This window comes from Leptosomus discolor, chromosome 25 (assembly GCF_034619465.1).
Source record: "Leptosomus discolor isolate bLepDis1 chromosome 25, bLepDis1.hap2, whole genome shotgun sequence".
NCBI lineage: Eukaryota > Metazoa > Chordata > Aves > Leptosomiformes > Leptosomidae > Leptosomus > Leptosomus discolor.
The window spans coordinates 5,578,190-5,648,929 of record NC_141415.1 but is presented as its reverse complement, the minus strand read 5'-3'; the positions used below and the strand labels follow the sequence as shown (position 1 = coordinate 5,648,929).

General features: G+C 48.2%; 2 protein-coding genes across 3 annotated transcripts; one reads left to right on the top strand and one right to left on the bottom strand.

Moving 5' to 3' along the window:
* The first annotated feature begins 14,978 nt into the window (after positions 1–14,978).
* NXPH3 (neurexophilin 3) lies at positions 14,979–16,993 on the top strand. 2 transcript variants are annotated; one of them, XM_086478014.1, is made up of 3 exons: positions 14,979–15,047; positions 15,186–15,233; positions 16,262–16,993. In XM_086478014.1, exons 1-3 carry the CDS (start codon positions 14,979–14,981, stop codon positions 16,991–16,993), a joined length of 849 nt encoding a protein of 282 aa, XP_086334140.1. The 2 variants fall into 2 exon arrangements, with proteins under 2 accessions (XP_086334140.1, XP_086334141.1); XM_086478015.1 differs by lacking the exon at positions 15,186–15,233 and having other exon boundaries at positions 14,979–15,035.
* Positions 16,994–33,918: 16,925 nt separating this feature from the next.
* SPOP (speckle type BTB/POZ protein) lies at positions 33,919–58,027 on the bottom strand. The gene is made up of 10 exons (XM_009958238.2): positions 57,965–58,027; positions 46,097–46,239; positions 45,630–45,751; positions 43,903–44,054; positions 43,669–43,796; positions 39,933–40,110; positions 39,299–39,354; positions 38,725–38,847; positions 34,969–35,111; positions 33,919–34,222 (listed from the first exon to the last, which is right to left on the bottom strand). Exons 2-10 carry the CDS (start codon positions 46,172–46,174, stop codon positions 34,078–34,080), a joined length of 1,125 nt encoding a protein of 374 aa, XP_009956540.1. The 5' UTR covers positions 46,175–46,239; positions 57,965–58,027; the 3' UTR covers positions 33,919–34,077.
* Positions 58,028–70,740: the final 12,713 nt, after the last annotated feature.

Genomic DNA, 70,740 nt, shown 5'->3' with positions numbered 1-70,740 from the left:
CACCCCCCCCAGTTTAGGGTGCCGGCTGTGCAGCCCCCCGAGCCAGCTCGCTCCAGCCGCGGATTTGGGAGCTGATCCCTCCAAAGCAACTTGCCGCTCTCACAGTCCCAGCCTGTGATTTATTTAATCGATCTTTGGATAAAGTCCTACATATATTCCCAGTTTCCCTGGGAGGTTTGGATTTTTTAATTTTTTTTCCTTTCCCCCTACCTTTGGCATCAGCTGTGCTCTCCCTGCAGGGACAGAGAGGAGGGGGAGAGGGGAGCGCAGCCGGAATCAGATTGCAACCTTCACACGTTTCCAGGCTTTTGGAGCTGTGTTTCCCACCAAGAAAGCTGGAAACCTCAATCTGTCAGGCCACCTAAACAGAACCACATGGTTGCAGCTCAGCTTGTCAGCCAGCTACGCAAAGGGAGGAATCAAAGCGAGGGAGAAATGAAGGGGCTGACCCATGGGAGCGGGTTAGGCAGAGCCAGCACGGGGCAGCCAGCCGGGGACGTGGGCAATTTGGTGGCTTTTGCAAAAAAAGAGGAGATGAAAGATGTTCAGAGCTGGAAAAGAGAAGAGGAATTTGAAACCTCAGGGCAGAGAGGATAGGGATGCCGGACAAGCCTGGGGAGCCCTGCCCAAGGGGATGAGGAAGAGCATGGCTGAGTTACAGCCACTGCAACCCAGGGAGGGAGGAAATTCATTGAAATTTCCATCAAAACAGGAGCTCCTACTTGCATGTGGGTTGTGCGGCTAAACACGCCGTTCCAGGGAAAAAAATCCCACAGAAGCACTTAAAATATTTGCATTAAACACCCAACAAGCCTACCAGGATTAATAGCATTACAGTAAATTCCAAACAAATTAATAACCATTAGGCTGTCACGTAAAAGCACTCCTGGAGCTGGCTGGCCTAAGCCTCACTGCAAATCACTTTGCTATCAGTAGCCGATCCTCTGTTCACAAACCAAGGGCTCCTTTGGCCAGCGGTGCCTCGTGATACAGATAAAAACATCCAGACAGCACCGTGTGCCGGCACCACGGGTCCCCGCAGCCGGTGAACGAAGTGCCTCTTCACGGTCTCACAAATAAAAGCCACCAAAGCTCCGAAAAAAATTGCACACGACTTTTTTTTGCAATCCAAAAGCACCAGGATAAAAGGTGTTTGCGAGCTCAGCTCTTACCTACTTGCTGTTACATGCCAGGCAAAGCTTTCAGAAAGGTGCTCGGGGAAGCAAGTGGGATGCTTTGGGGTTAACGGAGCACCGGGGAGGATGCATCTGATTTCCAGCTGCCATAAATTCGCTGCATGATCTTACCCAATTAATCCACCCCCCTGGCTCCCTTCTCTCCCCTTTCCCATCCAGCAAAGCGATTTCACATCCAGGGATTTGCAGCCGGGTTGTCCCATCGGCTGCGCACATCTGGTCCCGGACCCCATCTCACTGCCCCAGCCCGGTCAGGCATAGAAAGGGAGAGGGAGGGTTTGTCTGTACTGCTGCCATCGCCGGCACAGACCCCTTCAGCCTCAGCTCCCAGAAAGTAGGAAAGATGAGAAAAAAGCTTCCCCAAACCACTAAAGATTTGCAGAAGCAGGTGCTGGGAGGGGTGCAGGTGGGGAGAATTAACCTCTGCAAAGCAATTACATCTCCTCGTCTCCCAGCCAGCTTTGAAAATGTTGACCTCTACCACGTTTCAATCCCTCAGATTAATTACCAGGGTTAATCACAGCTATAATAACTGGCTTAGTCAGCATTACATCACTCTCATCCTGCGGCTTTGCTTACCTGGAAGAACGATCCCTGACTTTTCCCTGCCCAGTCAACAGGACTGGGGTGTAGGAAGCTGCTGCCTTCCTGGAAGTCTCTTTTTCAGCCAGGATTTACCTACTTTTTTCATGCAATGGGGGTTTTTACCCTGCCATCCTGCTGCCGTTGGGTGCAAGGAGGCTCATCACCCATAAAACCTGCCACTGTTCTCCCAAAAGGACCTAGCGGGGTCAGCACTACTTCTTCCAGCAGAGCTGGTGTTTCGCCCCAGCCGTGTAGAGCAAAGAAACCACCAAGCCCCAGTTTCTCACCTAAGAGCTGGCCGACACTCAGACAGATGTTTTCTATAAATAACAAAATAAGCAGCACACAAGCTGCAGAAATAGGGAAAGCAAATCCAATTAAGTTGGAAAAATTCTTTGCCGGGCTTGCAAAAGGTCTGTAGTTAATCATCCCACAGGGCGCATCTCTATTAAAAGAATCGATTTTGGGGTCCTAGTTCAGCCTCTCCTTTGGGGTAAAAGCTGGCTGTGGGGGCAGGGAAATGCATCCCCATCCCCTACCTCTTTGTCCGCTTTAGAAACAAGAATGGGAAAACCTGAGCCAAAATAAGGGATTTGCCAAGGGAAGAAGGGAAAGAGAGCTTTGGAGTTTGCTCGATTTCCTATAATAATGATTGATTTTTCTCCCGCTGCTCTCTCAGATTTTGGCTCGGGATCTGGGGCTCCCCTGGGAACCGGGCTGCAGTGTAGGTTTCACTTAAATGGACAATTTGTTGCTTTAACTTGCTAAAACCTCAAAAGCCACAACAGGGCTCGGGTGTACAAGCTGTTTCTTTCCTGTCTCCGGTCAAGCGACAGCCGGCAGCGCAGACCCTGCCGGGTTAGCCGGGAAGCCACGGTGCCGGTGTTGGCTTATGTTTTCAAAGAGCCCCCCTGTGATTTTCGGTGTTTGAGGTGGGCCAGCTCAAGACCTCTTGAAAGCAGCCCCAATTCCCCGGTGCAAAAGCTTTTAATCTAGCAGCAAAGAGCCTAGCTGAGACGCAGCGGTGGGATGTTTAAGTGAAGCAAATTCAGCCTCCAGACATGGTTTTTATTCCTAAATCGGAGGAAAAAAATAACCAGTCACTGGTTGGAACTAAATTAAAAAAAAAAAAAAAAAAAAAGAAAAAAAAAAAAAGAAGAAGACAGAGAAATCTTCTCATGAAGTCATTCAGCTGAGGCTGGAAATTGTCCTAAAGGGTCGGCTCCGCTGATGAGGAGGACAAAGCCGAGCCATGGGTTTCTGTCCCCGCTCCAAGGGCTCCTTATGCATTTTGCATTAAACAGTAATTGGATAAAATGCATAAACAGGCGCTGGCAGAGGAAGGAAAGCCGGGGCTCCCTCTCTCCAGGGTGTGTGGCTCCGCTGGCCAGAGGCATGGCCTCTGACCACAGCTTTCAGTAGGAGGTGGTCAGCGGTGGGGAGCTGCGCCCCGACCCCCAGCCACTTGCCTACGGATGAAGGACAGGCGGGAATCCTCCACCAGCAGGAAGGACGATGGGGATGTGGCCTCCCCCAACCTGGAGAAGGACCGTAAGCAACCCCACAGAGCCACCAATGGTCCCCATGACCTTTATATGCTCCAGTTTCACGGGTTTCTCCCAAGGTTAGTCTGGGATGTCACCCTTAAGCAAGCATCCCCCAACACCCACTGAGGCTCAGCTTCGGCTAGTTCGGAGAGAAAAAACAATCTTGCATTCACTGGGAGGCTTTCTGATCTGATAAATCCTCCTTCCTCCCTAGCTCCCATGAATCGCTCCCTTTGCTGCTGCTAGAGCTCGAGGCGATCGGACAGAGGCCGCTCGCTGCTTCGTCCCGTGAATTGGAGCATCAACGGACCCAGAGCTTCAGCTGCTTCAGACTGGCCCTGATCCACGAGCTGCTCTACGCTGTCTGGGATCCGGCCATTGGAGTAATTAGGAAAGCCGCATCGTTATCCGAAGCACGGTTTTTCTAAGAGCAAATCCATCTGGGTTATTCCCTGGGGAGCCTGAGCTTGTCAACACAAGCTCGCACAACGCGCCACACGCTGCCTCCTCCTGCGACAGCGAGAGCGGGGTTTGGCTGTGGGAAAGGGGTTTGGAGGCAGCAAACGGGTCGGTTTGGGGGTAAAATGGGCACTATCCCACCGAAAAAGCAATGCTGAGAACAGTGTTGCAGCCTCTTTTCTCATTAAAAGCCGCTTTTCCCTCCACTGACCCTCCAGCCTTCTCGAGCAGAGCAGGAAGGCTTAAAACCCACCGAACTGAAACGCAGAGCCTAAAGAAAGGTGGAAATTGCCTCAAAGCCCTTGAACAAGCAAAGCTGTGACACCACGGCCCCGGAGGGCAGGGAAATCGCTCATCAATCACAGCCCTGTCCAGCCCCATGCACCCGCCAGGAGCTGGGACCTGCTGCCTGCCTGGCCCAGTCCCCTCCTTGGGGACAAGGCTGGGCTGGAAGTGCAGGTGTCGAGGGGGGAGATTTGCAGCTTTTTGGCTGGATTTGTTGTTTTCCAGTGGGGATAAGGCAGCTGGAGGGTCAAGGGATGAGCGGAGCCGGGGGGCAGCGGGGCATATGCAATTGCTGCCGTATTTTCATTTGGGGTTCCAGGCGGTGCCTTATTTTGGGGAGGAAGCCAAGTGCAACCCTGGGCTACGTCTCAGCACGTGGGTTTGGGTTGAACACACCCCCCCCCGACCCCATCTGGCTGCTCTCAGCCTGCATCTCTCCTGAGGACGAGCCTGCAGGACCCTGTGTTTGAATCAGAAGTGCTTCTTGCTCTGGGCTGAGCCCCCCAGGACCCCCCCCTGACCCCAGGTCGCAGCTGAAGGCTCAGCAATAGCAAAGGGGACTGGGCTGGAACAGCTCGGGTCAGCCTTTCCATCACCGCTGAGCTGGATGGGGGATGAAGATCAGTGCCACGATAGAAAGAAGGGGCTGAGAAGGCAAAGCCCCCCCCCCCAAAAGCGCAGGGTTTCAGACACACGTTACCCCACGGGGAGCCCCCAAATGCCAAGGGGAGGGCAGGGCTGATGCTGGTCTGCCCCCACAGCACCCAGAGATGGTGTTTAAAGCCCCACGTGCAACGCAACGCGTGGTCACCCCGGTTCTTTAAAGCACTGAGCCCCTGCCCCATTTGCCCCCCTCCTCCTGCATGTGTCCCCCCCCCAGCCCGGTGGCCAAATCCCCCCACCTCCACCCCAAACCAAGCCCAAGACACCTGGCCCAGGCCATCTTTCTACGGGCAATCTGATCCCCGGGACGGAAAGCAGCTCGGCTCCCGAGCCCGCCGGGGCGGGAGGGCTGCGCTCGGCCAGCACCGGCCGCCCCCGCCTTGGACCCGACCCAGGCTCCTGATGGAGTGCGAGCGCTGGAAACGCACCACCGGCTACCTGCCCTCCGCCTCGCCTGCTGGCCCTTCGCTCCGCTCAGGCTGCTGAAAAGCACATTTTTAATTATGACGAGGAAATTTGGGGGGGGGGGGGGGGTGTCAGGAGCTAAGCCTGCGAGAGGGCTCAGCTGCTCCCCACGGCTCTTTGCCGTCGCAAAAGTGTATTTCCACGCCCTCAGGTCAGCGAAGTCATTTGAAGTCTCGCCGAGTGGCCGGGCAGAGCACGATCGATGCTGAAGAGCAGCACGGGGAGGGGGGGGAGCGGGGTGGGTGGCCCTGCTACGTGCAGCACCCTGCACCCCACTGATGCTGGCAGAGCGTGTAGCCCCGGGTGGGATATCTCCCCCCCCGGCCTCCAGCAGCGATGGGCAAGGTCGGATTTGGAGGCAGGGATTTCTTCTTAGATCAGCCAACGCAGCCGAAAAAAAAAATAATCAGATGAGGTTTAGGGTAGGAGAACCCTTTCGAGGAGCTGCCTGTGCTGGTCTCCTAGAAGAAATGACCTCTCCCCAGAAACCCCACCGCGCCCGGGCAGACGTAAAACATCAGCAAAGGGGCCCCTCACCCTGATTTTTTTTTCCTGCTTTGACACGAGGCGAAGCCACAACCCCGGAGCCAACGGGTGGGCTGAGAAGCCTGTGGCACCCGGGGCTCCCTGGCCTGGCCCAGCCCTGGAGGACTCGTGTCGTCCCCCCTGAGAGCAGGGTGAGTCTCAGCAAGGGAGGGAAGAGCGTTTTGAGATGAGGCTGGAAAAGTCCTGAGGGTTTACGGCCCAGCCTGGAGGTGAGAAGCTCTGGGAAAAATGATAATGGGGTGGCATGGAAAATGGGGCCAGTGCCAGAGCCCCGGTGGCCTGCTGGACTGCTCGGAATGAGCAGCTGGAATATTTCCAGGGAGGAGAAGGAAAAAAAAAAAAAAAAAGACAGTTTTCCCCCTTTTCCCAGATTTTCAGGAAAAAAAAAAATTACCCTTTCCGCCCCCTTTTCGCCAGTTCTCATCCCAAAACACCCTCCCTGCTTCATTATCCCTATTTATATGACAATAAGGCAAATTTTTCTGTGAGGAAAAAGCCCCACCATGTGTCCTGCCCACTCCAGCATTAAGAAATATTAATCATCAGCATTATTACACGGCTCCCAGACAGGGCTTATCTCCCCTCCGCAGCCAGCCCAGGGAAGCAGAGAGGCAGGAGCACGGGAAGATGCAGAGGGGGACAGGGCCAAGGGGGGAAGTTTGTCTAAAGCAGCTCTTATCTAGAGAGGAGCTGGGAGTGGGGGGGAACGGAGTTGTTGGAGGTGAGAGAAATGGGAATCCCTGCCTGCACGCGCTTGGGAAGAGGCATCTGAGAAGTTCAACCATCTTCCTTCCTGAGAAATTAAGATTTCTCTAGCAAAGCCGTGTTAATTCAAGGGGCCTGGTGGGGCCACCTCCTTCCTCTGCCGTTAGATACACGCCAGTCATCCTTCCCAACCTCTCTCTGCAAACGTCAGGTGTTTACAGCCCATTTAAAACGCGAGGTGAGATCCCAGCACAAACCCCTTGACTCCAGCAGCCACGACTTAAGTATTAGCAGAGCAGCAGACAGTTGCTCTTTTGGGGCCAAAGCAGAGCTTTGAGCCTCCGAGATTTGCTGCTAAGAGGTTTTTTTCCTCTCCTTGCAGCTCGAGCAGCAAACTGTGAAGATTTCGGCCTCTCCTCTGTCCGGACTAAAATAGCACCGAGGGCATTTTGCACGCAGAGTTCTTTATTTTTTCCTTCTCCTCCTGTCCTTTCAAAGGCATGCAAACAACTCAGCCCCAGCCAGAGGCATCGCAGCATTTTTACTGATCATTTTAATTTCATTCAGCCGCTGCCCCGCTCCGAGAGCCGGGCAAGAAACCCCGACGGCTGCAAGCCGTGCAGTTTTTGTGCCAACAGATCGTATCGCGTTTAGCTTGCCTTTTCACAGTGATAGGGCCGTGATGTAAATACGGGACGTGACCCGGTAAAATGTTACTGGGACGTGAACCCTTTTCATCTCCAATTTATCATTTCCCATGTGCCCTGGGAAGCCGGTGGCGTTGCTCTTTGCTGAGCCCAGCAGAAACGAGCTGTTAATCTCCGTCCTGCTCCGAAGGAAGGAGATGCTGCGTGAGATGCGAACCGTCACCTCCACCAGCGGTCCATCCAGCAGCACACCCCGCATCGCCTGAACGGGCAGGATAAATGACTTTTTTTTTTTTTTTTTTTCCCCCTGAGGTTTGTGGTTTCGAGGCACTGGGGTTGTATCGGCTGCCTGCACGTGCGCTGCTGCCCTATGGGAGGATTTGCAGGTAAAACTAAAGCCTTGCTTTGAGAAAAATCCTGCATTCTGCACCCAAAACGCAGGGAAGGGCTGCTCATGGCTCCAAACCCCACCTCTGCAGAAACACTCCTTTGGCACTGCTTTGTCTTCCCCGGGATTATTTCTTTTCCCAGAGAGACTCCAGTTGCCTCTTTGGTTATTTTTTTGAAATGCTATTCAGGAGGGTGGGAAGGGAAATCAGAGCCACCCAGCCCCAACCCGGGGTGGGGGTGACCCACTGAGCCCCTCAGCCTGGAGCTGAGCACCCTTGGGGCAGCTGTAACGCCCAGCACCCCACACCAGCGGGGACCCTCTTTCCAAACCCCCCCCTGAGAACAGAGGCAAGAAAATTCTTTTCTCTCCCCTTTGGGCTGAGAAACCCAAATGAGCCAACACAGAGAAACCCAAAGGAGATGGAGATGAAAACAACATCCAAACCCCCCGTAGAACAGCAAAACAGGGCACACTCGTCCTTGCCGGGTGCTCATCTTTCCCAGGATAAACATGATTTTTGCTTGCAGGATGGTGTTTTACCTTTTCCTAGATTATTCAATTTTCACGCACGATCTGGGCTGTAAATACCACCGTGGTGTGGTCGGTGGTTTTGGGCAGCAGCCACCACTCCCAGGCCAGCAGGTTTTGGGGTTCGCTGCCCTTGCAACCCCCCCTTGCAGCCGTGGGTGCCCCCAGAATCCAGGCGCTGCCCAGAGCGGCTCCCTGCTACCCTCTGCAGTCGCACAGCAGAAGGGCTCGCTCGGCTCGCAGCGTCCCTGCAAAGGCAGGATTTACCCCCAGCCCTTCCCCAGCCCGTCCTCCTGCTCCCCACAGGGGTGTACCCCACCTCACCACCCCCAGACGCAGCGGCGCACCCCCAATCGCATCCACATCGTGAAATATTGTGTTCCAGCTTCACCTGAACCCCCAGATTTGCTCTATTTTTAGGCAAAGCCTTGCCAAACCATCTCCCCCAGCTCTTTAGCAAAACCCCGTTGCCTGCAGGTGTCTGCAAGAGAAAAAGGAAGCGGGGAGGAACCTTTTAATTTGTTTTCCCCCTTAAAAATCCAAACAGGCTCCCACAGCCTTAGCCAAGAGGTCTCGGCACTAGGCGAATGCTCTGCAATGAGGCGTCACCTTTTGGAAATGATTGTTCTTCGTTGCTGGAAAAGGGAGGGGAAAGACCCATGTACACGGCTGGGAAGAGAGCAGAGAGCTGGGGCAGTGCAAGAAACAGGATTTAGAGATAATTTCCCCAGGAGCAACATTATTCTATATTTTAGTGTCCAACAAAGCAGCCTAACGCATTCCGAGGGCAAAACCAAACTGATCTTTGGAGGTACCCAGTTTACAAGCCCCAGCAAGACAGATCTTACCTGGCTGGGAGGGTTCAGCTGGATGTGGAGAAGGGCTGAGCTCAGCCAGAGACGGGGTCATCAGCTCCAAACCTCCTGTCTAGCAGCTGAATTCGGACGAGGGTTTTAAGAGAACTTTCCCCAGGACAGCGCTGGAGCCCAGGGCACGAACGTCCCTTTCATATACATTTCTAAAAAAAAAATAATAAAATGGAGCTGCGTTATGTATGTGAACACCAGCAGACACACACGCACACATACAGTGATACTTTGGGGGGTGGGGAGGGGGGGGAAATCTGCTTGTCCTGCAGAGGATGCAGCAAGGTGCAGCTGACTGGCACCCAGGAACCTGCCTTCTCCCCCCAGTTTTGTTCCAAGGCCCTGAAACTCAAATCAATCTGGAATAACCGTATTTACCAGCCTGGAGAAATCTTTTGATACCTGCTAATGAAAGGCTCTGTGACAGCAAAGTATGAATTAACCACATTTCATATATTTCTGGGTGCCAACAGCATCCACCAGCTCCCTGGGCGTTGGCAGCACATCCCTCCTCACCAGCCCCGCCGAGGAAGGCAGAGAACGTCCAGCAGCTCCTGGAGACGAGGCAGGAGACAGAGCACTGAACCGTGGCTCAGCAGAGCTGAGCTGAAATCTCACCGCTGTGGCCAAATAACCTTGGGGTGTCGGGCTGTGAAATAAAAATAAGGCTGGCAGCCTCTTTCTGAGAGTAACTGGAAGGGGGAAAGGGCTGTATCAGGGGATGCACAGCATCTCGGGCTCTATAGGCCTCTTAATCAACACCTGAATTAATTATCTTCCTCCCCTTCCAGCTGTCAGGCGTTTGAAGGCTTGGGCTCCCACTCTCGCCATGCTCCCTTGGTTCTTTTCAGTCTCTGCATCAGCCAGTCTCCCTGACCTCCCGATCTTTGCTGTCTCTCCCAGAGCATCTTCACTCTCAGGGCTGGGTTTTTTGGGGTTTGTTTGGTTTGTTTTTTTTTTTTTTTGGTCTTTGGCACTCACGGTCCTGACAGCGCTGCTTTACGTGCAGCTGCTCCAGCTTTGCGAGAGCAGCACCGTGGGGGTTATGGGCGTGGGGGTACCGGACCCACCAGGCAGCTCCACGTCTCCACAGCACAAGAGAACTGAGCCCTTTCCCTTTGGTGATGAACCTTCGAGGCACCTGCCTGGCGTCCTGCAAAAGCCACCAGGACCCCACGGTGGCTAAGCTGCCCCTGCGTACGCGGGTGTTTGTGGCACGTTACCGGGGGAAGATGCCCGGCAGCACCGTGCCGCAGAGAACCGCAAATCCTCTTCCTCGCTACTACTGGTAGTGATGCTGCCAAGAGCCAGCCTCTCCCCCACCACTGCACACCTGCACCTCAGGTCACTGCAACCTTTCTGCTTAAAAATCCCCCTTTCCAGCCTTTTTTTCTGTCTTTCTAATCTCCTTCTAGCTTTCATTCTGCTGAGGTTAATAATGCCAGGTGAAAAAAAACGCTGCCAAAAATAAGACCCGTTAATAGAAAACTGCTTCGGCAAACGGGAGGTGTTTGCCAGAGCCTCTCCCCTCCCCATTTCGCTCCCTCCTGGCGCTCAAATCTGCGATTTCTCGGCAGAGCTGAGCCCCCTGCAGCCCCCCCAGGCTGAGCACAGGGTCCCACTAGAGGGCAATAGAAACCCAGGAAAAGAACAGCGGAGCTGGGCTGAGCAGCGCAGGGGAGAAAGGGCCTGGCAGCACAGCCAAGGCTTCGTTCAATTCAACTTGCAGAGAAATCACCCCTAAAAAAAAACCCAAAAATACATCTCAGGTGCTCCCCTGTAGCCCCGGTTGCTTCCTCCAGGCGGGACGGGCGAGGTGCGAGAGGCTGCGTCCTCCTTTCCCCCCTCCAAAATCAGCCCCTGCTCGCTGCAATGGCAAGAGCATCCCTCCCAGAGAGCAGGATCCCCTGGACCTGGGACAAAAAGCACTAGAAACACGCGGGTAATCGATTCTGGAAGTTTGCACAATCTAGAGCGTATTTTTGGAGCCGCCCCTGGAGCCCTGGCGGGGTGGCTGGACCTGCGTGCTGGGTGCTGCACAAAGAAATGCAGCTGGAAAAGCCGCGTCACCCCCCGGTAATCGCACCCCAGGAGCCCGTCTTACCTGCTGGGAGAAGCCCACGCAGGGCAACGAGCAGGTTTGGTCACTGGACTTTTCTTTATTGGCAAAACCCTGCAGAATAAACTTGCCAAACCCACTTTGGCACCCACCAGCCTGAGCTGCGGATTCTGAGCAGCCGAGCTGAGCAAAGCCAGAGCCAAAACCTTGGCACTAACTCACCCCATCCCAGCGAGAGGCTGGGACGCCCCTTCCAAACCCGCCACCATCCTGGCCTGGGACCTTCGTGGGGAAAAAGCAGCAGGGACAAGAGTCTTCTTTAGCTGTGCAGAAAGCAGCACCCAGCCTTTTCGTTACCTCCTCCCACCCCAATCCCATCCAATTTTTCAACACCAGGATTATATTCACCAGTGTTTCAAAAGAAACCTGTCCCTAAATGCTGGCCCAGGACTTGCCTGGATGGTTTTATTTCCACCAACGAGGTCCTGTTTCTGCATGGGAGGTGCAGGAGACCCTTTAGATGGGCCACACAGGCTGGGACATGTGCCCAGGCTGGACTGGGGGAGACATCCCCACCAGCGCCCCGGGGAAGGTGGAAGCGCCAGCCCCACATTCACCACGCACGGGCTATTTAAGCAGCTCCGGAGGGAGCCATCGCAGCACAAGATGAGCTAGAGCAGCTCCTAAATCAGTCCTTCTTTATGCCACTCCAGTCCCCAGCTCCCTCCAAACACCAGGAAACTCAGAAAGTCACATTAAATCATTTTTATCCCTTGTTCTTCCTCCTCGTCCTGAGCTGCGCTGACCTCAGCTCAGCCTCACTGAGTCGCAAGGGGCCAAAATCGGAGCCGCGGAGCTGCTCCCCAAAAGCATTTCGCCACCGGGAACCTGTGTGGGAATAGGTGGGATGCATCCAGCACGGTGAGGGGGTGGCGTGGACCCGGCCCAGCCGGCTCTGGGAAGGCTGTGCAGGAGATGCAGTGCTTGGAGTGATTGAAAAGCAGGTGATGGCACAGGCATTTGGAAGTTTTATGAAGATCTTTCATCGAAATCACAGTAGTTAGAGACGTGCAGCCTATTAAAGTTATCCAGCACGCCGCTGGGGCCAGGACAGCGTTAGTGCTGCCGTATATCCTCCAACGCTGTGTTCCTTACGGCTTTAGGAGGCCCCAGGGTCCTTCCAGCACTACTCTTGGATGAATATTCTGAAATTTAATAGCCCCGGCTACCTGGAAGCGTTTTTTTCAGGGATTCGTCACTCCTTTGCCCCCTTTGGCGCAGGTCGGACAGGGGAACTGGGCTCACCGGGCTCCTCACCCTCCACTGGTGTGAAGGACATGTCTTGTCTTCCCAGGCCCCAAAATGACACCACTCCAGGGAAGCAAGTGCCATCGACATCAAGCAAGTTGCTCAATAGCAGGTAAAAAGTGATTCACCCCCCCCCCCCTCCAGGTAACTCCTGTGGCATCTGTCCGAGATGGTATTTCCAACCTGATTCACATTTCCAACAAACCCAGGAGGTGACAGGCAGCGGGCAGCAGCCACCACGCAGATCTGTCACTCACCTTCCTCCCCTCCCCAAAACTGCAGGAGAAACCTCCCTGTCCAGATCCCAGCGCCACAATCGCAGTCAAAATCTGGACCAGGTTGCTGTGCAGATGGGAACGCTCGCAGGGCGTTCGGTGAGAGCATCCTGCATCTCACAACGTGCTCTTTCCCCCGTAGTTTGTTCCATCTTTAGCGTCGCTGCAAGATCTGGCTTTCCAGAGCAGCTCAGGAAAAGGGGGAGTATAAAAAAGATAGAGAGGAAGGTAAAGTGGTGTAAAGAAGAGAAGTCATTGCCTGGGGGGGTGAGAAAATACCAGGTTTAATTCTAGTCCTGTCCCTGGCAAGTTACTTCTTGGTACAGCAGCTTCTCCTGCTGAAAGGTGGGAAAAGGACAACTGCTGCCTTCAGTCGGACAAAACCCACCGCGAGCAAATCTGTCTTGCTCTAACAGCAAACCAGAGGCTTCTGTTCCCTTTTGAAGCACAATACAGCCTGACATCCCCTTGCTTCTGGGATAAAATAGAAACCAAACCGCCCGGCTTGGGGGAACAGGATCTGTGTTTCCTTGTTCCTTTTATGATCTCCCAAATTGAAGAAGAGCAGTGCCCTGGCACAGCTATGATTCCCCACCTCCCACCCCTGCCACACAGAGGGGAGGGGAGAATGTTATTTTCCAGACTTACATGTGAATGTCCATGACCAAAAAAATCACAAATAAATTCAAAAGCAGCTTTCCACATGGCCTGCCTGTCTTGCAAAGGAGATACCGGACCCTCTGGGGAGGAGGAAAAGGCTCTATATCCATTTTGAGCAGGTAGAAGGTGCCACACACTGACCCCCAAAATCAAAAGACCCTGGAAATACTATGATTCTCTCTAGTTTTAGTGATTTTGTGGTTGGGGAGGGAAAGAAGGCTGCACGGCCACGCGATGGGGGAGGAAGCATCACTGCAGGAGCCAGTATTAGAGGAACAAAGATTAAACCTCCCCGATAAATCCAGGCCCAAAAGAATCTCCCCTCGCTTCATCCATCACCTCCCAAAGGGCACAGCCGCCCTGTCCCACCGTGCCTCCCTTTGCCATACCCGCACCCGGGTCCCGCAGCCACACGGGGCGGGGGGGGGCACACACACTGGTGGGAGAAGCAGCTTTTTGCCTTTTCCTGATGGTTGGACTGGAGGGAACGCGATGGGGAAGAGCAGAGGGTAATGCCACAGTCCTGCCTGGTCCCCTGGCGTGTGATAAAGCCGTTTCCGAGGGCAGAGCCAGTGACCCCCGTGGGTCCCCCCAGCTGCCCCCCCCCCCCCCCCCCCCCCCCAGTTCGCTCCCTTCGTCCCAGTTCTCCTGCTGCTCCTCTGCGGGGAGCGATGGGGACCCCTTCACACGACGGCTCCCCAGCCCTCCAGTGCCCCCCCCCCCCGCACCCTGCCAGAGCCCGCTGAGCCCCTCGGGCCCCCCAGCAGCCCCTGGGGACACACCCCCCCCTCGCCCCGGGCTGGCTGGCCTGGGTCGCAGGCAGCAAAGGGTTACGCTCGGAGGGGCCGCTCTGCTGCCAGCACCTGGCGGGGGAGGGAGCGAGGAGGGGATGGAGCGGAGTTTCAGTGAGTCTCCGACGAGGCAGCGAGGAACAGGCAGGGGAGCAGGCAGGGGACAGGCAGGGGAGCAGGCAGGGGAGCAGGCAGCGAGGAGCAGGGGTGCAGGCAGGGGGGCAGGCAGGGGAGCAGGCAGGGGGGCAGGCAGCGAGGAGCAGGCAGGGGAGCAGGCAGGGGACAGGCAGGGGAGCAGGCAGCGAGGAGCAGGGGTGCAGGCAGGGGGGCAGGCAGGGGAGCAGGCAGCGAGAAGAAGGCAGGGGAGCAGGCAGGGGGGCAGGCAGGGGGGCAGGCAGCGAGGAGCAGGCAGGGGAGCAGGCAGGGGGGCAGGCAGGGGGGCAGGCAGGGGAGCAGGCAGCGAGAAGAAGGCAGGGGAGCAGGCAGGGGAGCAGGCAGGGGAGCAGGCAGGGGAGCAGGCAGGGGGGCAGGCAGGGGGGCAGGCAGGGGAGCAGGCAGGGGGGCAGGCAGTGAGGAGCAGGGGGGCAGGCAGGGGAGCAGGGGGACAGGCAGGGGAGCAGGCAGCAGAGAGGCAGACAGGGGGACAGGCAAGGGGGCAGGAGGAGGGGCAGGCAGGGGGACAGGCAGGGGGACAGGCAGGGGGACAGGCAGGGGGACAGGAGCGGCAGCGGCAGCAGGTGAAGCCGCCCCCCGCCGCCCGGTCCGGCACAGCGGGGTGGGAGCTGCCGGAGCCACCATGGGCCGGGGAGGGGGGAGCCTAGGAACGGGCTTATAAAGGGGGACACCCCCCTTCCCCTCGCTGACGTCCCTCCCTGAAAAAGAAGGGAGGGAAAGAGAAAATTAAAAAAAAAAAAAAAAAAAAAAAATTAAAAAAATATAAAAACCCACCCAAACCCTCTCTAAATTTGAGACACGGCGAAGGCGGGCGGCACCGGCTGGAAAATGCATCTGCCTCGGAGCTGCATCGTCCTCCTCATCCAGGGGAGCATCTCTCTGCTGGTGAGCACTGGGGCTGGGGAAGGGGGGGCTGGGGAGGGGTCGGGCTGCCAAAGGGATGAGGGGGGTTGACAGCCAGGAACGTTTCCCAGATTAATTTGTGTCGTGCCCGCCCCCCCCCCCCCCCCCCCCCCAACCCCCATCCCCTGAAAGAAAGAAGAAAAAAAAAGGCGTCCCAAAACTTCTGTTATTTTGCAGCAAGCAGTAGGTGGTCAGCGAGCAGGGGGGGCTGGCAGGCAGGGCTGGTGATAAAGGTACCTCCTGATCACCCCAAAAATCTGCAGCCCCCCGCTCCAGCACAGCGGCCCTGGTACAGATGCTGGGGGCAGCTTGCCCGCACCCCCGGGCTGGGATAGAGCTCCAGCCCAGCCCAGCAGGCCGGCCTCGACCTCGGCTTTCCCGCTGCCTTCTCTGCCAGGGGAGCCCTTCGCCCCCCAGGGCTCACGGTGGGTTTCTGTTCGGCAGCCCCACACCGAGGGCGATGGGGCTGCAGCACCTGCCTCCCACCCGGGCGCCCTCCCAGCCTGCTGGGTACCCGCTGGGTGCCCACAGCGAGGCAGCCCCCAGCCCCTATCTGTGCTTATTTGGGGGTCCGTGGCCGGTGGCAGGCAGAACCCCCAGGCTGGCAAGAGGAGAGTTTGCACAGGAGCCCGTGCAGGGCTGTGGGAGGCGAAGGGCATCTCCCTGGGGTGAGAACTCACCTCTGCGCTTCGCCTGTCCCTCGTGCTGTCCCACTGCTCCCAGCTCCGTCTCTTCACCAGACAGACCACGGCATGGTTTGGAGGTTGGAAGCGAGGTTCGCGGGACGTGCTGTCAGCAGTGAGATCGGTGCACAGGCCACGAGGAGGGCACCCTGGTCGTGGGTGTGCAAACCCCCCCCCCCCCATAGCACCCTCTCCCCGGCATCTGCAGAGATCCCCTGGGTGCAAGCGCTCTGCCCCGAGAGAGGTGCCACTGCCCGGCTGCACCCACAGTGGGCAAAACGCGCCCGTCCCGGCTCCTTTCCCCCACTCCCCGAGCACCGTGAGAGGAGAATGAGAGCGGGGGAAAACTGTTACCAGAAGGGAAATATCAACTACGGGGAGAGGTAGAAAGGAAAGGCAAGAGAAAAGGGAAATAAGGAAAGCAAGGATGGGAAAGAGGATAGCTGGGTCATGTCTGGAGAGGTGGGGTGACTCTGGACAGGCACCCATCACCCAGCTCTCACTCTCCACCATCGCTATGTTCAGGTGATCTGTGGCCAAGAAGAACCAGGGAAAGGTGCAGTGCAACGTGAACCCAAGACCCAAGAGAGAGCTCAAGTGCAGAAGACAAGAGGGCTGCTCTCTCCGAAGTCCCTGTTAACTCCAACCTTACTGCAGAACACGACTCTCCTGGAGCTGGTGAGCAGCTCACGGGAGTTATGGGATATCCTGGACAACCTGTCTGAACGGGACCTTGCTCCACACCCCAGAGGACAGAGGGACTTGGGGCCAGCCTCAGGCAAGCTCAGAAAGATTTTTGGCTGGGGAGATTTCTATTCCAACATCAAGACAGTGAAGCTGAACCTCTTGATCACCGGGAAGGTGGTTGATCATGGCAACGGCACAGTCAACGTCTTCTTCCGACACAACTCTACCGGGCAAGGGAACATCTCCGTCAGCCTCGTCCCCCCCACCAAGGCAGTGGAGTTCGACCTGGAGCAACAGATCTTCATCGAGGCCAAAGAATCCAAAATCTTCAACTGCCGCGTGGAGTACGAGAAAGTGGATCGTGCCAAGAAGACCACGCTCTGCACTTACGACCCATCTAAGACCTGCTACCATGAGCACACCCAAAGTCACGTCTCCTGGGTCTGCTCGAAGCCCTTCAAAGTCATCTGCATCTACATCACCTTCTACAGCATAGACTACAGGCTGGTGCAGAAAGTATGTCCTGACTACAACTATCACAGCGACGTGCCCTACTACCCCTCGGGATGACGCTCTCTGCCCATCGCAGGACGCCCCGGTGACGAGCGGGTGCTGGGGGGGCGGGGGGGGAGGGACGGGGATGGTTTTGTAAGTGGGGGCAGGAGCGCGGCGATCCCTAGAAACCAGAAGGAAGGAAGGAAGAGGAGGATTTTCCATTTTCCCCAAAAGCTCCAGTGTCAAGAGGAGGAATTTTAGGCTATGGGGTACCAGCATCGCTAAACCTGGCCTGGATCCGTGGTCCTTAGAGACTGGTACATGAGGGCAGGGTCTGAATTTAGGATACAGCAAATAGGACGTAAAGCCACACAATCAGGACTTGTGTTTCTCAGTGCAATAATGGATTCGCCTGGATCTAGGCCACGTGGTCCTAAAAAGGTTGGTGACCAGGCAAAGAGGGCTCCAGAAGCAGGCTTACACAGCCTGGAGCCAGGGGAAGACCTCGGGGGGAAGAAAAGCACCTGATGCTCTCCGTGGCTGTACGACCTCCACGGGCAGCCACATCATCTCCCCCACCTCTGAGTTCTGCAGCAATGGGAGCCGGAGCTGAGTTTTCCCATGTTGGGGTGCAAAGGGCTGCTGGGACGGAAATGGGGAGCCGGGGAGGGCAGCGAGGGACCTTCCCGGGGTGCCACCGCCCCACGGCTCACACCGGGCACCGTGAGGGGGTTTCGGGGACTTGAAACTGTGGGTCCGCAGGTAGAGAAATGCCGGTGGAATCCGTCAAACCTGCTGCCACCATAACATGATTCATGCGTTTCCCCCGACACGCTGTGATTCACGCGTTTCCCCTTCATCTCATCCCCGCTTCGTCTCACTGCCAGCTCCCCAGCGCCCGCTCCCACCCTGGCCCGGCCACGCTCGGCTCCGAGCGCCGCCGGTCCCCGGTGAGAAGGTGCGCGCCCGCGCCCGTACGTGCGTGCGAAGCGGAGCTCCGACCGTAGCATTTAATTTACTTTGAAGGGGAAAAAAAAAACAAACAAAGAAACACAACAACGCTGTCCTTGAGAGAGAGAATAAAGTTTTCACGGTGGCACCGAGGCAGGTCAAGTGTTTTTACTGAGAGCAATCTCAGTCTCCTCAGGGGAGAAGGAAAAGCAAGCGGCGGGGCTGTGAACGAGGCACAGGGCATCGCCACGGCCCGTGCCCAAATTCAGCTCCCTTCAGCTGCATCTGAACTCGCCTTTTCTAGTAATCGGGTGTTGGGTCTTGCTTTGGGGTCTGCCGGGACTCAGCCTTTCACCTGGACACGGGGTTGTTGTTGCTCGTGCAGGGGCTCATTCTGCACCACTGATAGGTATTCCCAACCTCCTCCCCTTCCCCCTATGTCCAAACTTCAGGCTTCCACTTAGGCACACATTCCCTCCTACAGAGAAGGTCAAAAAAAAAGCAGCTCCCCCATGCCACCCCTTCCTTTTCCCCCAAAACTCCCCATAACCAGAGCAGCACCCAGCTCCCCAAATCCCCTTACACCCCAGCAGAGTTACAAGGCAGCTGTTACCACCAGAGCAGGTTTTATGATGCTTCAGCCTTCCCAAGTCAAATTCCTTCTCTATGGCTTGGAGAGAGGTTTGCTGGCGAAGTTTCATTATATGCACTTTTACTTCTAGACAAGAGGCCGGTTCCAAAATACACCGAGCACAGAAAGCCTTTTAGTGCAATAATCAATGAGAAGACTTTTACTCCAAGAACAGAAAGTTTAAAACGCCCTGAGAGCACCGTTTCAGAAAATAACAGGAGCGATATTTGGTATTGGAGGGGGGGGGGGGGAAGAAATAACCCTACCACAGCTATCTCACAAAAGCGCGTTCCCCGAGGGTTCACGCTTGCTTTAAGGAAGGAACACAAAAAGACACGTTAAAGCCCTTTCTGCCAGCACAACCGAAACAAACAAAACCACCACACACAAAAGTTGCTCATTTGGAGAAATTTCAGACAATTGCCATTTGAAGAAACAGAGCAGACAGCGGGAGAAGAGAGCCAGGCTACAAAGGATGCACCATTGTCAAAAGTGATGTGGCAGCGCAGTTACTAGGAGACCAGGACGGGCCATTATTCGGGCTTGGGAGAAGAGGATTCCTGCTAGCAGAGTCACAACCCGCTCTCAGAAAAGAAGGATTTCGCTGAGCTGGAGGGCAAACAATACCAGGGGAAAAAAAAAAAATCCCCACACCCTAATTCCGCCTGCCCTTAACCCCCCCTGCTCGCCCTCTGCCACAATGAGATGCAAGGCAGAGCCTTTGCACCACCTCATTTGGTAAAATTTCCCTCGTTAGAGACTCATCCAAGAGGTACTTGAACGCGTTCGCTTAGAGCTTATGATTATTTGCTTTGTGGGGTGTTGCTCGAGCCGCGCTGCGCGGCGGAGGTTGGCCACGGAGTCGCTTCTGCTCCTCGAGCGGAGGAGTTAAATCCCTGCGACTGCCTCTGCTGCAATTTTACACAAGGAACCGAGGTTTAATTTCTTTCCCCATTAGTAGATGGGCATAAAATACATCTGGGGGGGTGGGGTGGGGAGCTAAAATTTATCCAAATGAAGTTCCGTGAGTTGCAAACTTCATTACAAACGAAGCAGCGTGTAATGACTGTGGAAAGCAGACTTCAAAAATCCTCCGTGACACCAGGGTTCAGCAAAGTGCCACAGAAGCGTTCACAGGCGTTTTTGCAATTAGAGCCTATCTCCATTTATAAAATGCAGCCCCTTATCATCTGACAACTCAGTGGACCGCTGATCTCTTTGTCTCCAAAGCAGGAAAAGCCCTGATGGGAACTACTTACCGCTGTCATCCACAACTACACAGCCAATGTTCTCCATCTCCAGTAATTAGCTCTCTTTAGTTTGTTAATACTTTTTCCTCTTCCCCACAAAATCCTCCTAATTTAAATTTCATGAGTCACCCAGCCGAGCTAACCTGTGTTTCTGCACATTTAGGAACTGGCTTCCCAGAACAGCCTGCTCCACCCTCCCACCAAAGTCAATCAGCAGCCCCTGGCCATTAATTGAACTCATTAGAGCTGCTGGGGACCAGTCCATCAGGCTCCCCAGCCACTGGGATTAGATGAGTCAGAAAAAAAAAAAAAAAAAATCAGGAGCCAGCGGCCTTGCTGCAGGAACACAACCACCTCCTCATCTCCCCAGCCCCAACACCACCCTCCATCCCAGGGTGGTGGCTCCCATCGCTTCTGCCTCCTCTGGTTTTAAGGCCCAAAGTGATGAGACGTCTGGTTTAGTGGTGGACTTGGCAGCATTAGGTTGACAGTTGGACTTGATGATCTCAAAGGTCTTTTCCAACCTAAATGACTCTATGATTCCTTAAAATGCTGCTTAATATTTGAGCAATTCCCCCATTAAGATCATTTTCTCAACTCTGCACAGTCCAAGTGCTCCTTTTGCCCTGTATCGTAAAAAAAAAAATATATATATATATATAAAAATTAGGACTAATCAACCTCAAATAAACCTAAATCCATCTCTCTGGAGGTTACTGGGACCTCTTCTCCCTCTGTAATCTTCCAGTCAATCAGACTTTGTCTTTCTGCTGTTTCCTATTTACCATACCCAAAAAACCCAGCAGTGGCCTCAGATTCAAATGAGACTCTCAGGGCCAGCTATCACCTCCAAAATGTGCTAATGCATTACTCCAGGATTTTGCAGAGGACAAAGCTCACAGGAAGGTACGATTTAATGCAAGGACGGCACAATCGGCTCTTTCTCACTGCTACAACAGCTTCAAGGCATCAATTTGCCTCAACTCGGGGTCAGTCAGGTTTTTGCCAAACATAAACATTTTTAGCAGGTTCCAGCCAGACACCAAGATCTCAAACAAGAAGGAAGTTTGTTCGTGAAAAGCCTCCGGGCAAACTAACGAGCGACAAAAGGTTATTGTCACAAGAGCCCTACTTGACACGAGAACCTCTTTAAAGGCATCAGCGTTGCGGAGGTGCCAACCTCTGAGGTTTTCACCAGAATTTGGCATATTTGGAGGAGATCCCAGAGCGGTGGCTGTCAGAGTCACTTGGTTAGTCGAGAACTGCAGCTTCCAGGAAAACAAGCCATCGGCTTAAACAGACAAAAACCCAAGGAAGTGGGATTTCAGGAGGCTTAGATGTCAAAACACAAATATAAACCTCATTTGTGCTGCATTTCACGGTTTCTACCTCTAGCTCGCTTTTATGGCCCATCTCAGGTTTTCTTTTATGACATTTTCAGGCTGGCAATACTCAAGTTTCTGCAGCTGGGTGAGCGTGTAACATGCTGCTTGGAGGGCACGGGGAGCTCAAAGCATTTACATTTTTGTTGCTCCTCTTTCTTCCGTTCCCCCCAATCTCCAGCACAGCTCCCTGGGTCGCCGGTGACGTCGCAGCTCCCGTAACATCCCTTGCCAGGACAAGCCTGGTCCTTCTGTTCCTAAACCAGGTTTGAGCCTCGCGGAGAGAATCCTGACCTAAGTGCTTCCAGAACACAAATAAACACGTTTTATCGTTTCATGCCCAAATTACCGAATGGCTAATAGAGCCTTCGCTGAGCTTGAGTAGCTCAGACCGGGTAGGGCCGCTGCATGTGTGCAATCTTTGCGGCGATTATTAGACTTTAATGAGGTCTAGTGAGTCAGCCAAGCCTTTATGCTTGTAATCCCCCATTTCAACAGCCATAGGTAGCTCCTGGAGGCATTAACGTTGCTGGTTCTGCTCTTCTGGGTGCATAAAAGCACCTTTGGGTGCAATAGTGTAGTTATGGCCAGTGCCAGGCCAGCACCACGCTGAAAACAGAGCGACGGCGCTTGCCCGAGATCTCAGGACGGGTCACTCAGCAGAGGCGGGGCAGCGCGGGTGCCCGGGGTCCTGCTCCAGCCCACAGCCCCCCACCTTCCCCAGGGAGCTGATGCACCTTCAAGTCCTCTTGAAGTCTCTTCACCGCCGCTCTGTGTGCTAAGGGAAGAGTTTCTCCTCTTCGCAGACCGTGTTTTGCGGTGCCAACGCAAGCTGCGCTAAGGACAGACGTCTCCTTCTCCAAAGGGTTCGAGAATCTTAATTCCTGGGCATAAATCCTGATCGTGCTATTGGCTTTTCTGATAAACTTAACCGAGTTATTCCAGGCCTTTGTCTAGTCTGCCTTATCTCTCTTTATAAAGATAATATTCATTTGCCTTCTGGGGATGGAGTGAGACTGCACGATCGTCAAGCACTCTGGAAATCCTCCACTGAAAGGGGAGGCAAGCAGAAATGATTATTCGTGAAATCCCCAGTGTTATGACTTGTTATTACACGCAGTAGACTAAAAATGCAAGTGGGCTGAATGCATCATGTATTTGATCTAAGAATTATTACAGTTTTGCCAATTAGACCCAGAACCCAAATACAACCGCTTCCCTCCTCCTCCTCCCCCTCCCCTGCCAGAGCTTAGCACCAGCTGCCGTTTCATAAACACCAACATTTCCCCATCTTCCCGTGCTTTCAACAAACTCCAAAAGCAGCAGGTCTCTGATTGTTTTCCCTCCAATTAATGGCAGAGTGCACCGCTCTCCCAGAAAGAAGCCGCAACGTGTAATGTCGCGTCACCACAACAACTGCTCGCCCATCAGCGGCTTTTTCCTGCCCGAGAGGGAGATGTGCCGAGCGGGTGGGTGAGAAAAGCACCCTTTGGCACCCCCCCCCCCCCCCCCCCAACCCCTCACCCACCTGAGAGAGGGTTAAGCAACCAGGCTGCTTTGCTGCTCAGTGCACCGGTGGCAGGACGGCATCCAGCCAAGCGCTGGAGGAAGAGGGCAATCTGCTCCCTTAGGGGAGCTCAGCTCGTACACGCTGTTCTGCAGAATAAGGCCTGAACCTCCTGATGGAAAGGAAGGATTTACTTTTGCCTGAGAGGTTTCCAGACCTGCCAGAGCACCCATCTGTTACCCAAATGTCTTGTTTCCTAAAGGCTTGTGCCCAAAGAGTAGGAGGGAGATGTGATGCAGTAACCCCTTCTCCGCCAGCCCCCTAAGGTCACTGCTCGCGGCATGGTTTGCCGTTTGTCACGCTGGAGCATACCTTTTACCAGCCAAATCGTGGCGAGGGTTTCCTCTCGTGTCTTGTTGGATTGCAAACAAAGAGACAAGAACAGCCGAGTACAAGAATAGCGATTTTTTTTTTGTTTTGTTTTTTTAAAATAGAAATATTCCCATTTAAGCGCTGTAGGGATCATTCCGGCTTACTTGGGTTGCACACAAATAGCCAAAAGCGCTGCGGCGCGAGGGCGGCTGCAGTCACAGCTCTCGGCCCCGTGTGCGCACAGGAGCAGCGTCGAATTAGCGTCTGTTGCCCAAAGAGCCCTTTTCCCTGTGCCCCTGGGGACAGGCAGAGCTGGGCCCGTTGGTGTCGCAGCCCTGAGCTGGCGCACACAGGAGCCCTCCCTACGAGCAGAGTCGGGGATTAACCAGCACCAAAGGCCGTAGGAAAAATCTGGGCGAGATGGAGTCGAGCAGACCGTGGAGGAGAACGGTGTCTGCTCGCACACAGACAGTCCCAAATGCCTGAACAAAACGGAGGGGGGGGGGGGGGGAGGAAGAGATTTTAAGGGGAACGTTGGTCCAAATCCACTTGGACGTGGTTCACAGCGGAGCTGCCCGAGCCACCTCTGTGCGTCCGTCCCTGTCCTCTGCCTTCGGGATGAAGGGCACACTGCTCCAGCGCTCACGCGGCTTTCCAAACCACCCACTCGCCTTCTAAAACCAGCAAAAACAAAATAAAAAAAACCCTGAATAAACACACCAAAACCCGCTCAGGCACAAAGCATCGGCCCCCCCCCCTCCCCTCCAGCCCCTAACAAAACCAAAGCCAGCCCTCGCCTCCTGCCAAGCCTTTCGGCGAGCCCCGTCGGCTCCGTTTCCAGCTGAACTAGCATCTGGTTGCTTGTGACGGTCTGAACTGCACTGTCAGTGTCTGCAGGAGATTGCCAAGTCCCCCGGGACGAAGGGCCACATCGCCTCGCCCGTCGGTACGCGGCATCAAGCACGCTGTCAGTGCTCAATAGATCGTTACAGCAGCATCCGCAGGCGCTTCGGCAGGTGAAGCAGCAAAATAAAAGGCAGAGGGGGAAGTTTCGGGGGGGGGGGGGGGATGGAAAGCACAAGAAAGAGAACAAGAATTCAGAGCTTAAAAAAAAAAAAAAAAGGGAAGGCTGTCAAGAGGCAGCAAGAGGAGGACAGGAACGGAAAACTTGTCCAGCTCTCTCAAATCCCACCAGACCCTAATTCCTCTGCAGAGAATTCCCAACTCAAACCGCTTCAAACCCCACACCTGCTTGCACTAAAAAATATGCTAAATAATTCAGGTTTTACTTGTGTGCTCTCAAGCTGCAGAATCCTCCCAGCTCCTGTAGTTTTGTGCGGTATTTTAGGGGGAAGGTACAGACCGGCTGGGGTTCATGGAGGGGAGGTCGGCGCGTCACCCCACCACCATGTTCTGGGACAGCAAAGCTCTGGTTTCGGGTGCTGCTGCTCTTTGCCGAGCGGCGCGGAGCCCGCGCCAGCGTGGTGGCTGCGACGCGCGGGGAATAGAGATGTGCCACGTACAGGATAAAGGCACGGAGAAGGGAGGGCTGGTGTGGTTTCCACCTGCCAGGCTTTTCTGATCTGTGGCAGATGTCTCTCCGCTTTCAATCTGCATCAAGAAGCGCCCGCTTTCATCTAGCCTCCTCGTTGGGAAATTTTCCCGTAAGGGGAAGAAGAAATTATCTTCCGCGGTCTGCTCAAAGCATCGCGCCGCCACGGATGCACACCTGCATCTTCAGCACGTGTCTGTAGGACTTTATCCCGGCCCGGCGGCTCTCCTGCTCCCCCGACTTCTGCCAATCCTTCTGGAAGATCGACAGCTTCACGCCTGCTCTGGTCCTCCCTGGTGCACTGGGAAGACCGTGGGGTGATCCCCGATGGCATCCGCTCCTCCTGAAAGCTCCCCACGCCCTCCACAGGCACGCGCTACCTCCTACGCTGCTTCCCAAACCCTCCATCAAGGAGAATTCCCTTATGAGCAGCAAAAAGTCCAGTTTTCTGGCTCCAGATGAGGGGGAAAAGGAGAAATGCCCAGCAGCAAGCTGCCACGGGCAGGATGCAGCTGGCTGGGTCCCCGCCGTCACCCTTCGCAGTCACCCACCTCCTCTCCCCACCTCCATCCCAACGACACGCGCGTTGGGTACCTCCTTTCACACGCTGCTGACGCCGACTCGGCCTCCAGCTGCAAAGAGGCACCTACATTCACGTGCACATTTTTCCTCCGGAATCTTAAAGCATCCTAATGCAGCTTCATGAGGCCGAAGCTACCGGAGGAAAGGTAGAAAGACAAGTCTAAACTATCCGCGAAATTTCAGCTGACACCTTGGCTGACACCATCTCCTGGGAAGGGTCCTGTTCAGAGACCAGTGCTACGGCGACAGCAGCCCAAACCAGAAGGAAATCCTTGGGTTCAGGGGCTCTTCAATTTTATGCCTTGTTCAGAAAACCACAATGCAAACAACGAAGCCAGGGGAGATACGGCATCTAAAAGGAGGTTCCTCCGTGGACTGTACGCACGCACGTGGGACTGATGGTTAAATAAAGAAGTGAAGACAGCCCATGGTGGAGCAGCCCAGGAGCCTACTGTGCCTGCAAATCAGCGAGAGGACACACTGGCGCTTTAGAAACCTTCTGAAACTGCAGCCTGAAGACACTGATTTTAACTACTGCGTTCTCTCTTCTTGCCTCCAATATTAGACATCGTCCCACTGAGACGCCCAATACAGAGTCTTTCAGTTACTATCGCTGCCATCTACCTCGAAGCGCTTAAAAACGTTTGCGCCCGGCTCAAATTGGCATTTTTTCCTCAGCTATCCGAGGAAGCAGAACTATTCTTGCATTTATTGCCATCCCACGAGCAAGCGCTGCTTACCTTGCAGATTTTATTTCCATCCCCTCAGCCCACTGGCTGCTCTGGCACGGTCATGGGAAGAGAGATATTTGCTTATCCCGTTGGTGGCCAGCTCTGTGTTTGCAGCCTCTGTTATAGCAAACATGATATCTTAATTAAGGGACTTGTTGGCTTGCTGAACTCAGACAGATGGGATCTTAATTCAATTAGTACACTTTAATTACCTATTATAGTAGGACTTTAAAAAAAATGGACGCAAGTGAAAGGTTTTCTGAGCAGCTATCAATCCCGTCACACACTTACCCATGATGAGCAGTAAACACTGTTCAGTGGTTTCTTCCTACCACGCCTCTTCCTCACCCCTAAAAACGGCTGAATTTTATCTACAGTTTGGGAAAATTTTGCCTGATCTCTCCCTACGCATTGAAAATAAACAGAGGCAAGCTCAGAAGCAACACACGCGCGCAAATCAGTTGGAAAACACGATGCCTGTACGTTAACCCACGTCCTCCTGACATCTCCAGCTACAGCACGTAACCTGAAGAAGAGCCGCTACTTTTTGCTTTACAGATTACAACCTGCCCGTCAACGCCAGCAAAGGGGTCTGCAGCCAAACTAAAAATAATCTTGTCTTGGGACACAAGGACGTGCCAGATTATTTCTTCTGGTCCCTTTTAGAATTATTCTCTAAGAAAAGCTCTACATAAATAAATCATAGTTGGGGTCCATTATAAGGACTCTCTCCACAGCTCCTCTGAGGCAACAAGGACAAACTTGTGGTTAACAGGTGCTGATAGAAGAAATCTCCTCACAGCTACTATTTTGTGAAAACTCCTCCTTTTGAGGTCTGTTTCTATTACACAGGGTTGTTTGCGTCTAGGGATGAAACTGAATTTTGGGAAAACATCCCTCTTCATCTGGCTGGAAGAGGGCTACTTCACCCCCACAGCACCAAAAAAAGCCTAACCAGGTCTCAGAAGACACCGCTTCCCATTTACATTTTTAGGAGCGAAAGGGTGGGCTTGGCATTCTCGGAATTTTTTTATTTCTATTTTGGGAACGAAGCTTGGAAAACGGGTGGAAGTGGCACTTAAAATTGCTTAAAGCTCTTTGACCACAAGATGGGACATTACAGCATGCTTGCAACATCCAATAAGCCTTTGAAAACAAGGTACTGGCCCAACTTGTTCTTGGCAGCTCTCTAGCCATGATTCCACCGCCAAGAACAGCCTGAGCAGAGGGAGTGGCCATGCAAGCATCCCCAAAGCTCCCCTGCTAACAAACGGGGAATAAACACGAAGACCCAGCCTGGGCACAGCCTTCTGCCGAGACTGCCGACGGCGGGACCTGCACGTGTCAAAACCAACCGTGCTCCGAGATCCTCCTCTTTAATAGGCCTCTGTCTATTAAAGCATTGCTGGTAAGATACTGAGAGCCAAAAGATAGCAAAGGTTTGAAGTTTTGGGCTGGTTTGTTGCTGTTTTTTTTTTAAAGAGCTCTGAAAAAGAAAGTATTATTGTATGCATTAGTTACACTTAAACAGAGCCTACCTATTTTCCAACACATCAAGCTCTCCTCCCACCTTTTCAAAAGCCTCTTCTCTGCTCCTTACGTTGCCATTTTACAGAAGCACACACCCACGTGGCTTTTGCACAGCACCAATCCATAGCCAGGGGTTACAAACGTTAGGGGGAAGGTAATAACACGCATTTTGAATACCAACAGGAAAAGTCTGCTTACATCAAACCCCCGAGCAGCTCCTCTCCACAGGCAAAGAGCTCGGTGCTAAGCACCACGAGGTGCCAGTGCTGGGGGCAGGGGGGGGGGAAGACACAAATGGAGCCACCAGTCAAAAAGGTTCAGCTCTGAAACCCACAGCGTTTCATCTCCGGGACGCTGCCCGGCAGCCGCCGCTGCCGCGCCGCTGCCGATACCTGCCCGCGCCCGCCAGTCGCTCCGCAGCATCGCAGCCGGCGGGGAAGCGCTGAAGAAGAGCGGGGCTGGTTCATGGGCACCAGGGAAAAGGCATTTATTCGATTTCATTCTGGAGAACCACGCTGACGAAGAATATAGACAAGATTTAAAAAGCAAAGCACTCGTCAGTTTAACAAAAACACCGCTTATGTCCTACCGCCCAGCTCCACGCCACGCTAAAGCACCCACAATAATTATAACCTCACAGAATTATGCGTTTTAGAAGTCCCAGCAGCCCTGGAATGGGATGGAGTTATTGCTGTGGTGCTGAAAGGAAGGAAAAGGCTTATTTAAACATTTACCGTCTGTGAAATGCTTTCTTTTTCCCTTGCCTTTCGAGGCTGCTGCACCTAGAAATAAATCTAGCTCGTTAAAGAGCGTTTTGTAGTTCAGTTTTGTTTACAGGTCCCAGCTAAGTAATGCCTGCTACCTAATTCAGTTTTTGCCATCTGGCACATCACATTAGAAATCAAATCTGCAAGGTGGTTTATTTTTGATTATTTCTTTTCTTTCTTTTCTTTTTTTTTTTTTAATTCAAGAGAATCCGAGTCAGCAGTGACATCACACGGGCCAGAGGAGAACAGAGAAAAAGCATTTTAATTTCACAACCTCTAGAGAGAGAAATTATCACAGCCCACCCGAGTATCTCCTGCTCGCTTCCGTCTAAACGTTTCACAGTGCCTGCAAGCGGCGGCGTTACCGCCTGTCCCTCAGCTGAGCCACCGCCAAGGGCACGTACGGCACGTGAACCGACCTCCCGGCAGCCCGCAGACGCAGGAGCAAGCGCGCACTAAAACGCTCCTATCTCAGCGCCACACAGACCTTGGCAGTTGGACCAGATGGTCGTTGTAGGTCCCTTCCAAGTGAAAATATCCTACCCTAAGAGAGACTAACTTTGAGGGTGCTGTTGGGTGGACACCCCGCTACAGAACACCTTTATTTCAACAAGCACACCAGGACAGCGAGGCACGGTAGTTACCTCGCCCCAGTTTGCTGTCTCCTTGCTGTACAGCACACAGGAGAGAAGCCAATCCGCCTAAATCCACAAACACAGACAACAGAAAAATGCCAGTCTGCCAGTTCTCTCATCGCTGGCCACAGAAAGCACCGGCCGGTTGTCCTTGTAATATGGGTGAAACCCCTGACGAGCCTCCAACAACCGCCCGAGCTGGCTGCGAGCTGTAGCCTGGCCACAGACTGAAAACTCCACATCCTGTTCAGCTATTTTTGTCCGGTGTTTTTGTTGTTTGGCAAAAATTCAGTAATAAGCAATAATTTTGCCAACGCCACCTGCCTAGAGGAGCGAAAAAAAGTTAGTGGGGAAGAAAGGAAGCGCGGACAAACTGCAATGCAGCAACAACCGGGACCAACAGTGGGAAACTCTCCTCCTAACGCACAAGAAAAATAAAAAAAAAAATCTCGAGGACCAGCACGCCCACCACCCGCCGCCTCGGAGCCAGATCCCCGTTCAGACAAAGCGCTTTTTCTGGTGAGTTTTCAAGGCCTGGAAATGCTCAAGGGTCACCTCTGCGTCCGCCAGGAGCCTTCCAGGAGGCGGCTTCCAGAAACAGCAGCTTGAAAATGGTTTTGATTCGTTCCTTTTCATCCCGTTACTCCTCGATGTGGAACCTCTGGCCATTTCAAGGCTCAGAAAGCTTCGTTAGCAGCTCGGTACAAACATCTGAAGAGTTCTTGTCCTCAACACTGCTCCCCAGTGGCAAGAGTCAACGATTTTCTCTTCAATCCCTACTTGATTTCCCGATGGCAGAGCTCAAAGTAACTTTCCTGCGTTCGGACTAGAGAAAAATACTCCAGCACAACAGAAGACATCATTTCTCTTCTGGAGGGCTGGGGGAAGCGTTCCTGTTTCCATCCCGTTCATCCTCCACCATCTCAATTAACTACTTTTTTTCGGGCCATCGATGCTTTTCAATTATTCAAAAAGAAGCCCTACATTTTATACCTCTCCTGCCTGTGATTTTTCACAATTTGATGGAATAATTGCAGTCCTCTCTCCATCCCTTCCCAATTTACCCCATCAATTAACACACTTCCTCAAGTGATTTTAATAATTCAGTCTCGGAGACAGCATCTAACATATCAAGGAGAGGCAAGATGCAAAATCCAGCCCCAAACTAAACCTGAAATTCAACTGATTTTTCTTGCCTGTGCTCTGCCCAACAAAGCGGGTTAAAAGGCCACCTCCCACGCTTTATTTATCACATATATTTTCCAAAAGCTTTCCAGGTCACCGCAATTTATTTCCTCAACTATTTCACGGGCTGTCATTGGGTTTGTCCCCTGTTGTCTCCCGGTTTCTTTTGCCCATTGTGTTCCTGCGCAGTTCAAGCTGGGCTCGCCTGCTGCACCCGCTCTTGCTGTGCACCCATCAGCACCACCAGCAGTTTTCAAGTTCACTTGAGATCTCCCCCACACAAGAACCCGGAATGGCCATGGCAAACTTTGCTGCGGCATGTGTCTGGAATTGAAGGCAAAGATCCAAGTGGGCAGCAGGTCAGGGGGGGGAAAAAAAAAAATACACCTTCTATAATTAAATGTCTTCATATTAGATTAAGCAAGGAAAGTCATTAGAAATAAATGAGTTAAGTAATTCTGCAACACAAGTTAAATGGCAGTCATGAGAGAAAGAAAAACTGCACGGCCCAAGCTGACTGAACAAGATAATTATTTTAGCAAAGGCTTTCGCAAAATAAATTGCATGGAAGTTGAGAAACCTTCTGAAATGATTTTTTTTAAAAAAAATAATAATCTTTGGCTCCTTCAAGGAAGTGGAGGGGGGGGGGAAGGAGAGAGCCGGTATTGTGTCCTTAACAGCAGTTTGAGAACCAGAACAAAGCCAGAGAGAGTTTCAAAGCACAGCAGCTCTCCCGACTCTGCTGTTTGTTCTGCTCATAAGCAGACAAGCTGTTTCCTTTCATCTGGAAAAACTCACACAATAAGAAAAATACCTCAGCAGAATCTGAGTCTGTAATAACAAAGCCCAAGGGGCAGCCAGAAAGAAATCTTTTGGCCAGTAAAAGATATTTGGCGTTCAGATCCTCAAGAGAGAGCTGACTGCTTCTGGGCGTAGGGCATACGCACGTCCCCCTGCTGCCGGAGGAGGTCAGGGGATTCACTGAGGTATTTCGCGTTCCCGTCTCTCCTCCCCACACCCAGACGAAGGCTGCAACCCTCGTGGGTCAGCACGAAAGCGAGCGGAGGAAGCAGGAGCGAGGAGATAATAGGGAGAAGGAAGCACATGAAAGACTGCACGCAGGGATGAAATGTCTCTCTGTAACACCCTTGAGGAGAGGGAAGAGGAGGAATTAAACGCACGAGCGCAAGGTCCAACCTAGATTCTGAATCCGGACCGGTGGCAGCTCCGCCGCGGTTCAGAAGACCCGGTAAAAACGTCTCTCTGAAATACTGTTTTGATAAATGTGCCATCTCCTCGTGGAATTCAAATCTCCAACTGTTCAACTGGCATGGACATCTCTGCAGTAACAACACATGCCACAGATTGTGAGTTAACTTGAATTACATTTCAGATCTGGGGAGGGGAGGATGTCAGTGGGAGGTTTATGAACAGTATGCTCTAGCTCTGATGTTGTTATAACCAGATGGCTTCAGCTGTATCATTTACAATAAAAAACAAACAACAAAAAACCAAAAAAGAAGTGAAGTTGACAAATAAATCATTAATTCACCTGCAACTGGAACATGCTGCACAAGTCGCCTCCTTGGCGGAGCTCATTTCAGACCTTCCATGACAGCGGATTCTGCAACTGCACCTGGCTCCGCAGGAAGGGCTGGGACAGACGAGCCCCAGAAGAGATGGTTTTCCTGCCGGTATCTCCCCGTCCTCCGGGGAAGGAGGCTGCCAAATCTGTATCGCTTTCCTGTAAATACCTCCCCAACACAGGCTGAGGGCAGGGGATGCGGAGGCCCGTTTACCTTCACCCAGCCACGTCTGCTTCCCAGGGCAAGGCTGAGCCAGGGACACTCCTCGAACAGTTGGTCACTCCAACGCGACAAGGATAAAAGGTCTCGTTCAGGTTCGAGCGTTTCGGTAAACAATGCGGTTACTGCGGCGTAATTAGACGTCTCTGGGTCACACAGGCGACTTCTGCAATTACCTGGCAATGAACTTTTCATCTCCGTGTGCAATTATGAGCCAGAAATGCTGGGTTTGAGTTCTGACAGGGTAGTGGGTTGAATCTCATTACGACTAAATGCTTTGCTTACCTAAAAGGAAGCGCACGCTAAATCCAACATAAAAGGAATGAGTGGCATTCGAGCAGTAGATGTAATGTGGGAATCTGTGAACCACATAAATGGAAGGCTTTACTATACAGACAGCCGCGTGTTTATGATGAGAGCCTTGGTGGGGAACACAAAAAGGGGCAGGGACTCTCTCATGAGTCACCATTTGATAAAAATAGACAGCAGCTAGATTAAACACACGAGGGTACGAGCGGAATTCTCCTTCACCCAAGAGACAAGAGGCTGTGAGAGGAAGTATGGTAACGGAATGGAAAACTCAGAGACAACAGACACCTAATCTATTTTCTAGACAAAACAGAGTTACTCTCTGTAATCCATTATGTGCCCTACCTGACCATCTTAAGGTCAGATCAATTTGCCACTGCCCTGGCACCGTGTATTTCAATCCAAGCTCCCCGGAGATTTGGGGTTAATGATGACATAAATGGATGGTGTCTCTCCTACCCAGACATCCCGCGTTGCACCTTGATATTAGAAAGCAGATGGTGGTTTATACTGTTCTCCCTTCCCACACCTAAACAGGGACAGGTAAAAGGAAGGACCACGGGCCAGCTTCACACAGCCGTTATTAAAACGGGGGCTCTCCAGTATTTTGGCGATACCTGCTATGAGAAGGAACGTGCTATGAGAAGGAACACAGGCTGGTCCCGCTATTTTGTGTGCAAAATTCCTTAGTAAATCCCACCCGAGCTCCAGGAACAGCGGGTCGCTACCAGTACACGGCAGCAGACCGAAACGGAACCTTTTGGGAGCTGGTTTTTAAACTGGGAAGTCTTAAAAATGAAACCAAACAAAAAAGACAACAGATACCACACAGTACAAAATAGTAATTATTTATATTTTCAAAAAGAAAAAAAAAAAAAGTTACCAGCTATTTTGAAACTTCTTCCCTGTAAGAAGAATGACTAATAGAAAGGAACAGGACTGACTCCTATACAGTCGGCAAGTCAGGTACAAACAGTTGTTAAGAATCATTTAGCAACTCAGGACAGGAACTTTTGACGCAGCGTTCATGAACAATAAAATTTCTCTTTTTTTTTTTTTTTTTTTAAAAAAAAAAAGGGGGGAGGAGGGAAATAAAGCAAGGAAAAATGCCAAAAACATTTCCCACAATATCTAAAACCAGTAACCGTTGTTCTTGTCAGACAGCACGCTCCAGATCAAGGATTTTCTAGTCCTTTCAAAACCAATACAGATTTGCCAAGGGCTGCCTTCGGTCTATTCACACCCTCCAGAACAGAGCCTTTCACTGTCCCCTTTCACTTCAAACTGTTTTTTTTTTTTATAAAAGTTGGGGGGTTTTTCTTTCTTCTTTTTTTTTTTTTTTTTTTTTTTTTTTTAAATCTCAATTAACATACAAGTGCTACTAACAGAGAAACTGATCTTCTTGTTGCTGGATGGCAATAAGGAGTTACACAAACGTCCAGTTTTTAGCTCAGCTGGAAGGACTTAAATTCTCTTTTTTTTGATATAAATACTACTGGAGCTCCCATCAGGTACTTCTTTTCCAGAACCTCACTGGAAATTCTTTTTAACCCTCCAAAGCTCTCCAAAGCTAAAATGTCCTCTTGCTCCAGGCATCTGACGATTTGTTCTGTGCTGCCAGACGCAGAGACGTTGTTTTCCCCAGTACCACTGCTGGGTTATTCCGACTTGGGTCGGTGCCTAAACCGAACCCTGTACTTAATTGACTCAGCCAAGTCGAAGGGAACACACAGACGATGCAGCGACAGGGATTCGTTAGGTTGAACAGCCCCAGAGCCCCAGGCCCACCCTCCCCCCTCTCCCCAAGTTACTTGGTGCTGTTTTAAAAAGTCTGGGTGTCACGAAGCAGTCTCTTCCCCCCAACAACAGAGTAAAAGCTCCACAGATTTCGCCGTCTACCTGGTGGTCAAGGTTACAGCAGCAACAGCTGATGCTGCTTCCAGAAAAACACGGGGTGGTGCGCCAGGACTTTAGGATTGCTTCAGTCGCTTACGTGGAGGTCCCAGAAAGGGACACTGTGCAGAGGCCAGAGAGCGATATGCCTCAGCCACCAAATGGGGATGCGATACTACCATAGACTTCCAGCCTGATGTCTCCATGACGTCAGAAGCGTGACTAGAAATAAAGAGAATAAATCTGAAGTGATCAACTGGGGATAAAAAGGATTAACTAAAGAGATTCTTTCCACCATGCCCGAGAAACCTGACATTTTTAGTGTACTGTTTTAGGATCACTCCGGATGGACATCAGGTATCTTTTGCGAAGATCGCAAGCTCTGGCTCTGCTGGCACAACTGTTTGCTGGACAGTCCTTCCACTTAAGGATAAAAAGCTCAAACATACAGGATCCCAGGCAGAGGGCAGCAGGAACACAATGCTCATCTACCCTGACTACTCAGCACAGAAGTATTTTAAATCAATATGGAAAGTACTGAGAAAAACTGTATTAACTGACAAACAGGACTAAAAACGGTTCCAGACATTGAAGTAGTTGGTAGTCCTATCTACTGAAAGGTCTGTTATATGACAAGTGGCAAATAGTCCCTCAATATCAGGGACTACCTGATATTCTACTACCTAGAAGTTCTTGTGATCTTTGGAAGTGATCCACAATAGCTCACAAAGACAGTCCTGCTGCACGCTCTGACCAGCCCCAGCAGGATAAGACTGACCTGCCCTTAGGGCAATGTCACTTCTGGGATGCCAAATAAACACAGGATCACAATGGGAGAACTAAAAAAAAAGAAAAATAATAGAGGGGAACCTCCCCTGCATGTGACAGTTCACCAGCGGTGAACCCCATTGCTAATAAACTCCACTTTCCTCTAGATTTGTTGCCCCCTGGAACAAAAGTAAACTCACTAGTTAATGAAGTCGACTGCTTGAGTTTTCAGCTGATCGGCACTATGTAGGTCAGCTAGAATGAGGATCTCGGCCGCGTTTTCCACAGACAGGTTACTGCACAGCGCGTCCTCGCACATCACCTTCAGGCGCTCCAGGGCATACTGCAAAATACAAGGCAAAGCCCGGTGACCAAGAAGAAAACCCCTCATCAGGCCTGACACGAAGCCTTACTTGTGCTCCTTCACTCTTCAGTAACAAACTACACTATTATGCTGAACAGAGTTTTTTGCTTTGCTATATGAACTGCGCTCAAAGAAGTAGCGGCCAGCAAAAAAAAAAAAAACAGAAAAAAGAAAACAAACAAAAAAGAGAATCATGATGCGCCCACCCTGAGGAAAGCAATGGAGAGGAAACATACCCACCATAACTCTCATCCCGGCCTCCTTGTGTTACAGGCTTACTGGTGCTGTGTTCATGCTTGGAAATGAGAATTTCAGGTCACCTGCAATATTTACTATCCCAGTTACTTCAAGGCACAGAATGCTAAAGCCAAACCTTTATTCTCACTCTTACTGCAGGACAGTACTACCTGGGTTTCAGTGGGAAGACCTATCTAACAGTGAATGCTCCATAGGTGTTCCAGGGATGTTTAGGCAGTTTTCACTCAATTTCTCTGCCATTAATGACCTGCACATTAAGATCAGCCTTGCTCAAGGACGTGCTACTAGTTTAATACTAGTGTTAAACAAATGCCCCTGATTTCTTGTGGCTATCCAGCTGGAAACGGAACATCACAGCAGGCCTGTAATGCCCTGGCAAAAGCTCTAACTTCACATTCTCAGTCTAAGAGCTTCTACCTTTCAGTTGTGCATTTGCCTCAACGTTTTTTAGATCCACAAGGTTGGGCCATGTCAACGGTTTGCAAAACTCAAAGGATACGCTTAGCAGAAGAGTGCTGTCTAATAAGTTTCACACTCTACTTTCTGCAGCACCTCAGTCATACTGAGCCACGCAGACACAGCCACGGTTTTCAAAAGCAACACAGTGGTCTTGGGCAGACTTCAAGAAGGTCAACACTCAGGAAACTGCAAGCCGCTCGTTATCAAGACAGAAAGCAAAACCCCAAACCTCAGTCATCATAGCTAGGAACTGCGAGACAGATACTTCTGAAAATCTTGGTACGTGTGATCTGATCATGGGGTTTGCGGCTCTTTGGATGAAACAAACGGAATATTTCCAAATAGTTCTGAATATTCTAGATCCTGTAATTGTATTTCACAGGGATCAGGAGAGGAGTCAATTCTAACGCAGTTCTTAGAGGAGTAATAACATTAGCACTACATAAATTGTCTTAAAGATTAAACACAGTTAAGTCTTTCTTCATGTTCTGATTTCAAATTGAGTGACATTTTAAAAAAAAATAAAATCTTTAAGACTTATTTTTTTTTTTACCTGACAGATAACTGCATTTAAGAGTATTCTTCATATTGTTTATAATGCTTTTTCAGACAGAAATGACGTGGTAGACAAGTTCAGTATATGAGGCCGCATTCGGAAAAGATACCAGATTTGTAAGGACTGCTCTGTCAACCTGACCAGAGAGCAGGTGACAAGCACAAGACAAAGGGAGCTCTGGCCATATGATAAGCACTATTACTATAAATTGATTTTATATTCTGATCGAGATTTTCGTGCCATTATGATTAAATTTAAATGAATAATTTTAGATTATAAAAACATCTTTTCACTTAAGGCTCGGTGATAATTACTTCACTTGAGGCATGGCACTCATAACCAGGACAATTTTCTCCCACCAGAACATCTGAGAAGGCAAATCAAATTTACTTGCTTAATCTGTATCAATAACTACAACAGTTTCAAGTGAGGGGCGAGCCATTACTTTGTATTATTGTCTGTCAGTAGCTTAAAATGCAGCAAACGAAGGTTAAAATCGTTCCTTTTGTGAATCGAATATTCTCCTCCACGCGTGCACAGTTTTTACTTCGATTTTCACTACAAATAGCTCAGCTTCTAATTACATACTTGGGCAAAAGTAGCCATTCTGGTCTCTCAGGTACCAAGATTTCCCCTTCCCCCTTTTCTTAATTACACTTTAAAAAAAACACCCTACCTAATAGCACACTTACCCAAGAGGCTGAAATAGTATCTCCTGGGTTGAGAAGACGTGCTTTGTTTTGGTTTTGGTCTAATTACATATTTTCCCCAAGAGACAGGAGGAACTCAGAAGAAGCTGTTTCAGTCTCTTGAGTAAATATTAAATGTTTTATGTGCTTTCATGAAAGATTTTTTATTTCTGCTTTTAAAAAGACACACAATGAGTTTAAAAGGGAGAAAAACCTACGTTAAAAGCCAGGAAACACAAAGTTAAAGCCTACTCTGTCCTTAATGTACTGCTTCTTACTTACACTTGTCTCAGTTAAAGATGGTATGTGAGCTCTCAATCAGTACTCCTTAAATATTGAATAAAATATGTGGCAATGATTATAATCAGGCCAAGAATCTCCTTGCATTATTCCCCATTTTAATTCTAGTTGCAGTGGCCTAATAATGGCATATGGAGCATTTCACCTCTAAAACCAGCATTTCTGATGAAGCCCAGGTCCGCAGTGACAGGGAATTTGATGGCTGTGTGGTGGTTGCGTGGAACAAGGTTACATGCATCCACATCTTAAAATCCACCACCCTAACTGGCACCCACAAGAGAATCCAAGGACTGAAGAAGCATGGAGACTGAACTACGGTCTCACCCCTAGAGGTGGTCCCTCCAGGTCAGAGTTGAGGCACATTGGCAGGGCAGTGTGGAGAATCTTGCACTGCTGCTACCCGTGCTGAACCTGTTCGATGGATAAATTCAGGGCTTTAGTCTCCAGTGCTGTCAAACTGGCATCTTTCACCAGCACTAAGTTCACTTTTAAGAGAAAAAAAAGAAAAAGGAAATAAAATTTTGGTTATATATTACGAATTTTCACTGGTTAATACGGCTCAGTGGCCAGCAGAGCACTCTCTTCTGTCCTTGGTGCTGCAAAGGGAAGGAGGCAGCGGCTGGCTGGCTGGCAAGGCCACAGCGCTGCGCCTGCTACACGGGGACTACCAGCAGCCTTCCAGTCACACCATCCCCGACACCTCCCTGGCAAGGACCCTGCAAAACCACAGATGGGTTAAGGCAATAGGGCTTCCTCCAGTGCACCCCTTCTCTCCATAACCAGCAGGGACTGCCACTGCAAAAAGAAAACAAACCACAGGACCTTCCCCATTCTTGGCTATCCGTGCCTTTAGAGCATCCCTTGAAGCTGCTGATACCAGCCAGACCAGAAGGAGAAGCAGGCCCTGTTTGCCAAGACAGAACGCTACTTTGGAGATTTTGTAATAGTCACATCAAGAAAAAAAATATCGCCAGGTCCACCTGGAAATTTTCTTCTCACCCCCAGCTCTTATGCTAGATTATGCTGAGTAGAGACGTCCGCTGAAATTTCAAGAAAACCCTTAAAAATGAGCAGTAGAGACAGAAATTCCTGATTGTTACAGGTTAAGATACGTATCTATACAGCTATAGGTATCTTACAGGTATATCCTATCTTACAGGTATCTTATACCACATCCAGGTTTACGTATAAGCCACAACCAATTTAAAGAAAACTGCCCAACCACAATGACCACATGAAAAGCTTACTGCAGCAATCTTCAAGGAGCATTGTGTAAAGCGAGGCGCATGTCATTCCCGGCTCTCTGAACTCCCACAAATCCCAACTGTACCTTGTCAGCAGCTGCCAGCAAGTCGTCAGCCATTTTGTCAAGATTTGGTGCCTTCCCCGTGTAAATAAAGCACATCATTTCCTTAAAAACTTCAGGCTCCACATCATTGATTTCAACTCGATTCTGTATCAGAAAAATGAAACTTATTAAGATCCTGACCAGAGGCTAAAGGCTTCCTTCTACCCAAGCTCTTTCAGTATCCAGAAATTTGCCACAGAGGCAAACTATTTAGAATGTGTACTACTCGCAAAAGAAGAAAACAAGAAAAAAAAGAAAAAAAGATGTGGATGGAGTAAGAACAACTCTAAGTTGTATTTCACATCCTCTGCTTCTCCCTATCCCACCCCAGATTCTTTCCCCAAGAGTAACAAAGGTAACAATTGCCTCCTTGATCCCTTTCTTCCTCCCTTCAGGACAGCTGAAGCGGAGACCTGCATCTAATGTGAGAAAAACAGTTAAAAGGTGACAAGAGTCACAAACACTACCTAGGAAAGTTATCTGACCAGCGATGCTAAGAGTGGACTAGAGAGCTATTCACCCAGCCAGAGAAGTTCTCCTTGCTTCAGCAACTTACCTTTTTACTCTCTTCCATCTCATGCTCAAACATGGCGCTGAAAACTGGGGAACGCGCTACGGCAGTGGGGAAAACAAAACACAGTTAGAAATGCTCTTTCGCTCTTCAGGAGGAGCTAAGTGCAGCCTGCCAACACCTCACCAACTGTCCTGCTACGTAATGCAGGAAAAAGTCTCCTATAGCAGGTAAGGCAAATTGGGTACAACTGGTAATGAAGTATATATAGGTTGTGACATAACGTAACGTGGCTGATGTAGCTTCAAACCGGGTATGGGAGATTTATTACGTCTTTTCAGCCAAGGCTGAAGAGTACAGGGGTGGTAAGGTAGGTTTCTCGACTTTACAAGAAAGTATTCCTCTGGAAATGGGCTAACTTCTCCTTACAAATGCTCTTGGAATACATTACAGTACCCTACAGCCACAGAAGATCCCTCCTACCATCCTCAACATGGCAGAGGCATTTAAAAATGGAGCAGATCTTCCCCTTCCCTGTAACAGTTCATCAAACTGTCTTTTACTACAGCCCTACAGTTAAAAGAGCTGCAGAAGTAAAGACAAAGTAACTCAGAAAACCCCACTTGCCATCACGTTGCTGCCTCCTATCCCGCTAAGGCCCATCCAACTCAATACCGACCTGCTAGGATGGCTTTGTGAGCCTTGAACTCCTGGCCTGCAACGCACAAACAGCAGTCCGTGAAGCGCGAATTCTCCCAGAGTCCTCCCAACTCGTCTGCCAAGCGGCACTCCGGTACCTTCACCATGTTCATGGTGTTCTGGCCGGAGATATTCACAGAGTCCTGGACCACACTCACCTGGAGGGGAAGAGAAAGCAAACCACCCAAAACCCTCAAAAACCCACACTGGAAAAATGAGTCTTCCTACAGGAAGTTTTTATTGCCAGGGCAGGTGGAGGGAAACGCGAAGCAAACCCCACACCTCTCCAGCAGAACCGCTGTATGATTAAAAATGTTGCTATTTTTAAAGCACCCTTTCTCTGCTCCTCCACAGTGTCTATCCCAAGTCCTAAATCACACCAGAGGACGACTTCGCAACCTCAAATTAACAGCACTTCCATGCAATTTAATCACAACTTTATTAGATTGTTTCCTAAGGAAGTGAAACCTTATTTTTCTGCTTTTACAGACACCATACTTGACCTAGTTTTTTTCCTTCTATCGACACTCTGAAACCCTCCCCAATCAATAATGCAATACAGACAGCAGTACAAATGAAAATGAAGTATACAGAGAGCTTCTATAACCAAGCACTGCACCACACATGTATGTGAGGGCAGTGCCTGACCCCCCCCAAATGCCTTGCTGCTTCTAAATTTCTTCCAGAGTTCAACGTTTCCCTCGCATTATGAAACAAAATAAATAAAAAACCTCCTTCAACAGTAGGTTTAAACAAGCAGCTTGATGTCAAGTAATCTGCAAGATTTGGGGAAGGCGGACAGATTCCTCATCATCTGCTCTAAAGCACAGAGTCAGGCAGGGACCATACGTAGCCATCCTGGCTGATGAACAACCTACACAAAGGGAACCGTTAAGAGCCTGTTCAGCACCAAACCATTATTGTTAAACACGCAGTAAATCATACGCCTTCTACAGCGGACTCCAATTAGAAAAGATCACAGTGACTAATACTGCCCCGCTATAACGAAGAATAAAGGAAGCAGCTGATTGACAGGGAAGCAGACGTCAGGCTGTTTCCTGGATTGGCTGTCAAGTCCAAGCTAAATTTCACTTCTATTAATAACCACTGGCCAAAGAAGAACAATGGACAGCAAAGGAAGCTTCACAGTTACGTAAAAGGAGAATTACGAAGCGAGAGAGACGACAGAAACATCTTCTAAGGGAAAAAACCTGCTGACAGCACCTATCCCAACTCCTGAGAAACCCCCGGTGGGTTTCCGATGGCAGCCACATCTGGTACAAACTATCCAACACTCGAAACCAAACACCTATGAGACGCTGCTTGCCAAAGGACACTAATGACTACCCAGAGCAAATGTGAGGAAGCTGCTATTCTTTGTCATTCATTTGACAGCTACGTCATCTTTTTCACCAGCAACACGGACTCAAGGATGGATGAAAATTAATCAGATTCATTAAAAAGGAATTCGAAGATGCAGATCCCTTGCTGGAGTCCAATACCAATTACAGATCAACCAAAAAAGACCTGCGAACTGTGCCTTAAATCAACAAATAAATCCTCTTCGTACATGAAAGAAAGTCGGTTCCTGGTATTAAAATCTATTACATGGCTTCTGACATAAGGAGTTTAGACTGATAGATTCCAAGTGGTGACCAGCCTTAGAGGTCAAAATAGAGAAGGTTTTGCTTAAGCTATTTTCAACATCTTAGCAGGGGAACCAATGCTGCCTAGCTCCAAAGAGAGCTATTACTATAACCTTGGGAATACTGTTCTTTTTGGAGATTTACTGGAATCCAGCCTATGATGCTGGAATAGAATTTCAACAGCAAAAAGTAATGCAGTTGGGATGTGAACAATCGACCCCACCTCCAAAACAGAGGTTGAAAAACCTCCTAACTGACAACTAAATGAGGCTTGATAAGGAATGCCATTCTCTGCCTTAACAGCATTTTCAGCACGACGTTATCTGTGTTCAGCACTGGACACGAGCAGAGAGCAGAAGGCTTTAATAAAGCAATGAGAAGGTGGAGCAGAGACACTCAGCAACCTTCTGGTCTACAGCAAACTCCAATACATCCCCACGTAACAAGCATCTCAACATCCAGCGCTGCTAACTCCTTGGAGAGTTTCTACATACAAAACCTGCCTGCTGAAGGCACGGATGGGAGCAGCATCACTTGGCACCTGGGGCCAGCTGCGAAGCATCAGGAGAGCACACAACGGTTTACATGCTAAGAGACCGAAAAGCTCAGGGAAGAAAAAGAAAAGAAAACAAAACAAAAAAGGGGGGGGACACACCCCCAAAACCAAGCTGTTGAAAGTTCTCGCCAAACCATTTCCAGACAGCAATACCTTCCCCTCCGATATCACTAACTGAAGATTTCTCACGTGCTAGACTACAGAACACGCTGGAGGAGAAAGCAGAAGGTATCAAGGCCAGGTGAAGCCAGCAGCAAGTTTCCTCTTCATCCAGAACAAACAAGAACAGCGAGCTGAAGCTTTTGAAGGGAGTAATTCAGTAAAGAGTGGAGTGACTTGAATTAGTACTAGTTGCCAAGACTACTGGTGGATCTCAGGTTTATCTACATGGCACCTCGCAAATTCCCTTCTCAGACATTAATTTATGAATTTCACTCCACTCCTGGAAGTTTTCCGGCTCTTTTATCACAAAGCAAAGAGGAATTGCCAGACCTACAGAGGTGTGATCCAAGACGCTGTCCTCTTCTCCCATATTGCTACAAATGTTAAAGGAAGGGCTCCCTCCGTGACAGCAATAATTTATGCTACTGACTGAATACGCATCCTTTAGGAGGTTTGTTACTTTAAACATGTGCATGCTTATGACGGCGAAACAAAACTGAAAAATAAACCCAAAACAACAAAAAACAAAAAACCCAAACCAAAATGAAAAAAACCAACCCAGCCGTCAAACAACTCTCACTGCAGCATTTCTTTCACTCCTGAAAGAAAACACAGCAAAAAGAAAAGACTCCCACAGAAAGCACTGCAGGAGATCCAAAAAGAGAGCAACCTGTGTTACCTGTCTTCTGGCAAAAATCACAGCTATAGAAGGTATTTCACAGTTAAAAAGACAATGGAAATAAGCAGAAGCTCTGAGGACACTAAATTAAAGAGTTTAAATTTGTCATGAAGGTTTCTAAACTTAAATATCTAGTTTTAGAAACAACTGCATCTTTCTCTGGAATTATATTAGTGAAATAATAATTTTGTAAACACAATGAACAGAAAATTGCTACTTTTCCTTGGCTGTATAGGCACACTTCGGAAAATCAAGAAAACTCTTCTATATTCAGTAGGCAAGTAACAGGCGGGCCAGTTTCCACCACAGAGCTAGTGCTGATAATTATCCCAAGTGAGTTTAAAATTAAGGAGTACAAACAGATGGATGGTAACATGAAACCAGAAGTGAAACGATACTCAAAGATGCTTAATTCCTATTATCATCCAGGTAAAAGACAAATACAAAATAAGAAAAAATAAATGGAAGTGAAATGTGATGAATCACACCCAGAAAAAGCCACCAGCCACGCAGGTGCGTGTGCACACACACACAAACAGTATCTAAGTGCCAGAAAAACATCCAGTCTTTCTCCTGACACTTCTGACTCCTTAAAAGCAATGATGAAAACCAAGGTTACGTCTACCCCAAGCTAATGGAACTGCTATTCTTTCAGCTGCACAGGAAGACTTACCTCACAGAAGAGAGTGAGTTTGTCATCTGGAAGAAGTCCATTGGCCTCATCCAAAAGAAAGTCTCTTCTAATAAATTTTTTGAATCCCCAGTCCTTGCCTTGTACAAATCGATATGCTCGCTGGCTCTCTGAAAGAAAGATACCGAGCTTCAAACCCCAGCTGAGCGACTCGCTTGATCAAACAGCAAAAGACAAACAACTGACCCCATCAGACAGAAAAGAGATTTTACACACCCATTGCTTTTGTTTCTTCTCCTTTAGCATTCAGGATGGAGAATTTGAACTTTGCTCGAACTTCACTTTTTGGACAGCTCACCAGCAACAGATAGAGGGACAGATAATCTTTACTTTCTTCATCCAAGCCTTTAGGGTTGACACGTAAACACCTGCAGAAGGAAGCAGCTGAATGAGATGTCAGGAACAGTTTTTGGCAGGTCATTCATGGCTTTCAAAGAAAGGCCATGGTGGAGTTTTCACAAGAAAACAGACAGCAAACGAGTTCCGTTTAACAGCCACTGAACCACTGAACTGAACACAGTCAGTGTCATGCTACATCCCCAAGACACATAATAATAAACAGGCAGTAACTATCGGCAAACCAATTAAAAAAAAAAAAAACAAAAAAAAACAACACGGGGGGAAAAGAGGAGGGGGGTACGGTTTAAATCACTGAAAAGCACCCTGGATGTCAACTTTCACGAAAGGAAAGTGAAAGAAATAGCAGACCGGAGGCAAGAGATTTCAGGAAGTGCAACAAATCCAGAGAGACGGTAGGTAAAATTTCACAGGAAGTAACTGAAAGGAAAAACAGATTTCTGGAAGCCTGGTCGTTTCTCAAAAACATAATACTAGGGCAAAAAGAGAAAACGACTCCTGTGTGAAGAAAAGGTAGTAAGCGCAGGAAGAGGCTAACTCAAGCGCTTCCCTGACCTGAAACTTGACACAGAATCTAACAAGAAGCAAAAACTAGGCCAAATGACTAACAGCTCAAACACACAAGGACAGAAAAATCAGGAAGATCTAGACATTAGAATGAGATCTGACTAGCAAAGGTTATAAAGAAAAGTAATTTAGTAACAAAAAGCAGTTCAAGGAAAGCACAGGTCTGCCACCCAAAGGAAGGGAACACAAATTGTACCACATACACACGCTGAATTATTTAGCGGCTGATGTGCTGCAATCTATACTAAGGAGGTTTAAAGAAAAATGCTAAAACACTTAACATGAGCCACAAAGGATAAAATAAGGAACAAGATGTCCATGGAGCTACTACTACGACTCGCAGCAGATATACATCCTGACCAAAGTCCCCTCTGAGTTACTGGAAATTACTTGAGAACTCAGGGGAGATAAGAAGGGTTTTAAAGGAAAGGAAAAGGGCAAACAAGCAGAAACTTCTGGGCAGAAGGAGTCACAGGACACAGAAGCGACGGGAAGTAACAACGTTAAGCCTCTGAATTCACAAAAAGTTGCCGTGAAGAGAAAGGGAATACTGTAACAACGGTCTTAAATGGCAAAATTTATAGTGCGGGCAAAAATTGTCTTTTTAACAAAGTGGAGTATTAGGGAGTGAAACTGGGAGGCTGAAATAGTGCTCGAATACACTGGCTGGGGACTCCCATTGGCTTGTAAGAACTTGTTAAGATGAACATCAGTCAAAAAACCCCAATTTTCCCTGCTTCAAGGCAGGACGCAGTCTCCCTTCCAGCTACGGCTTCTCTTACTTCTGATGTTTTCCACTATCAGAGAAACACCGCAGACAGCCAGACCTCACATTTGTTTTGTGTGTCCAAACACCAGGCCAAAGCAACAGTACTTTCTCCCAGTGCACGTGTGGTACATCCAAGGAAGCAAGAACCCGTGTGCAGTAACATATTTTTTTTCTACATTTCCTGTTACAAAACCCAAATTCTCTCACGCAGTTGCACAAACGGGGCGAAACTCTCTGCTCTGTTTCTTACCATTTGAGTTTATCATTGGCTCCAGATGAAAAGGTTGAGCTTTTGATGACCTCACCCATTTCTTCTCGGCAGAAGCTAAAGTTGTTTATGGTCCACATATAGGAAAACTTCACCACCTTGATCTTAAAACAAAGGATAATAGGCGGGTGAGGGTCATCCTGATCCTCGCTATCCATCTTAAAGGCAACAACCAAAAACCTGGAAGTGTTACTGAGCCACTTGCGTGACCAACAGCTCTCAAGACAAGAGCCTGGAAATGGCTGGCAGTGGCAGTTGGACCACTCCAACTCCCCCAACTGCCTCTTCCAAGCCCTGCCAGGGGCAGAGGCCCCAACAGGCCGTTGCCACGGCGACAGCTCACCTGGCAACATTTGCATATCCAGACTCTAAACTGGTTCTGAACCCATTTCTTACCACAGATTCTAACTGTGTTATGCCCAAACCATCTCAGTGCAGTGTGGACTTACCTGAGTGTAGCACCAGCTCTCTGCTACGGGTCCACTCGACATTTCTGCCGGAGGAGGAGGACTCGGCACCCTTGACATCGCCAGTTTGAAGATTAAACAGAATTTCACAACTCAGCAGAAGAAATTTATAATTGATCTTCACCCTGTCAGTCCCCCAAAAGAGAAAAAAAAACCACCAAACTAAGAACAAAGAAAGAAAGAAAAAAAAACACAACAAAAAAAACCCACATTCAGGAGTGCTGCTAAATCTCACGGCACACAAGTTAAAGCCATCCTGCTTTCTCCCTCCCCCTTAGCACCTTCAAAATATGATGTTACATTTAAACATTTTAAAGTGTTACCATATGTTTTCTGAAGAGCAGATACACCACCTCCACTCATTCTTTCAACATGCAGCTCCTTATAGGAATAAGCCTAGCATACAATTTCTTTTAAGCAGTCCAAAACTCAAATAGCAGACTCCCCACTTGACTCGGGATTTACGATTTTACCCTGAGGCCACCATTTCAACTCACTACTTACTCCCTACTTTCGTTTTGAGAGTCTCAGATTATCAGAGATCAGATGTGACAAATTAAGTTCTTAATCTGAAAAAGCTACAGGTGGCAACATGCAACCCAAACTCACCAACAAAACAACACCCTAGGTTCAGGGTGGCTCCAGTACCACCAACAGAATAATCTCCTATAGCTGAAACCTTACTATTAGGGAAGCGTGGGTAATTATTTCTCTACTTCAAACTGAATCCCTTTGGCCAGAGGGAAATCCTCGTTGCTTTTATACGCTAGTGAAGTTCCCAACTTCTAAGTGCCAAGTCAAATCGTCGCCTGCAGAGAACACACGGGGTTAAAACCACTGCAACACACCTGAACGAACACACATGCACAACCGATAAAATGGCACCTAGTTACCAGAAGGCAGATTTTAAAAGAAAAACAGAATAATCGACCCATCTCTGACTTCTGAGTCCTGATCCCTAAGGCGGATACAGAAAACAAGATGAGCTCGGAAACTAGGATTCATAACTTCGGCAGATAGAAAATAGATAGATAGATAGAAAAGCACCACGTGCCTTACAGTTTAGCCTTCTGCTAAACACTTTCTGTTTGCAGGTGGTATTTATCTGCCCTCCTCTTACCGCACAGGACAGCCAGTGAACCACAAGAACTCCATTGCTGTTAGTTTTGAACTCGAAAAGATAAAAAAAGAGATGAGTGAAAGACGTAAAATTGTTACCTGGAGATACGAATTGCTTTAAATACTAAGGCTGATATTGAGGTTTGCTGGAGGAGAAAGGCAAAGCACAGGCTCTTGAGGAAGGCTGAGTTACGAGTTGTTGAAAGGAAATGGTGGAAAGCAGAGAGAACATATACCTAGAAATCCCACACCTCAAAACAGCAGGAGAACGTCCACGATACGCACATCAACATATATGCCCCTAATTCCTCCCCAGCTGGAATCCAGAGTCCTTGAGCAGAGTTGCAGGGCAGGTCTGGATCCGAGTGCCGGCTCCAGCTGCAGAGCAGACCTCTCCCAGGCAAGGCTCACATCAGCCTTGCTCCAGCTCACGGCTCTGCGCTCGGGTTTTCAGTTCTATGCACCCTGAGAAAGCACCTGGAAATACTGGTACACGGGCATTAGTTAACTGGAAACCAAGAGTGGGGTTTTCTCAGGCTTAATTTCCTTTGGGGAAAAAAGTGAGCCCATGTAAATGTAAACACTGAAAGAGAGACACCAGCTATGGGGAGCTAAGGAGTAAGTATTTAACCCTGCAGAGATGCACACTTAACTCGATGGAGATTTATTTCCCGGAGCAAAGCTCAGAGGCAGACAACTAAAACCGAGCGCTCTCAAATCAAACTGCTTTACAAACTCCTTGCTTTTGCAGTTTGTGCTGTGCATGTGGAATGAAGGGGGAAAGATATTTTAAAATCAACATTTAAAAGAGACATCAATACGCACTTTAGGTACTTGCTGCAGCTCTTATTACATTAAGCTTAAAATTACCACAATTCCTCCAAAGAAACTCAATTATACCGCTCTGTGTCATTCAAATGAAGCCCAAGTGAGCAGACACTACTGTCGAGTACTTGGCTAACTGCCCTTCCATGGGCAACACTCAGGCTTGCTTCCCAGGACATCATCGCTTCACTGTCACAGGTCTTTGAGGGACAGATAAAACCTGAAATTCAAGGCGCAAGAAACACCCCCTCCTCTCCACGGCTTTTTTCCTAGTTTTAGTCGATGGGCAGGAAAGCCCCAAGCTTTTTCCTTCCCCTCAGGGTTCACAGCAGCACTGCTTAACCCCACCCAGGCTGTTGCATTGTTCTGTTCACAGCTATTTTTTAATCTACATTATCCGAGTGATCTGTTTTATATCACAGGCACAAACAACTGGGACACAAATTTGTGAGAGGAGAACAAGCAGCCAGGGAAAGGATGAAGTTCCTCAAGCTCAGCTCCTCCCTGATGGCAACCTGTCCGCACACTGAGCAACAAGACGCTAAGCCTAGTGAGCAGAAGAAAGCACAAGGAATAAGTAAAACGCAAGAGCGGGCTGCGAAATTAGATTTTGTTCTTGTTAAAATGGCAGTTTCAGTGATTTTAGTTTTCAACTAACATCTTTTTACTCAAACTACTGGCAACACCGACTTATTCCCGACTCTTAAAATACTTCCTCACGCAGAGCGAGAAATAAAGCAACTTTTATTTAAGAAGCACTAGAAAAGATGTAAAAATAACTTAGCTTGAGATAACTTTTGAATTCTCTGAAACAACGACACTATGGCCCTCCATACACCTGGCCAACACAGAGGCGTGAACGAAACCTCAAGCCACAACAACCTACTCTTCCTCCTAACAAGGATTTTGGGCACAGCCCACCACTGAGACACCCTAAAGCTCCACGTGAGGAATGGCCAGAGAGTCAGCAGCAGCGTCCCATCAGCATCTCCCGGTGACTGTGAGGCTGCAACGCTGTTCTCCTCGTCCGGCTTCAGAATGATGACACGGAGCAGATCCTGAACAGTTCGGACAAGAAAACTATTTCCACACAAGGTATTTATCAACAATAAGCAGTTTTCTACAAGAAGACTTCTACTTCCAGGTAAACCAAAGCAATTAAGTATCCCTACACACACGTTAGAGCTTTCCTGGATGGAGCGTAGAAGTAATCCTAAATTCCTCTACCTTTCACTGCTCTCCAAGGAGCAAACCCCAGAAAGGCTGTAGCCATCAATCACATAAATGGGGAAGGAAATGGATAATCACATGACACACAAATTGAAACTAACAGCTACTTTCTGTATTTCAACGGGATTTTAAGATGTACCTAAATATTACCTCCATCTTACATATGCCAAGAAGTTTTAGAAAGCTTCTGTGGTCTAAAGGCAAGACAAATGTATGAGCTTGAGATACACAGGACTATTTAAGATCTTCTGAGTAACTGTCACTTTTATATCTTACATCCTTTCCTCCCAGATGGCTTGGATAGGCAGGTGGTAATAAAAGTTATGACAACGTGCTAATAGAATTGCAGCATGCCAGCACGTCATTCGTTATGCTTTTAACATGGCCCATGGTTCTAGATTTTAAAGAGTTTCTATTACTTGGAAAAAACTTTCAGTCTGGTAAGTCAAAGCTTTCTACAGATGCTTTGCAAGGCAGTTAAATACAGTTAAAGAGATGTTAAATTCCAACATACTCCTAGCTCAATATGGCAATCAGCCATCAAACACTTGTCATCAAATGACATCACTGCTACTTTTACTGCTGTAGCAAGTCATAATGGGAATAAACAGGTAATATTCATCACTGTCTTTTGCAAAAATTACCAGTAAGGAAAAACTTGCCATTTGCCTTGCTTAGCAGGCACATGAATATGGGAAGCACATAAAAGGTCACTGAAATACATCCTTACAAGTGAGTGTGCCTTGGAAACTACCCCGTGCTGTTCCACCTCCAAATGCTGAACCGCTCTTCTGATGTGAACCAATATTAAATGCATTTTGAAAGGAACCACAGCTGACAGAAGGTAAAGTTAAGTTTCCGAAATCAGCAGGGCACCCCCGGTGTTTATTTGCTCACGAACACTTAATACTTCACCAGTTCACACTCCTTCTCTAACAGCGCTTGGCACCTCTGAACTAGGAGTGAATTAAAGGGCGCTGCGGGCAGAGGTTTTAGGAAAACATTTTGTAAATAGTTTGGATATCAAAATTCTTTCTGGCCAGGAGAGGCAGGGACAAACTTGAAGGTACAGGCATAAATACCAAGTCACAGGAAACAAAATACAAAATATTATCTTATGGACCCTGCGAGCCCATGTACAGTCTGAGAGTCCCTTACTTCCTCGGATATAAATGACAAACAGCATTTGTCTCTGGACATAGTTAAGAAAAAGAATATTTCTCAACTCATTCACAACCACGTCCAGACAAAGACATCTTATCTAAGAACCAGAGCCAGATCAGACCCTTTTGAAGCACAGGAAATGTTCCCTGGCCACCTTGTCCTCTGTCTCCTCACTTCACAGCTGTACCAAGACATCTCAGCTCAAAACTTCACCTTACTGTAGGAATCAACAATCGAAGCTATTCTGCGAGCAGCACAGACTTGACCTGAGAGAGGAGAGGAACATCAACTCAACAAATAATTCCAGAAGAGGCTTCAAAGTTACCAGACTTTTGCTAAACAACCTGTCAATTTCTGCTTCTCAAGATAAACCAACTACCTTTTAAGAAACCAGTAGTTTACACCAGAAATTTCCAAGTATATTCGTTTTCAGTAAGTTTTATTCAGTAAAAGATAACTTACAGAAGTCTGTATAAAAAAGTATATTTTTAATTAAGTGTTTCAAAAACGGGGGTGGCTGCTTCTTGGACCAGCAACGTATCAAAGACTATCCAAGAGCAGCACAAAGCGCAGAGAAAAGGAGCAGGACAAAGATAATTGGAGCAATAAAACAAGGGGATGAGATACAGAAGCACAGGAAAAGACCATTATCTTCCTGCATTCTTCAAAGCCCTGGAAAGGACAATGGAAGGTCTGAATTTGCTGCAGTAAAGAAAGAAAAAGAATAAAAGGGGAAAAAAAGGGCAAGTTAACTGGAAGAGCAAAGTGGGATGCAATGCTGTCTAACTAGTGGATGACTAAAACGAGTAAGTTTTCCGATTTGAATGTATACACCAAACAGGGTGTCACACCACTCTTCCTACCCGGCATACCACAGAAGAAAGCAACAATGGGCAAAGCATTCCCACAGCCCGTGCTAACGACTGCCAAGCGATCCTGATTGCAACTCCCCTGTGTGGCAGGAAAGCTCGCCTAGCCACAAATGCAGGTTGAAAGTCAGGCACAGTGAATTCCAGAGGTTACACAAAGTCGCCTAATTATTAACATGGTGGTGCAGAAGAGACTGCACCAAGGTAGCAAAGGACCTGTACAATAAAAATAGACTGAGATTAGAAATCAACACTCAAGAAAGATGAAAGTGACCCCTACATCAAAAAGTCTCGAAAGGAAGCCCTGTTTACAAGAAGCGAGAGGCTTATCTTTCTGAACAAAGAAATGTGAACAGTTCTACAACAAGAAGCCAATGACTGCCTGGAAAAAACAACCTATAAAAGGGTAACATGAATGGGATACAGACAGACTTAACTGCACCTGCATTAGAAAGAAGAATAATACATGTCAAAAAAAAGTGGCTGCTGAATTAAGCTTGCACACTTTCTAAAAACCAGAAGTGTGTGCGTTACACCTTCCTCTACCTCCTGTGCTCTTAAATCCAAAGAAAGATCTTACTTAACGTGTACCCTGTTGAGCGCCACAAAAACTGCTGAGCTCAAAATGACACACGGAGTTTCATTTCCATTTCTTCAGCCATAAGAGAACAGACTGGAAAAATCAGCACAATCACAGCAGAGAGCTAAAAGGAATGAACTGGCATCCAGCAGAAGATGCATACCAGGCTAAAGGAGCTATTTGGGAGGCAGAAACAACAGAGATTACCTGTTCTTTTTTTTTTGAAATGCAGTGCAAATGATCTCTCTCAGCAGTTGAGAGTGCTCCCCGTTTTCTTCTCAATTCCAAGGCACCACACATCAGCCCCAATTCCCTTTGTAAGCTGGCCCCGTTACACCATCAGGAGCACGCTGCAACTCGGACGGGAGCTGCTTCTTATTACACCCCAAAGCTGCCAAGTCCATCAGAGAAGGCCGAGTTCCAGAGGTCACAACAGGGCCCTCTGGACACTGCATAAGAGGAAGAATTTAATTAAGGCAGACACATCCACCTTAATTCAGTTTATTATTTCAGAAAACTCATTATTGAGTCAGAACATCCACTTTACTTTTTTGAGATGCCAGATCATGGAAAAGTAGAGGAGTCAGTCAGAAAAATAATTTTCAACGCAGTGAATAAGATATAGAGTTATCTCAAAACGCACTGAATATTGGCAGCCCCACTAGAATTCAGTAACTAAAATTCCACTTCAAGAAGTATTCCAAAACTAAGGGTTTCTTTTCCATTCTCAGAATGTTTTTAACTTTTTTCCCTTAAACCAATGCTCCAGTCATAAAAGGAAAAAAACCCAAAACTTGGTCACATACAAAAATCATAATTTGTATGTAACTATTAAGGGAGGGGACAAGTGTCAGTGAAAAATCAGCATTGTAAGAAGAATCAGAAGTTTTACATTGTAAGAAAAGAAACATCATCATTCTTTAACTGCAGACTGTCTACCATCCCCTTCCCCCTCCTCCCCAAATATCACCAGATAAAAGAGCAAACAGCTAAACCTAAACCAAGGAAAGAGAGAGGAAGTTGGTGGTAAGAAGCTGCCGAGAGTTCCCCGAATAACCTTCTGCTTTTATAAACAAATCCTCCACTGAAAATTTCTGCTCTTCACTCATTAAGTCAAGTAATATTTCTGCCATTCTTCTAACACTGCTTCACACCCGTGTCTGAACAGATGCAGAAAACTGTGTCCCCTTCAATCACATCCAACCCTAACTACAAATTACCCAAAGTATATCCGAATTACATCCACGTCAGTAAATATAAAATGAAATCAAATTCTTGAAAAGAAACAAAACTATTTTATTTTAGAGTCACTGTTGCGTTTAAGTCACCACTCCTATTTTCACCAGATGTTTGCCTCCTCTTTAACTCTTTCTACTTCCATCTTTAATCCTCTTGAGGTACATCCTGAGATGCCTAAAGCTTAAGTCTTCAAAACCATTTTTCCTCAGAAGTTAATCTTCCTCCTAAGTTTTTAATTCAGATCATAAGCCTGTTAAAAAGTAATAAATCTCTTATTTCTTTCCCTCCAAATTCTCCTTTTCACTTCTCTTCCCACCTGCCAATCCATTCCTGCTCATTTCTCTCCTCTCACAAGCAAAAATGTTATCCAAACACACCAGCTTCGGTCTCACCGAACAATCAGCCTGAGCAAACTTCTGTCCTCAATAAGAAACCTGATGTTATTTTTGAAAAGAAGGGGTTTGTTACTGCCCATGAACTCTTTTTTTTATTTTAGATTCTCCCTCACAGGCAAATTGTAAAAAAGTCTTTTACAGCTTCAGTTCCTACTTGTAGGGTAAATTGTTACCTGTCACTTGTCAAGTAACTCAGTTGCCATTTTAGCAATTTTTTTAAAAAAGACGTGCACTTTCAGAGTGTGTAAGTCATCTTCCAAATTAAAAGATAAAGCCATGGAAACTATTGTTTCCCAGAAAACTTCTTAACATTCTGGGGAAGCCTCTCATTCTGAAAGCAGACTGGGGCAGCAGTTTTTCTCCCCTCTGTAGATTGTTCTTCTCTTACAAGAGTGACACGCTGCTAGAAATACCTCACCCCTCTAAAATCCCAGCAGATTCCTGAGGAGTTGAAAATAACTGGAAGAAAATGCCCAAGCGGTATGACGTCTAATCAGAGAATAAGCAAAACCTGAAAATTAAGCAGGACTGCATTTTTCAATCTACTGTGGCGAGACCTGGTACCAAACACCGCTAAAGCACTCAAATGGGATTGCAGATCTGACCTCCAGCAAACTACCAAGACTATAATCCCCTCTGGAGCCTTTTATTTATATCAACTTTCCAGTAACACAAACATCTGGTAGTCCTCACACAACATTTTCCAGTTGCCATCTTGCATTCATATTTCTAAGAGCTTATCCAAACCAACTTGAGCTGAAATACAGTTTCTGCCATTCTCACTCTGGAAATTAAGTTTTCAAATAATCCATTTAGAGATTACAACGCGTGGCCAGAACTAGGCATCAACTACCGGATTCTTTCACCTACTTGCAATTGCAACGTGACTTCAAAACGGTTATGAGAATTATTTTAACCTGCTAAATGTAAAGATCGTACGACTGCCAAATAAAACCACTCTCAGAATCAGCATGCGAACCCAGCTTTTGGGAAAAGCATGAAAAGGAACCGACCGCTTGCTTCACTCCAACAGAAAGCTCACTCCAGGACTTATTTCTAACCCATAATAAATGGCAATTACAAGCACTCCTGTTCACAGCCCACCCGACCAGGTAAGGCTTCTCCGGCACTTCTGCTTTTATAGGCAGGAAGGGTCCTTCATTTTCAAAGTGACTTTGTTTGGTCTTTTCTCCGACCTTATCAGACATCAACAAGAGAAGGAATAAGGGGAGGAAGAAGATGGGAATCAAATTCCAGCCAACTTCCACTTCCAAACCATCTATATTTTCCTCAAACATCAGCAGCTGTGTTTTCTATAACACATACGCGACTGACTTCAATACAGCACGGTAGTTTTGCTAGCATAATTTTAATAATCTTACTCACATTAATGTAAAAAAACAAACAGAAAGAAAAATCACATCTTACCATAAATCACACTCTGAAAATAAGACAATTATGGCACTCGCCTACACCCATATTTGAATATCCTAATCATTCAAGTCCAAGATTATTGAATTAGTAAGACAAATTTTGGTAGCCTAAGATATTCGGTATTTAATACATTTTCAGTCAATAGGAAAAAAGACTGGGCCAGAGGCGTTATTGTATGTTGGTTTATATCAGTGACCCTTTGGCAGCGGGGCAGCAAGGCGCGTTCTTTTCACTGTTTTTGGCATTAATGTTATAACTTGTGTTACAAGGAAAAAAAATCTCAAAGTATCTTGGACACAGGGAACTGCTTTGCTGACTTTTAATTTTAATTACACATTCTAAACTGTTGTTGGCATAAGCCATTTCTTGAATCTTTAAAAAAAAAAAAAAAGTAAAAGTACATGAAAATACATTCCCAGAAGAATTTATGTCCCTTTTTATACCAACAAGCCATCTCCATAAACCGCGTCGAGCTTCAAAGAAGCAACCAGTTCTTGTTGCTTTTGTTCTCTTCCTTTCACCCCTTCTGTTCTTATAAAACCACTTTAAATAAAGTCTTTCTACCATTTTCCCCATCAATAGTAAAACTCAGTAAGGCAGTATTATCTAAAGGGAAATATCAATTATCTGCTAGCCAAGAACCAACTCTAAATCACACAGATCTTCACAACCAAGTAACACCGGGACTTTTATCACACTTGCAGGTTTGGCAAGGTTGGCACCAACGTAAAGCAAGGATGTGGCAGAACACATCCAGGATACAGCTGAATATAATCTGCTGTAATGCTTGTGGTCCCTGATTAAAACTGTATTATATAAAATTTAAACAACAGCCATTTCACTGTCTGTAAGGCAGAACACGACACGTGATGGCAATTTTCAAAACTCCTGGACTTGCAGCTCTCTCTGGGAACACAATCATAAGCTAACAGGAAAATCGTCTGTCTCTCAAACGCAGCAATGAAATTCTGTTCTCCGAATTTCACTTACTGCCCACAAGTGCTTCCACGAAATTTATCAAACTGATACGTGTGGTTTTTAAGCACAACTTGTTGAGGTTGCGCACTTCTACAAAACAGCAGCTGAGGAAATGAAGGCGCCAACACGCTGGTTGTCATTTAACATGATTTTGAAATTACAAAGACCGATCTGTCAGGTCAGGATACGCAGCCCACCACCGCCCGCCTTCTGCACACCCCAGGAAGGTGCTGTGTGTGACGGCTTCCCCGGCAGCTAATGGTGCGGGGCGGGATGTGACAACATTTGTTAACAGTCAACAAACACAGTTAATCTGTAGGCATGATTCTAGCCATGTTAACTGAAAACTTTTCCATCGATGCAGTCAGCGTCTGTTCTAGCCTCTTTATGCAGCAACACTTGGGAGGCAGCCAGGCAGCTTCTCTGCATTGCTATACAGCAGCTCCAGACGACTCGGTGTGCTTGTCTCCACCTGCTCTCCAGTCTCACTGCTGTAAGCATGTCTCTAAAAACAGGGCTCTCATCTGAGCTTTTCTTTCAGACACAAAGGTAAACCCGCTATTTTACATAAAAAATAAAAATTAAAAAGGATTTCTTTTTAAAGAGAAGACAAGCGAGGCCTCAGTAGCTTTAAAATCTAAGCTGAAGAAATAAAACTTAATAATATTGGGAAATCTCCCGTACTAAACCACTGCAAATAAAGAAAAGTTGCTACATACAACTATGATCTGATTTACAATTTGTTGAACAAACATCTGCAGCGATGAGCAAAGAATCTGGGCAGAACAGTAACTAAAGCCACACTCAAAAAGAATACACATACTCTTAAACTAAATTATTTCTTCACCTGACCAAGTCCAGTGAGCAAACTTCTACTTCTTGTTTGGCTCTCAGGAAGTTTTTCTAGACCATCTTCTCTGCCCATGCAATTTTGCTTAAGTATCCGTTCTTGTCAGAGCCCTACAGAGATACCCCCACGTCATTTTGGAGACAGCTGGTTATTAGTAAATTGGAGGATTTAAGACTTCATGGAAAGGAGGAAAAAATAACCAACTACACGTCACTGTTTAAGCCCCACGAGTCATTCTGGGAACCTCTACAAGTACCATTCATAGTTAAAAAAGTGTAATTCTTGAAGTTCTGTTTGACATCAGAAGATAAGAGTTTCCATTTTTAGAACATCACATCAGGCTTTTCAGCTTGATGCTGTACAGATGTCACTGGCAGGTCTGATGTCACACAGACGAAAGCGTCGCAGCTGCACTTCTATCAACTCCAAGGGTGGCACGCCAACTCCAAACGAGTGGTGATTCAGAGCATCTTCAAGTATCAGCCAGCAACTGAAGTATCCTAGCGTCTACCTAACCCTGGGAGTTAACACATGATGTGATATGAAATGTTTCTGAATATGTAAGAGATTCAAGCCTTTAAATTCTAAACCTTCCAGTATGTTTTCAGAAACAATACTACTGAACTTACAAGATCCCTAAATATTTAAAATGCTTAAAAATCAGCATATTTTCAGATGAATATTCTGACTTGCTGTATGCCAGTCTCTCAAAGACGTGCACAAGGGTATTCTTTTTTGTTGGAAAATTATTTCTGCTATCAGAAGTTGGATCAACTTTTTAAAAGCATTAACATTGCTCTGTATGATTCACAGCCCCACTACCACATCAGAACCAACTTAAAATGCACAACACACACGCTGTATTTCTAGCGAAAGCCATTTTTGAGGTCCACAGTCATACAATGTCACCTACTGAATCAGACCTACAACACAGGCTGAGAAAAGCTGAGCTGAGATCTAAAGTCTCCAGTAGCCTACTGGATTCTGCTCTACCAATGGCCAGAGCAGCACCTTCCCGTTAGGAATTCAGCGTTGGAGTGTTTAATCCCCCTCCTCGGTCCTGACTTTATAAATTCTACAGATGTCTAAAAAAATCCACGTCAGGCCAGCTGCACCTCACAGAATGCAACGGTGCAACTCCCGCCTGCAGCCAAAGGATTTACTCACAGTATAAAAACGAACTCCCAAGACTCTTCCAGGCATTTGCTACACAGTCACTGCTTCTGCATCTTTTCGGCCTAAAAATGCAGAGAAAAAACAAACAAAAGCCCACAAATTACATTTCTGGTGTGCTACATATTTCTTGAATTCTCAGCTATGCCTATCAGCACAGAGAAGAGACTTCCAGAATTCCTCAACTCCTTCCTTGCAAAGCACTGCTACAGAGTTCAGTAAAGGGACACTTAACAACGAAGCCCTAAGACATTTACAGATACAGATTCTGCGAAACATCAGCTTCTCTGCCTCCTCAAGGGTACGGATACTTTAATCTCACGCTGGTTTCCCATATCACCATGTGTTTCTAGAACTCGGGACACATGCTTTATTTAAGAGGTCTCTCAAGTAGAAAGAAGACGACAAAGCAGTGGCAGTTTATCGGCTGAGAATCAAGAAGCAACACTCTCAATAAAGGTTTTTTTGGTGGTTTTTTTTGTTTGTTTGTTTCATTTTTTTTTAAACATATTTTTGTCGTATTTCCTCTCTGCGCTGAGTAGCAAACAGCAGTCAGAGGCTGGAGGAATACAGCAAGATTTTACATAATATTCCAGTCGTGCAGAAAATCGAGCCAAAGCTGGGAGGAGAGAAGGAATTTTGCAAAATTACAGTGGGTATTTCCAAGCGCGGAACTATGAACGCCATCAACAACACAGCAATAGCTCCTGATCACACAAGAAACAGATCTCTCTCCCAGCTTTATGCCCAATTTTGCAGCAATAACGTCCAGGAAGAAATGAAGCAGATGACTTCAAGTTTACAGGTCCACAGTGAGCCAGGCAGTGGAATGGCAAGCCCCACAAGTAAAAAGCTGAACAGAAGGGTGTGCCAAGAATAAAGCTGGTAAGTTCCTCTTATTGTAAACTGGATCGGTATCCAGAAAAATCACACGGGGCAACAAGCTCGGTTCACAGTACACACCTAACGCTAGGTCTGTCGAGAGGCCGAGCTGCAGTTCAGGGATTAACACTCAACCTCCTGCCTCACACTGGTCAAGCTGGCTCAGTGGAAACTGAGAGAAGACTGGTGAATGGAATTGTTTTTAACATTTACCAGGTCTAATCAACCTAATACTATTGCCAGTACTGGTACCGTCTCCATGTTAAGCCAGCAGCAAACTGGAAGATGATTGCACAAGAAATAGCCTTTTTTAAGCACTCCACTACAATCTGTGCCAGCACGGCTCGTCGAGACCATGTGTCAACCCAAAACTCCTTCCATTTCCACTCCCTCCCTGATCTGTTATCTATGTGCAAATCCTGGAGGTCTCGGGGAGGGAACACAGTTTTGTAACAGTGGTAATGACACTCAGTACATCAGGATATCAGATTTGACAGTAGTTTCTACAATCCTATGGTAGGTACAGTTCTGTATTGCTGTCCTCTACTGCTACAGTGACAGGATGACACTTGTAATGTACTTCTGCTGTCACGTTGGCTTGATCTCGACACCCAACCATGACAAAGTACCATTAAGAAAAAAAAAAAATCTGCTTTTTTCTTCAGGTCACAACAAAAACAGTGACATAATGAAACCAAATCATTCTGGGCATCTGATTAGAAAATGCCACTGAAACAGAAGTCAGCCAGTTATATGTTTTACTTAACTAATTTATGTTTTTTTTTATGACCAGAGTTCTGTTTTATAAAGCACAAATAGTAGTGTCATTCTTCAGACTTTTATATGGCTTCACATCAAGCCACCCCAGACATAACCACTTAGAACTCTAATGGCAAGAAAAAAAAAAAAGGGAAAGCACAAAAAAATATTCCTCCTTATTACGTCACAGTGATGCTCCACAATCACAAATGTAAACACATTTAATAATGCTGAGTTACAGAAAAACGACAACAAATAACGTTACATTCTGTATTTTTTTCCCCCTCTAAAAACTACTGTCAGAAAAAGCCAATTCCATTTCCCAAGCAGCTTGGCAAACAGTACAGGAATAATATTTTACTTTTATAATACCATCCATGACTAACCAAGCAAATGCTTGTAGCAAGCACTAGCATTCTGCTATCAAACCGCATTAGTGACACATTTAACTGTGAAAGGGAATTCTTTTGCCTTTCCCTACTGCATGATGATGCACCATTTCCTTTAAACACCACCACAGGCCCGAGACAGAGCGAAGAAACACCAGCGCTGATCCCAGACACCCTGGGGTTTAATTCATACGAAGACCAAGTTCCCCTCCTGATTTAGAACTGTGCCTCACAGCCCTCAGTGGCGAAGCCACAGCCTGTCATCCCTTACTTGGTGATGTTGTTAGTCATCCGAGTTCTTCCACTCCAGCCCTTATTTCCTTTCTCCCACTCGTGCCTCCTTACTCAGTTCCTGGCCCCCCACTGAACCTCTGTCCCTGCCTGGGGCTCTCTAGGAACCCCACAACCCCAACTTTTCCCTGCCGAACCTCTCCCCGCTCAGGCCCTGCTCTCTGGCTCGCAGCCCCCCTCCCCAGCCGAGCCACCCACCCCTCTCCCCCCCCTCAACTCCTGCCCCCTTCCCCACAGCTCTTACCTCCCGGCCCTACGAGTGACTCCTAACCGCCGGAGGAAGCTCCGCTCCGAGGCGGCCTGGGAAGCCCGAGGAGCCCTGTCCCAAGCAGGTGCGGTGCGTGGGGATGGCGCCCCCCGGACTCTGGCCCCCCACTCCGCAGCCAGCCCCCCTAGGAGAACACCAGCAGCTGGAGCTCACTATTTGGCAGCATGTCTTCCTCCCCCGATTCACCCCAAGCAGACGCAGAGGCTCATTATTCCGCAAGTCCCCGCAGCACCCTTCTGCGCAGGCGCCGAGCTACGAACAAGCAGGATATGGCCGTTCCCAGCGCTCCCCTCCCGGCCACGCGCGCGCAGTGCACCAATGACACCGCCTCCCCACCCCCCCCCCCCCCCTTAACACTTCGCGAATGCGCATGCGCACAAACCCCACCTGCCCACCTCCAGCCTTCTCTTGCGCGTGCGCCCTCCGCCGACAAGCCAGCTTCTGCGCATACACCGGCGCATCCGAACGCGCCCCCCCACCCCTCCGCTGCGCGTGCGCGTTCGGCCCCGCCCTCCGTTTCCCCCCCCCCCCCCCCCCGCCTCTCGTGCTGATGGCTCACAATCTGGCAGTGCGGTGGAGTATGCGCCGTGCGCCTTGGGGTCCCCTCAAGTGTCACAGCTCACTATTTGGCAAAGCGCTACTGCTGTCGCAGTGCCATTTAAACAGCCGGCGGCGGAGAGGGGGCAGGCCCGTGCGGGTCCGTCCCTTCCCAGTCGTGCGGCAGCGCCGCCGCAGGAACAGAGAGCTGCCCCGCGTACACCTCGCAGGGGCAAACCGGGAGGGGGGGGGGGGGGGGGGGGGGCGGGGGGGAAGACGACGACACGACCTTCCCCCCGTCCCTGTGGAGGTCTCGAGTCCTCGCCCAACTCCTTTCGCTTCTTTCCCCCGCACGGCCCCCTCCCACCTCACCTGAGAAGGACAGCGCCGCCCGCTCGCCCCTCGCTCTCCTCACACTGCCCTACTCTGCCACATCCGGGCTCCCCACAGCACCCGCCTCCCCCCCCCCCATCCCCCAGGAAGGCGTGCTGCGCCTGCGCGGGGCGGGACGCGAGGGAGGCGGGAAAGGCGTCGAGTGAGGTGGCGCGCGACGCCGGCCGTTCCCTCACAGCTCTGTGGGGAGCGGGCGGCGGGCCGGGCTCCCCGCTTGGCCTTGGAGACCTTCTCCTGGTGGGGTGCGAAGGCTGAGGGCTCTGCTGGGAGCTGGCGCTGGGTTTTATTTTTCACAGAGTCGCGGGGTTGGAAAAGACCCCTGAGGTCAAGCCCAACCATCAACCCAACACCACTATGCCACTAAACCGTGTCCCGGAGTGCCGCATCTGCAGGTGTTTTGGACACCTCCAGGGATGGCGACTCCACCGTCTCCCTGGGCAGCCTGTTCCAACGTTTCACCACTCTTTCAAGAAAGAAATTTCTTCTAACGCTCAATCTAAACCTCTGCAGGCGCAACTTGAGGCCATTTCCTCTTGCCCTATCGCTTGATACTTGGGAGAAGAGACCGACCCCACCTCACTACAACCTCCTTCCAGGTAGTTACAGAGGGCAATAACACATCCCCTCAGCCTCTTCTTCTCCAGACTAAACACCCCCAGTTCCCTCAGCTGCTCCTCACAGACCTGTTCTCCAGACCCTTCACCAGCTCCATTGCCCTTCTCTGGACCCTCTCCAGCACCTCAATGTCCTTCTTGCAGTGAAGGGCCCAAAATCACACCCAGCATTCGAGGTGTGGCCTCACCCGTGCCCAGTACAGGGGCATGATCACCTCCCTGCTCCTGCTGGCCACACCATGGCTAATACAGGCCAGGAGGCTGTTGGCCTTCTTGGCCACCTGGGCACACTGCTGGCTCACATTCAGCCGGCTGTTAACCAACACCCCCAGGTCCTTTCCTGCCGGGCAGCTTTCCAGACGCTCATCCCCAGCCTGTAGCGCTGCGTGGGGTTGGTGTGACCCAAGTGCAAGACCTGGCACTTGCCCTTGTTGAACCTCCTACAGCTGCCCTCGGTCCATGGTCCAAGCCCTAAGCCGCCACAGACAGAGGAATCCCTTCACACATGGAAGAAGCGTTAGGGGAGATGAGAGGGTGTACGTTTCTCTTGCTGTGGTGGCGTGGCCCGGCTTCACCTTTTCCTCCCCGTTCCTTTGAGGGTTGGGTTACTGTTGTGTAGCGAAAATACAAACAGTTCTTCCCCCTTCTCTCACTGCAGGCTGGGCCACTGCAGCGCGTGGGTCACCGCTGCCCGTGAAGAACCGCCCCCCACGCGGTGCACACGGAGAATTTCTTGCCAAGTCTGAGGATGGTAGGTGAGTTTTTCTCAAAGCACTGCGCTTGTTTTAACCTTTTGAGAAAAGGATTATAAAGCAAGCATGCTTTATGTCCCTCATTCAGGGGTCTAGATCAACAGCTTAAGGGAGATCTTAGAGACCTTTCAGTACCTGCAAGGGAGTTGTCAAGCAAACGGACCCAGGCATGTCATAGTGAACATGGCAGGAGGATGAGAAACAAAAGTAAAAATAAGAGAGATTTAGACTGGATAAAAAGAGATTTTTTTCACCATGACCATAGATGAGCATATGGACGGGCTGCCCAGGGAGACTGGGCAGCCTCTATTGGAGGTTTTCAAGGTCTGATTAAATGAAGCCCTGAGCAACCTTGTCAGGTCACATAGGTGACTCTGCTTTGAGCAGGTCAGACCAGTCCTGAAGTCCCTTCCAACCCAAATTATCCTGTGGATCCTAAGATCCCATCTATGGATGGCTCTTCTCTTCTAATTTGTAATGGTTTGCAACCAGAGGAAGCAAAATTGTCATCGTTAGCAGTCCTTGATTACTTAAAAGTTTGTAGAGAAGCTTATCCAGAGTGAGCCTTTCTTTCCTGCGAGTTTCAGTCTCATGTTATAGCGAATGAATACAGTTACATGCAAATCACCCCAATAACCAAATTAATACATATCACAGCTAAGCTTATTTAAATGAAAGATGCAAAGTCTTTTTATCTCATTTCTCATTCTCTCGAATGAAAAATGCTGCTTCTCATACCACAGCTGGTCCTGTACACCGGGCTGCCACATTTGTCCACTACTGACTCGGAGAACATGGCCTGTTTTACTGCTAACATTTTCAGCAGTGGCCTGGATTTTCCTGGCAAGTATCTCATCCAAGTCATGACCAATTCTTGGACCCTGCTTCATTCCTTCATTTCACAAACTGCTGCCCGTGGTGACAAAACAGCAGGTAATGCTGCACTGTAATGAAGAAATGCCATAAAACTGCCTCTCGGGAAGCACTGAACTGGTATTAGCATTCCTATTCTGGCTACATGTTTCTCCTAGAAACTTATTTTCATACCCTTTCCATTACCCTGGGCTTTATATTCCCATTATAAACTGTGGATTCTTACTGATGGATATGTTTATCCTCTTATAGCTGAAGTACAAAAGGAAATTACAGCACCAGTTTCAGAGAAAACGAAGAGATTCCCCGCTCCCCTCCTGCACTAGAGCGCTTGGGCTGCGCGCTCTGGGTACAAGGGTTTCTAGATCGAACAAACAGAAATGGCTCCTTTAATTCAACACTGGCCACGTGTCACTTAGCGGTAGGGAGGTCAACCTCTTTTGCTGTTTGTGACGTTCCCCTGATCAGAATTCTCTTGTTCCCAGGAAGTGGAAAATTAAATTGGGTACCTGTGAAAATGAAGATCGAATTTCACTTCTCCTCCATATTAGGAAGTTATTCAGGGTCAATTCTGCCCTCCTCAGTGGCAGGTAGAAGTGAAATACTGTCACTTACTCTCCACAAACCCTACCACCTTCTGTCTTTAATGCAATCCTGTAATAAAAGGGCTGGACAATTCCTAGGTGCAGGTACCGCACAAACCTTGAAAACTCGCATGGGGGTTTGCTGATGTGTGTGTGTTTTGACACTGCTGTGTATGTGAGAGCACCAAATTCTCAAATGCATCCACTCTGGGTGTAAGGCTCAGTATCAGCTGAATGATAAAAGACAGGTTGGGGTTTTTTTTCTGCATGAAAAGAACCAGTAAATGCGAATGTAACCACAGGTTTGGAGGTGTTGCTTTTGTGTGTGTGTGTAAGTTTGGTTTTTATGTGAAGCTGATTAAACTGATCTCCATGAAAGAGTTGTGTGCAAGAATTTTAAATCGCTCCGGCCTTTTAATATTCACTTCCTCTTTGGTTTTAATTATTTTGTTCCTACGTTTTCCCTTTCAATTTACTAAAAATCTAGAAATGTAATTAGAGAGAGGCTGAACTCAGAGAAAGCTGCCAGCATTTCTACATCATGATTAAATATATCAGCCATCCCTTTAGTGAGAGACTGAAAAACAGGATTCTCATCATTATCTCCCTCTTATCCAGGGAAGAATCTGCAACACGTACGGATACAGAGTTATTGAAAATGCAGCACTAATTAAAATCTCATATAGGCGGCTGATGATCAGGAGAGTATGAAAACACAGTTATTTAATTATTTCCTGTATTTGCTATCTTTGTTACCAAACCAAACAAAACCCTTCTAAACAGACCCCACCTCCAGTCTCTGGGGAGACTTAACGAAGCTTTTGTGTATGCACCAGCCACACAAACATGGCAAGTTGCTCAATACCCCCCTCCTCACACCAGCGAGACGTCTATATAACTCCTTTTCCGTACGTAACGCAAAAGGAACGTGGTGTTACAAACGGGAACGGAACCGTCGCTTGGTCGGAGGATATGGTTACTGCTTGTTTTAAATTTAAGACATAAAATAATCTTGGTATTACAGGTTTTTATGGTTTCATTGTGAAATAGTAATATTTGTGTCGAAGCCAATTAAAAATTTAGTATCTAACAGGTTGTCCTTCCAGCCTGACTTCTGCAAGGGTATCTCCATCCTTTTGAAAATGTCGTGCTCCCACCTCGCCCAGTACAAAGCCGACATTATTATTTATCTTGTCAAAGGAGTCTAAGCTTTGGCACTGGCAGAGCACACAAGAGGACAGTAAGTGCTGATACGGTTTGTGATGAAAGGAAAAGCTTCTGAGATACTGGCTTCTTTGAACCATGTAAGTCCAAGCATCCTCCAGGGAAAGGAAACTGGTGAGCTGTTTCTTTTGCATCCTTTTTCCTCAAAATTTCATTTGCAACAGAATAGCAAGTACAGAGCTAGATGGAGTCCAGTATCCCCACTTTGCCTTCCCTGGAAATCAAGCAACCTTCAGTGTCACATGAAATCGGAGGCTAAGTTAAGTATTACCCATCTTTGCAAACGTGTAGAGAAGTTAAGCAGCTTATTCATCTATTTGAAAAAAAGAAAAAACAACAACCCCAAAATTGGGAAACCGGTTGCTTCTGGTTCCAAAGCAAAAATCCAGAAGAGCATAGGAACTGGGTGGATTTTACACATCCAGGTTCCAAACTACGACTAAAACCAATTCTTTCCCAACAGATGTCTAAAATCCCAGGTACCGACACTGTTCAGGTACCGCCCTTCCTTACCTGACCGTTCACCTCAGCGGTGCCAGTTTCAGGTTACGCACGTTCCCAAAACCGTCATTGCCCGAGCGCTTACGCCATCGGCTCCTGCCTTTGTCACGTCTGGATCCGGCAGCACCCACGTCCCGTGGAGCGTGAGAGGCTAAATCCGCTCTAGCAGAGCCACACACGGCGTTGGGGTCGGTGCAAAACACGGGAGCGATCAGCACTTCTGCGAGCCGGTGCCTGCTGGTGGTGGTGGGATAATCTCCTCTTCCCCACACAAAGTGTTCTCGGGTCTGGGTTTATGGTTATGCATATTTCTTGTCTGAATTTGCTTTCCTGACTTCAAAATACTGGAAGATAACTTAACTTAGGCATTGTTGCTGTGATTAAAACCTACTTTTATTTGTGAGAAAACCAATATTGTTTAAAAAATCGTGACCTCCTTTGGAAAAACTCCGACTTGGAGATTTTAATTGCAGGGAATCTGTTCATAGTGCTATTTTTACATGTATTGGAAAAATATCAAAGCTAATTTTTTAGAAGAGGAAATTATACTTTAAAATGCACTATTGTGAGAAAGTGACTCCCCAATGTCTTTGAGTTGGTGCTTTGTTTCTCGTTAGAAGCATCTCCTGTCTTCCCTGATGAGCCTGCTCTTGTTTTCAGCGCTGGTTTGCTTTAAGATGCTTTTGATCCTGTATTCATTAAAACCTGATCCTGCTGCTTCTCGCCAGCCCTAATGGTCTGTGAAATTATTTTCCTTTCTCCAAGATGCTGTTAACTCCGCTAGCACCTGCAGAGTAGAGGAGCTCAGAACGTTGTCAAAAGTCCTCCGAGTTATTCAAACCAGCTTTTCTCCACAAACAAGAATTAATCTCCAACGTTATCACAGCAATCTTCCTTAGTGGAGAAGTGGAACGGACCGCAACAGAGTCCAAAGGTTTTTATCGCTGCTGTTCTCCCCTTCTACAGGTACAGAGAGATAATTGGACAAAAGACTTGAAAACTGAGGGTAAGATTTCACTCCGTGTAACAGAGCATGAAAGTATGAATGAGCATAAAGGGCTCAAACAGCTGCAGGGGGAAAAAAAAGAGAGGAAGTAAATCCAGTAAGAAAAAAGTAGGGAACGATGACGAGAAGTGATGTAGTAACGGGAGAACGTAAAAGTCATTTGCAGCCTGGACCTTGCGGGGAATAACAACAGTGAAGGCAAAGGCAGGATTTTTAAGGCATCCACAAACTAAGAATTTCTCAATTACTCAGCATCCAGACTCCTCACTAGCTGCCAGTTCAGTCTTGTTCTACTTTTTAACGCCGGTGGGAGAGAGGAGAGCTCTCTCAATTTGTGCTTTCATCACAATGATAAAGATTAATATTAGCTGCACCTTATTGCACAAATTCTAGCAAGTCTTGTGACTTACATATTGCTACTCTAGAACATTCTGACAGAACTGAAGAGCTTCACGTGGAGCTGATCAATCTTTTTTGCCTTCTCATTAGCCATGTCCTGCAATGACTATTGCGGCATTAAGTTACCGCAATCAAAACGGCAGTAACGAGTATTCAGATGTTTCATTTCATTTGAAGCTGCACGCGGTTATTGCACAGACAATTGTTTTCTAGAACAGTGATTTTGAAACCCGGCATTCAGAAGCCACAAAGACTAATCAAAGGTAGGGTTGTCCATGCAATAGTTTGGTCCTGTCGTTGAGATCTGTATGCTGCGGTCTTTAATTGCACGATCACGTTATCTTTAACCTAATTTCCTAAGGAGGCAAAGCTTACGTTGGTTGATGATCCTATCTTCTTACCCCACCCCTCAGTAATTTCTAAAGCAGCTCTGTTTTCCAACCAAAGAAGTAGAGGTCTCAAGGCTCATCGCTTCCTAGCACTTTCCCTCCAAGTAGGGGGTGAAAGGAGAAAAGGCACCTCCCCAAGCGCTCTAAGCTGTTACACCAAAGTTAATAACCACTCGCGTACCCACGTGGGGGAGGAATTCTGAATGTGCCACGAAACGGGAGCCACAACCAACCACAAACCTCAAATCTGTAGGAAACGAGGTGTTGCTCTTTCCAGTATTTACAGACCTACTTTTTTTTCACTGGGCTGTGCTATCCCTTCCTGCGACTGGGTAAGGTTCTAGATAACGAAATGTTGCACCCTGTATGTGTTGCCAAGACTTATGTAACTCACACTTCCTAAAATATTTACTGACCGCAAAAATAATTAATTTCTTCCTGAGCATTTCCTCCGTTATCAGGTAACGGTGTCTTGCCGCTTACAAACACTGATGGAGCTGTCTTAGCCAGCACGGCGGGGATTTTAAGTGATGATATACTTCACGTGATATAGGCAGAGGGGGAAAAAAAGACATATTAAGATCATCGAACCAGAGAAAAAAAAGCTTAAGTCAAAACTGCGCACCGAAGTGCCCAACGTGGTACATCTCAGGCCTCGTTCTGTGGAGAAGCTGGTACTTCAGCCGTGCCCAGAGCCGGGGTTTTACATCCCTCCAGGTGTGGCTCCGAGCACTCCCTTTTTGCAGGTCTAGCCCAGCTGTTCACACAAAAATAAAAAACTTCCTAATCATCGAGCCACTTCGGGTTCCTGGATGGCCACGCAGGTCCTACGGCAGCGGCAGAACCCGAGTTGGCGGCGTTTCTTAATCCCGAGACAAGGGTTTTGTTTTTCCTGCCGCATTCGCTGTAAAACTCATTAACAAATTACAGCTTATCGCGTTCACCGACCGAGAGCTCTCAAGACCTCGGAAGAAAGCGGCACTGCAATTCGGAGAATAAACTAAATCAGAGCAGGCTGCAAATTTGTCTGGAAAGCAGACTCAGCCCCTCAAAGCTGATAGGGAATGAGAGGCGGCCTTTGCCTGGAAAACAGCTCGCATTGTTCAGAGAAGTGATTTCTAGAAATTTAGCTAATGAATGTCGGGCAGTCATGCTGCCAGAGACGCCAACTCAACTGTCTACTTTTTCCACTACCACAGAAACTGAAGACAATGATCCCCACTGTTGAGTGCACTCGAGAGGGCTGAGATTTTTATTGCCTTGTAATGTTTAATTTTAGGTGGGAAACAGCACTTTGGAAGACAGTTTTCTGCTGTCGATGGGAAGAGGCCATTGCAGATGGGCCCAGCATGCCCTCCAGCATGGTCCAGGGCCACTGCAAGATTCCTCAGCGTTGTCTTTAAACACTGGCTATCAGAAAGGGGAAATTGCAACAACATTTGATTAAAAGAGTGGGGTGCCAGTCCCACCTGCAGAAAAACAAATCGTTACATGCAAGGACCATTACGGAAATCCCTCCTTGCTGTCCCCAAAATGATGTATGCCTATTAAAATATTTCACTTCATTCCCATTTTCAAGTTTCAGTCAAGCAAAAGCCCTAGTCCTCAGTCCAGCTGACGGAAGGTTTCCACCACTGACCTGGCTGGATTTTAACTTTTATGGATTTTTCAGCACCTGGCCTGTGCTAACAGGACCGCTCTTGGGAATGCCCAACGCTGCATGTTTGTGCTGCTCTTGGAGCAACTGAAGACCCAGCAAAGGACCTGAACCTACTTCCAGGGAAAAATGCACCACCATCCCTGACTCTGGCAGCCTTTGTTTGCACTCTGCTAGCAAAACCCCTCTGCGGAATGGGTCAGTATTTCAACAAGTACTGTGTATGAAAGCCATGCTGTCCTTCTGAACAATTTTTTTTCTTTATAACAGCTTCATTGCTCATAAAAAACTTTGGCAATAGGCTGTGAGCTTACCAAAGTAATGGAACTGTGATGATGAAGTTATTAAAATTGTTCAGGATCCTGGATGTGCGTAAATATACAAGACTGCAAATGATATTGCAAGCGCTGCAGAGAAGCATAGCAAGAGAAAGGCAAAAAAGCCGTATGACCACTGTTGCTAATTGAATTCTGAGGCTTTAAATGCACTTTGCATCTTAATCTTTTCCTTAAAATATTTAAACCCTTAAATACCTCATTCCAGTGTGACATCCAGCTGTCTCCGCTTCAGTCTGAGGCACCTACCGTTTTTCCTGTTCTGTAGATGCATCCCTGGCTCACTGTTGCTGAAATTCTACCAGTTACAAACCGTAAAGCTGAGTGTGAAATCGTTTTTGTTAAGAGTACGTACTTCAAATGCATATTCCATCCCCACTGGCCTTACAAACTTCTTCCTACTACTCGCCAGCATAACCTTACTACATGCTAAAGTGGGACTTGAAGCCAGCATGCGTTTTCCCCGACGGGTGCTATTTTGATCCTCATGTGCTTTTCAGCCCGTGAAATCCATCCGGAATTCCCATTTCCTTTGTAAGACTGGGGAATCCTGCCGGATAAGCTCACCTAATCACCGACCCTTAACTGAGGGGCACAGCATAAATCCTAGCTGCTCTTGAAGAACGGCCGATAGGGCTGGGGGGTTTTTAAGTGGTATCTTCAAGATTGGCAATTCATTGATTTCAAAGCAGTAACGGCAACTTCCTTAGGCCTTAAATTGTTGTCATTGGAGCGCAAGACTTTACTATCCTGTGACCAGAAAGTCATCAGTGTTATACAATTATATCCACCTCTACAAAATATAGGCATGTACAGTATCATCTGCCTTATTCCATGTGCTCTCTAAACATTTGGGGTTTTTTAAACATCTGCCGACGGAGCTGCAGAAGGAGCTCATAAAAACAAGGAAGATGAAA

Excerpts from the sequence above, each read along its gene's own strand:
- SPOP (XM_009958238.2), bottom strand. The coding sequence starts at position 46,174 with ATGTCAAGGGTGCCGAGTCCTCCTCCTCCGGCAGAAATGTCGAGTGGA. Across the intron at positions 43,797-43,902 it reads AGAAGAAACAAAAGCAATGG|AGAGCCAGCGAGCATATCGA; the intron begins GTGTGTAAAATC and ends TCTTTCTTTCAG. Across the intron at positions 38,848-39,298 it reads AGATGGAAGAGAGTAAAAAG|AATCGAGTTGAAATCAATGA; the intron begins GTAAGTTGCTGA and ends TTTCTGATACAG.
- NXPH3 (XM_086478014.1), top strand. The coding sequence starts at position 14,979 with ATGCATCTGCCTCGGAGCTGCATCGTCCTCCTCATCCAGGGGAGCATC. Across the intron at positions 15,048-15,185 it reads CTCTGCTGGTGAGCACTGGG|AAAGAAGAAAAAAAAAGGCG; the intron begins GCTGGGGAAGGG and ends ATCCCCTGAAAG. Across the intron at positions 15,234-16,261 it reads CTTCTGTTATTTTGCAGCAA|GTGATCTGTGGCCAAGAAGA; the intron begins GCAGTAGGTGGT and ends CGCTATGTTCAG.